A 71,624-nucleotide genomic window follows, 5' to 3' on the forward strand; every position below is an offset into this window, starting at 1 on the left:
AAGTAACTAAAAGCAAGTGAAGCAAGAGGGTTGATTTAGGTTTTCCTTGGTTTCAGAACCCAACAAAAATCTTCCTTCCAGGGGTCAGAAGGGAAAAGTAAATATTATAGTGCAAGTAGGCCCAGTGAATGGCACATAGTTTCAGCGGATAAACTGTAACTTCAAAGGCAGAGACTTTATCAAGGCAGTTCCAATGAAATGTTAGGTAGTAGTTAGTGATGAGCAGAGAAATGCATGGAAAAGACACAGGTTTACTTTAAGTTATTCTTAAAGTTTTCTTTAAGTTTCTACCAAGGCAGATGAATAAATAACTTGTATCGAATAACCTGTAGAAAAACATTGATAGCCAAACATTGATAGCCAAACCTTGAGAATAAACAAACAAAAGTAAAAGGAGCTAATGGGGGGGATATATCAAGAAAGAAGGATTTATGGGACTAACTCTTGACAGGATCCATAAAGGTCAAGATAAAGTCAGAAGTTATGGCCATAGGTGCCTCCATATACCTTGGAAGGGAGGGCTCTTTATATTTCAGGCACACTAACGTAGCTTCTAACAAATCACTGTCCATAGTACCCACATTAACATAGGATTGACTTGTAGATGAAGTCCCCCATATAGGATGGCCACCGCGACAATTCCAGAAAGAACCAACTAAAGTCAAAAACTCTACTGCTGGATGTGAAGGAGGAGTTGAACTTCTGATCAGTGAAGGTTGCTGAAGAAGGACCCCAATTCCCAAGACAACCACAGAACAGTAATAAATTTGAAGAGGGCATTGTCCCCTTTGAGACACTCCCTTGAGAGTGCTCTCTGCTTGAGGCCATCTCTACTTTTGCCCGACTCCCCCTTCCATTCTACTTTACCTTCACTTATAATAAAGTTCTCTTGCATGGCTTTTGGTAACTTTAAATTTTTTTTCATTGGAGCACAAGAACTGAAGTTCAGAACCTTGACTCCTCACTCTCCTGTGACAAAAAAAAATGGAATGGAAAAGTGCAAATTGAATTCTGAATAGTCCAATTAGATGTTCACAGTCTACAAAGTTAATGGAATAACATGAACTGTATTTTTTTTTCAGTACTGGTGACTGAACCCAGGGCCTCATGCATGCTAATAAATGTATTCATAATACACTGAACCCATATATAATCTGTCTCCTAAAATAATCTTGCCCTCTAAGCATTTGCATGTATTGGACTAGTTCACAAGTTGGGAAGAGAAAGCGCCAAGGAAGATGCCAGAGAAAATAGGACCCAAAATAGGACCTGATTGGAGAGATTGCTGTTTTTTTATCCTTGTTTTACAGCAGTGAGAATGAGTCCAGTATTTGCCAGGAACAAGACTTTGTGTGTCATATGTCCCACTTAGTCACTCCATACAAAATGCACATGCAGGATAAATGCACATGGAAGCGTTTCTCATACACACCGAAAGCCTGATGAAAAATCCTGACCAACACATTCCATCACAAAGCTCCTTATCAAATTGCCTTCTCAACTGATACATGAAACACAAGATTTACCTCTATCATGTAAAGGCATGCTCCTGTGAGTAGAAAAATTAATGGTATAACAAAGAGGCAACAAGTCCTTAAAGGCCTATTGTTTAGTAGCAATTTTTTTTAATTTAAAAAAATGCTTTTTTGCTGACTATCTATAATCCTATTAAAATGTATGCTTGATTAAAAAGAGATGTCTTAAGCTGCTAAAGAAATCACACTTCATAAATGAAATAATACCCAAGCTCTATTAAAAGATCAGTTGGACAGGAAGAAAAGAGATTCATAATCACAACTGCCTAGAGGGAAATGCCACTTAGCAGAAAGCTGGGTTGCCATCCATTCTATCCATTATGCTTTTCAGAAAAAAAACAAAACACAATATTTATGTGGCAGACAGGCAAAACATTAATCAAATTATGATTTGTCATCCATAGATACAAGATTAGATACTCCGAAGGGTGAAATACATGTGCCCAAATGCGTAAGAACAAATTAACAAGCACAAGAATAAATTAATAAGAATTAATTTATTAATTATAATTTATTGATTATAGTTTATTAATTATTAATAAATCAATAAGAATAAATTAATCTATTACTTTCCTTTTGGTATTTTCTCTTTATAACAAAAATCCCATTCTTGTGGGTGACATTCTTAAATGATCTAGAAGAAGAAATGTTATTTCCCCTCAAAATTTAATACCAAACTCCTATTGTGTCACCCAGTTAAAAAGTCAATAAGATGGAGGCAGGTACATGTCTGATTTGCTGGGATTTATGAACACTGAAAACTTGAGGAATATAGTATTTTTGAGCTACTTATAAATCGCTTGATAATTTGCTTCCTTCACCTACTTCAAGTAAATAGGAGCTAGAGAAGATACAACCCAGTTGCATCTACAAAGTTTGTCTCCTCTAGGTTGAGAGAGGAGGAGGGATGAGGGGAAAAATCAAAATAATTACTTAAAAGTGAAAAAAGTTGATCAATCATTTGGTATGAACTAAACGATGAAACTAACTATAGCTGTTTGACTCAATTAAAATAATGCAACTATAGATGAAATACTCAAAACTTCATATCATTCATTTGCAAGCTTAATGTTGCAGATTTTTTTTAAAAATGTTTTTTTCACACGAATCGGGACAGATTTAAGTGATGACCAGATCAGTTATCATTTTCTGGGTGATTTTTTTACTCTGTGCTCATTGTCTCTGGGGAAGGTGAAACAAGTCAAATTGCTTCACAGACCCTGGTCTTAGAGTGAAGGGGACTCAGAAGCCAGCTCAGAGTTCAGAAGAAATGTTTGTCTCATGTATCTGTCATCTGCCTTTTCTATGCCACACACAGAGCCAGACAGTAGTGATACATCAGTGAACTAGACAGACAGATTGCGTGGCTTAGGTGCTAGTGCTAAGAGCCAGATTCTCCATCCCACCCAAAAGAAAAGAAATTCTTCCTGTAGCCTGAAAAGAAAGGCAAGTTTGGAAGATTGCCAAACCCACGCAGAGGTGGGACCCAAGAGACAAGAACCCAGGGCCTGCTTCCAAATCAGAGTCCCCAGAAAGCAGCAAAACTGGAGCAAGTTAAGGAAAGTGACCATTTAGGAGAACTGCACTCTGCTTCCTGGATTGTAACCCCAGGAAAGGGACAAGAGCCAAATAGGTTATGACTGCACAGTGTGTCGGGCAGATGGAGCCAAAAATGATCTACCTGCTATTTCCATGCCACCAGCGTACAGAAGCATCAGAATGATTTTCATGCCCTCAAGCATGGGAAAGATGTACAGAGAGGACAGGTGGACATTGTAGGAACAAATACAAAGTAAAAATAAGAGGCTTAATTTCCCCTGTTGAAAATAAGACACTTCTTTCCTTTTTCTTTAAGCATGTATTTTATTTAAAATATATATATAAATTTTGCATATTTGAGAGGTTTTGTTTTGTTTTGCTTTTTTATTTTTTGGTACTACAGATGGAAACCAGGCGAGCTTAACCACTGAGCCACATCCCCAGTCCACTTTTTTATATTTTATTTTGAGATGGGGTCTTGCTAATTTGCTGAGGCTGGCTTTAAACTTTTGATCCTCCTGCCTCAGACTGCTGAGCCATTAGGATTATAGACCTGCACCAACCCCACCTGGCTACTTGAGGTTTAAAACATGATGTTGTGGGACACATACAGATAATAAAATGTCACTATAGTGAAGCAAATTAGTTTGTCTGTCATCTCACATAGTTACTTCCTTTGGTGACAAGAACGGAGAAAATCAATTTACTTAACAAAAATCCCAACTATCAACCGAAGTCCTCATGTTGTACATTAGAGCTCTAGACTTTTTCATCCTGCATATCTGCTACTTTGAATCTTTTGACCTTTGGCTCTCTAATTCTTTCCCCCTGCCCCCAACCCACCCTCACAGAGGTAACCATTATCTTATTCTCTAACTCTGTATATTTAACATTTTGGGCTCCACATATAAGTAAAATCATGCAATATTTTTTCTTTGTGTTTGGCTTATTTCACTTAGCATAATGTCCTCCAGGTCCATCCATGTTGCAGCAAATGGCAGGGTCTGCTTTTTAAGGCTAAGTAATATTCCATTGCATATACATACCACATTTTCTTTAGCCATTCATCTATCGATGGACATGTAGGTTGTTTTCATATTTTTGGCTATTTTCATAACAATGCTGCAATGAACATGGGAGTGCAGATATCTTTAAGTGGTGGTGATTCCATCCCTTTTGGGTATATGCACAGAAGAGGGATTGCTGGGTCATATGGCAGTTCTATTTTTAATTTTTATAGGAATTTCTACATTGTATGTGCCAGGCTAAGCTCCCACCAACAGTGTTCCTGGGTTCCCTTTCCTTCAAACCTTGTCGATATTTGTTATTTCTTGTCTTTGTAATTATCATCATCCTAAGAGTGCAAAGTGGTATCTCCTGGTAGTTTTAATTTGCATTTCCCTGATGATTAATAATGTTCAGCACCTTCTTATATATCTGTTGGCCATTTTTATCTCTTCTTTGCAGAAATGTTCCAGTCCTTTTCCCATATCTTAAACAGATTATTTGTCTTTCTGCTACTGAGTTTTAAGAGTTCTTTACAGCCAGGCATGGCAGTGCATGCCTGTAATCCCAGCAGCTCAGGAGGCTGAGGCAGAAGATCACAAGTTCAAGGTCAGCCTCAGTAACTTAGTGAGGCCCTAAGCAACTTAGTGAGATTCAGTCTCAAAATAAAAAATTAAAAAAGACTGGGGAAGTGGCTCAGTGGTTAAGCACCCCTGGATTCATCCCTAATACCTCACCCCCCACCCCAAAAAAAAAGAGTTCTTTTATACATTTTGGATCCTTACTCCCATCAGATTTGTGGTTTACCACTATTTTTTCCCAGTCTTCAGGTTGCCTTTTCATTTTTGTTGACTGTTTCTTCTGCAGAATCTTTTTAGTTTAACGTAGTAGTTCCACTTATTTATTTTTGCTTGTGTAAACTAGACTCCTAACCCATTTCCTCTGGAGAAAGAATGAGAGAGAAATAAAAGGAAGGAAACTACCTTCCTTGTGTGTAACAGTGGTTCCCAAATTTGCTGCATTTTAGACTGACTGGGGATATGTTTTTTTGTTTTGGTTTGGTTTTGGGTTTTTGGTTTTTGTTATTTGTCTGTCTTGCTGTTTACAATTCTGGTGTCCAGGCCACATTCTGAGATCATTAAGTCAGAATATCTGAAAAGGAGATGCACTCATCACTTTTTTTTTTTAAATTATGTTTATTTAGCGTATGTACACATAAAAGAGAAATCACCCTCTGACCCCACCCAGCAGAAAACATGCACAAACCCAAGGTATATGTGGAAAGGAGGGACCCCGACCCCAAGTTAGCGGTTGGGATGGTGCAATCCTGTGAGTCAAGGGCCGCAGGAGAGGGCTGGACTCATGTGTCGGGCAGGCTGGAGCCCCCTGCTGCTGGCCCTAAAACAAGCATGCGCCATAGCCAAAGGTCTGTTTGATGCCTTCAAAGTAGTACTGCTGCCAGCCCTGCCGTGTCCTCTCTTCCTCAGGGGCAGGGATGCCGCGGCCTTCCATGCACAGCTCAGTCTCTCCACTCTTGTCAATGAAGGTCAACGTGATGGTGGCAAAGTGCCCCTCTGGCCAAGATTTAAACCTCCACTTCATTGCAATATGTTTCTCAGGAACCTCTTGGGTGGTAAACACTCTATAGAGTTCCTCTGGTGATGTCAAAAAGGTTTCTCTAAGGGTGATCTTACAAGTAGGGATTTTGACACCAACAGGTTTAGCCTGGGTTTTTTGAGGAGCAGATTTAGTCTTGCGCTCCTCAGTTTTCAGTGCTGGCTGCCCTGCTGGGTCTACTGACTCTCCATTCACTGTAGGCAAGATCATGCCCTGCGTGAACTCTGTTTTGAGGGTGCTGATGTAAATTCCCATTGCTTCTCTTAGAAGTTTCACCCCTTCTTCCTTCATTAAGGCCACGAGATTTGTGTCAGGCTCATCTTTGGCAAGGCTCACACTAATCTCCACTTCATCCACGCTGTTTTCATCAGACAAATTGGGGATCTCCACATGTCCCTTGTACTGAACTCCTGACTAGGAGGTACCTGTCCAGTTTAGTTTGATGCTCCATTCATAAAAGAAGAAAAGTTTGCCTTTTCGATTGTTAATGGATGCCTCTCCATCAAGCTTACTCACTTCTGTCACCTCACACTTCCCTTCCTCATTTTGCACCTTTATTGCCAGGAACAGTGTTTTCAGCTTTTCTGTGGACCAATTCGAAGCATCCCTCTCTGTCCAGTGCCAGTTGTTGACGTTGGTGGCGTCCGCCCGCTCCTCCACGATCCAGCGTGGGTCACCCTCACCCCACTTGGCCATCGGCTTTCCTATCGCACCTCCACCAGCTCCCAAGCAGCCGCAGCCACAGCCTTAGGACCGTTTGGTCCCAGCCGCCCGGCAGCGCCTGGAAACTACTAGAAGCGGTCGCAGCACCTCCTGGCTTGCTTTTCCCTCCACCCCACCCCCTCCCCGCCTTAACTTCCTCATCACTATTTTTGAAAGTAATTTTTCTTCAAGGGATTTCAATGTGCAGACACACAGACATCCTGTGGATGTCCCTAGAACAGAGGTCCTCAACCACAGCATGTTAGCAGTTGTGAGGTATGTTATAACTAACTTGTTCCTATCAATAAGGTATATTTCTAACAACTAGGAATAACTTGTTCCTGTTAAGAGAGTACATTTTTAAAACTAGAGTGAAGTTACGATCATCCCTATAAGAATGACACCCTTGCCCATTTGCATTCTGATGTGATATCTGAGCACAAGAGAATAAAATGCAACCACGGCTTATGCACCAAGAATGCCCATGAACCCCACAATTTAGCACGCACCCTAGTCTTTGATGAGCTATTGTTAGTATTGTTTTAATAAAAAGTAGGATTTTTTTGTTTTGTTGGCAGTACTAGGGATTGGACCCACGACCTTGAACATGCTAGGCAAACACTGTACCACTGAGCTGTATCCCCAGCCCTTCTTTTATTTTTTCATTTTATACATAAATATATATTTAGTTGTTGATGGACCTTTATTTTATTCATGTATTTCTATGCGGTGCTGAGAATCAAACCCAGTGCCTCACACGTGCTAGGCAAGTGCTCTACCACTGAGTCACAACCCCAACCCTTATTTTTTTTTTAATTTTTTATCTCATTAAGTTCCTTATTTTTTATTTTTGATCTCACCAAGTCACCCAGGCTGGCCTCAAATTTGCCATCCTCCTGCCTTAGCCTCCTATGTAGCTGGGATTGTAGGTATGTGCCACCACGCTTGGCTAAGGGCAGTATTTTTGAAAAGCCAGAGTAGCAATATTTTTCCTTGAAAAAGGTAATTCAAGATCTTGAAATGGTTATTTTCATTATTCACATGCTTGTAAAATAGACTTCTAAATACTAGACCCACCCCCCCAAAATTTGACACTATTTCCTTTGTGCATGCATCACTATGTGAACACTGCTTTCTAGTATGTGTGGAGTGTCTCAATCCTGGAACTTTCATCTGAGTGAGCCAGTAGGGCCCAAATTTTAATGCTGCATTTTCCAATACCGTAGCCTCCAGCCACATGGTCATTTTAACGTGGCACTTTAACTGTGTTTTGTCCAAACTGAGATGGGAAATATAAAAAAAAAAAAAAAAAAATTTTGAATTTCAAAGACAGTATCAAAAATAAAAAATGTAAAAATCTCATTAATGTTTTATTTTGGTTACTATATTTGGGACATCTGATGTTAAATTAAAATACAATATTAAATTAACTTCACTGGTCCTTTTTATATCTTTTAATATGCCTAGTAAAACTTAGAAAGTTTTTAATTCCTTATGTGGTTGGCATTTGTGGTCCATATTGTATTTGCAATAGCAATGTTTTGGGATTCATAGAAAATACCTAGGAAACTTGTTCGAAAGGAAGATTGCCAGGGCAATCTTCATGGAATCTAGTTTAGTTCTCTGTTTTAGGAAAAGACAAACAGATGCTTATATAAAGTAACAGGAAGTACTTAATTTATTGTTTCTGAGTTTAAAAGTTTAATTCATCACTTTCTTCTTTCTCCTCGCACTCCCAATGCCTAATTCTCTTCATATGTCTTAGTCTTGATTACCAAGAAAGGGAATCAGTTTGGCCTGGATGCTCATTTGTGGCCCCTCTTTAGTCTGAGCTTCTTGTATGAGGCCACGTTATAAGTCTCTGAACAAGCGACGGAGTTATGACTGGCAGGAGGGTGGAGGAGATGGATCCAGAAATGACCTGGAACCTCTCCCCTCCACGGGGGTTGGGGGTGAGCCAGCTTGGCTTAGAGAGGATTGTGGGAATGCCTTGTACAGATCGACCTGGCCAGAAATAAACTAATTCAGAAATTGTAAAAGCTAGATGCATATGCAAAGGCTCTGGGAGCACTAGAGCCAAGATCTGTGCTCTATATACAATTCAGCCAAGTCACTCTATGAGTGTCAGCAACAGATCCATCCACAAAAAATATGTCAGCCTCATCTAACAAGCAGCTGGCCAGATGGAACAAAGAATGTAAGTGGGAAGAGAGAGAATGCGGAGGCAGATGAAGCAATGGAGCACAGCCAAGCAAGCCAAGTTCCAGCCCCAGTGATGCTACTGCATCACTGAACCACCTTGGGCAAGATGCTTAAACCACCCACCCCCAGCCTTGTCTTCTCATCTTTACAGGCCAAAAATGTCAGGAATTGGGAAGATTGAATGGAATCACAGACGTGGAGTGTTCCCTAAATTGGAAGATCACCAGCGGGGCATTCCAAGTATGAGCTGTCATTAACTGCACATTTACTAATGAAGGAATGATCTCCCAATAAATCTGACCTCAGTGAACACAGCCCCTCCCAGGACCAAATGGCTCCATCGCTTCCACCTTGTTCAAACACTGTAAATGTTAACCCGTGCCTCCCATGCTCCATAAGCAGTTGCTGCTAGTCTTGGCTTCGCCTGAAACATGCCTTCTGGGGTTTACCTCAATACATCAAATTCTGCTCTCAGGTCTGCAGACCACTTTGAGAGTTGCACAGTTGAGAGAAATAGTCAATTGGTCCTGTAGCTAATGACAATTGTCAACTTAATCCGATGGTAACTTTTTCCAACAACTGTTAGAATATTTAAGATTTACAACATACCCCAATGACCCAACCACAGCCTTCCTGTTTAAAGACTCTAAATGGGGAGTGAAACTATAAATGAAAATTTTAGCTATCCTGTTTGGGGTCCAGATTTATTTCCATTTTGGGAAAGCAAAACATAATTTTCTGAATGTTATGTCCCATTTCCTTTCCACCAAATGAATGAATGGCCCCCCACCCCCACCCGGCACCCCAACACACACACACCCTATAAAGTGCTCAGGAATGCGAAGGGCATTTTTTATTCCCTGGCCTTCGTGGAGATTCTGACATTTTTACGATACCCATGACAATCAGAACGAATGGTTGGCCCTTTATTTGCATCATGGATTAAAATCCACAGGGATTTCCGAGGCTTCTGAAAAAGGAGCTCTGCATCTTTAAGGCTCCGCGCGGGGCCGGCTGCTCTCAGCGACGCAGACAGGGCAGGCTCTGCCGCAGCAGCGACTCATCCTATCGATAAGGTTCAGTTAGCCAAGGTGGAGGATGGGAAAAGAATGGAACTGTCCCAGCTCCTCAATGAGATCAGGGCAAACTATGAAAAGATCCTCACCAGCAATCAGATAGAGACGGTGCTCTCAACAAGGATCCAGGTAATGATTTCATACAGACAGGCACCTCCCAGGATAAGGAGACAGTCCATGTCTACCCAATTCCTGTCCCGGCCTCTCTGAGGTACAGTATTTCCTTTTCAATGCAGCATATACTGGGGAAGGAACCGTAGGTTTTACTGCAATGTGACTGGAACTATAGGGGGAAATACTGCGGTTATATTATTAAATTACCATTCAATAAATATTGATTGGTGCATTTGATTTTTATATAAATTATGAGGTTACTTTCATTAATAAAACATGGGGGTCAACAAGCAATAAAATGGTGCACTCTGACCTCTTTTGGATGTTCCTCAGGAAGGAAGCATTTCAAATACCCTTCAAAGAGCGTATGGAGTTATTTATAGAAATTATTTCAATAATATCTTTAAAAGGAGAGTAAGATTCGTTGGCATGAGCACTTTCTGGAGATCAAAATGTTCCTAAAAGGTTTCTATGATCTGCTTAATGAGTTTGGTTTTATACTAGATTGTTATAAAGAGAAATCATCTGAGTAGGGAACAGGGCATTCGGAACCACTGATATAAATTATGACAATCAAATTTCCCAAATTGCTAAGGGACTCTTAGAGTATAGATTTTTTTGTTTTGCACTATCAAATATGTTTATTTCCAATATGCAATATGCAAGCAATATGTATTTTTGAAAAGATAGAATCAACTTAAAGGCTAAACCCAATTTCACATAGTTTTCAAATAACGATCACTTTAGCAATGAATTAAGGTATAAGTCTTTAAACAAATTTAGGAACAAATATTCAAAAATTTAGGGATTTTATTTTGGGTTTTGTTTTGTTTTGTTTTGTTTGATCATATCTGAATTCAGGTTCTATTTCAAATATCCAAATACATCAGAAAGTTTACTTAAGATCACCAAAAGAGAGAAATATTGTTATGAAATCTCAGGTCTTTATTCCATTAGCAACTTATTTTAGTAATATAAATTTTACCTCTGAGTAACATTTTCAATCCTCAAAAAGAATGATCATTTACCTGAGGCTAAGCAAAGACACCAAGAAATTTGATTTAAGGGTTGGAATAGGACACTCACCTTTTTTTACAATGAGAAGGCAAAAAAATTATTAGATGACAACTTCTGAAAATTATAAACCAAATAAGTACTTTGTTTTGCAATAGTAGAAATGTAAGCTTGGTTTACAAGACTCAATGTTGAAATGAATAAATTTGAATTAAAAAGTAAGATTACAGTATATTTAATTCAGTGTTTTAATACAAAAGTTTAGAGAATTTTTTCCCAAATTGCTCAGAAAAGTCAAATGGAATAAGTTCAAAAAAAAGCCTGATTATTTAATTATCACTAAAATAGCACAAGGTCCTAGGTTCCATTCCAAGCACCAAAAAAAATAAAAGAAAGAAAAGAAAAAGAAAGAAGAAAATCACAAAATAGAGCAATATAAGCAATTTAGTTACCAATCACTGTATAATAAGCCAACCCAAAACTCAGTGGACTTAAATAACCATGATATTCTGTGTCACGATCCTGCGGGGTGACGAGTCTCAATAGGGAGATTCTTCTGCCACACATGGTGTTGACTGGGATGCAGTGATTGGGGCATACCTGGCCTGGAACCACCAAGGTGGCTCATTCATGTGTTTGTCACTTTGACTGGCATTGCTAGGAGACTGGCTCAAGCTGGGACCACTGAGCCTGTTTCTCACTTCACATCACTTCAGGGACTCTCCTCTCCATCTGGCCTATCTACCTGATCTCTCCAACAGGGTATCCAAACTTGTAACATGATGGCCCAGGGCTCCCCAAAGCATAGAAGTGGAAGCTGTCAGGGCTTCTTACCCCTTAGCCCCAGAACTGGCCCAGTATCAATTCTGCCACTTTCTACCAGTTGAAGTGGGAATCTCATGACCACCCAACCTTAGCGGCCAGTTCCACATTCAGAATCCAAAAGACCAGTGGACACCAGCATTTTTAACACTTTTTACATTTCCAAGTTTCTTTACGTTCTCTTGGTGGTTGCTGTGGTATGTGTTCCTTGCTGTATGACTTTGCCAAGTTGACATCAAGAACAAGTAATCAGCAAACCAAAAGAAACATAAGGAATTTTGTCCTCTAATGTCTTGCCCTGAACTTTACTTGCAGCCTTTTATTTACTCCAATTTCCTTTAAACAAAATCTATTGTACAAATTAATTTTTTTAATTTTAAAATGTATTTTATAAAGACATAAAAGTTGTCATTTTGACTTCAAACTATTACAATCAATTCAATATATTGCTTTTGCTGTTCTTGGGGCCAAATGTTGAGAATTCTGTTAACAGACACTTTCTTTTAATTCCAACATCAGCAGGAGAACATTTGAAACAAACTTTACTACCCCAGATTCCCCAAATTAAGATGCCTTCTAATCAGATCATTTTGTAAAAAGGTAAATAAACAGTGGGTTTTCTTAATACAGAAATCTATTTAAGAACCTTAATGCCTATGATAACATAATTCTCTAATTACTAGTAATATACCTTCCAGTAGTATTTACTCCCAGTTTGTCCTCCTCATCCCAGAATTGATCCCATTTGGAAATATAGAGCTGTGTATCTACTTCTAAGAAACAGTCTACAAGAAAATATATGGGAAAATAATCGTTAGTTTTCAATAGTTCTTCCTTAATGATCCATAAATAATGGAAAGTTAAGAATCAGAGGTCAAAAATTGAACTCCTGAAAAGAGGGGATGTTTTCACATGAAATTAGATGTATTTTTTTCATACCTCAGAGATTGTTATATTCAGAAGGGACTTTTGAAATCTCTTTACCTGAGACAAAGCTGGGCTCAGCACACACATATTTAATTAATTTGTAACTAAGCACAAGGGCACACAAGGGTAATATAATCATTATAAGAAAAAAAGGATTTGATTTCTGTACAATTTTTTTTTTTTTATAATTGTTTTTACCCATCCCATTTTCAAGAGCGGCTCTCCGTTTTTGTTTGTCCTTGGATGTTGTGGGCTTTCTTCCAGCTAGAAGAAGATATAAGCAAAAAAATGGACAAAGATGAAGAGGCTTTGAAGGCAGCTCAGGCAGAACTCAAGGAGGCTCGTCGCCAGTGGCACCACCTGCAAGTGGAAATCGAGTCTCTCCACGCTGTGGTGAGAAGGGGTCTGGAAGCAGCTGGCCTCGTGCATCTGCGGTGGTGTTTGATTGAGACGGGGGAGGGGGCTGGAGCCCAGCACAGTGAGGGCGCTAGCCCAGCATGCATGGAGAAGACAGGAAAGGAGGAATGCCCCTTACTTCACAGTGACAAACGGGAAATCGAGGCCATTCAATTCTATCCCTGACCCTCTTTCAACTACCAAATACCAAGTGCTATCACCATGGCACTAGCTGCTATCAGCTCACTCAAGGTTTAGTTCACCTGTATAAAAATGAAGTCATACTTGCATATCATCCTGGGGTTCTCTAGTTGTTGAAATAGGGGAGTCCTGGGCGTTTATTATCATTCCAAGTCTTACCAGCGAACTTCTTTTATTCATGCCATTGACATTTCTAATAGAAGTATTGAAGCCTTTTCCTAAAAAGCCTTTGATAAGTGGATCTTCTCTGACTTTGAGATTGAATATATTTTCAGTACTTAAAAAAAAATCAATACCCAGAGTGACAATAAGTTAATCACAATATAGAGGATTTCTTTTTGCCACAGGATTCCTTCGAAATCTAATAGCTCTCTAGTTATATGTATAAAATACAAATATGTTTTAGAAATTTGGAGCATACACAAAGCTGTAGGATAACATCTCTTACACAAATGAGACAATTCAATGCAACTGCAAGTGGAAATTGAGTCTCTCGATTGGGCTTGCTGGTAGGAATTTCCTAGCATGCACTAAGGTTCTGGGTTTGGTTCCCCAGCACCAAAAAAGAAGAAAAGGCGGGGGAGGGGGGGATCACACACACACACACACACACACACACACACACACACGTGGATGCACAGACACACACACACACACACACACACACACAGTAGAATGAAGTAGAATGAAGACATTGCAAATCAGATTTCAGAAACACATTTTGTGTCACTGATTCACTGATGAACATCTCTATAAACAGGAAAGGGGTCTTGAAAACTCCCTGCACGCCAGTGAGCAGCATTACCAGATGCAGCTGCAAGACCTAGAGGCTGTGATTGAAGGACTAGAGAGAGAGCTGCAGGAAGTCAGGCAGGGCATCGAAAGGCAGCTGCAAGAGCATGAGATGCTTCTCAACACGAAGATGAGACTGGAACAAGAAATAGCAACTTATCGCCGGCTCCTCGAAAAAGAAGAAATCAGGTACCTAATCAGCTTAGCTAGTGACAAGGCGTCAGACCCACAGAGCCACTTATGTCATTGTTGATGTAGTCATAGATACCAAATCTAAAATAAAAACCCATCGTCACCATGACGTATTCACTGAGTTCCTGCCATAAAATAGGATTAATACATACTGCACAGAATACGTGGAAGAACTGTTTACAGCTAGCTAAAACTAGGAACCACATAGACAAAATTGACTGTTAAAAGGTCAGAACAAAGTGCAAATGATTCTTGATCAGTACTGAAATAATCTTTCTTATTTCTCTCTTGAATTGCTGTTCATCTCTTTTAAGATTAATTCTATAAACCATCTACAAAGAAATTTTGGAAGAGTCACATATTAACACCACGACTCCACCCAAAGGGCTCACCCCCACAACACATTAAACATCAAAATGACAATAACAATGTAATTATATTACAACCAAGGAAAGCAAAACAGTTTGGAGCCATGATTTAGAAGACTTCCAGATGTGCTGATAGGAAAAGGTACCAAAATAGGAATTCTTATTTATTCATATAGTTTCATAATTTGCCATCTCTTATAAGGTCAAATATCTTTGAACATGGTACAACCTCCAATTCTCCATGTTCCCATAAAAAGAAACCTTTATTCTTGCTTGTTTCATAATTTCGAGTCCTTTACTAAACTAGATGAAACAACTTTTGCCCATAAGTTTTGGCATTTATTTAATCCTTTGAAAAGCATTAACTGAACTCAGAAATAAAACTGCTTACTAGTTGTGTGACTTTAAGTTACTTAGTCTTTCTGTGCTTTAGTTTTCCCATATAAAATGAGAATAATAACGATCTCATAGGATTTCTGTGAGGATTAAATGCGTTCATGTGTGTTGAGTGCTTAACTGGCACATTTTAAGTGCTAATGTAGATATAGTTTTATATAAAGATTAATATATATTAATAATACATATATTGTTAGATAAAATGAACAGTTGGGAATCTAAGTCCTAATCATTCAAGATGTTGACAAATTGGTCTTTAGTATTTCTGTAAGGCAACTTTCTAAACTGTAATCATTCTAGCCAGGCACAGTGGCACATACCTGTAATCCTAGCTACTCAGAAGGTCACAGCAGGAAGATGGCAAGTTTGAGGCCAGACTCCTCAATTCTGAGACCCTGTCTCAGAAATTTTTTTAAAATAATAATTATTTTTAAAAATAGCTGAGGATGTAGCTCAGTGGTAGAGCACTTGCCTAGCATGTCTGAGCCCTTGGGTTGGATCCCCAGAATCAAAATTTATAATGCTATACTTAAGAAGTACAAAAAAATCAAGAAAAGTTTAATGAACACCCATGTACCACTTCCTCTAGTTCAAGAAGCAAAACACCTCCAATGTTGTAGCTGTTTCCTGGACACCTACACCACATCTCCCAGTCCGCTTAGCCTGACTCCTGAATTTGATGCTGATTAGTCTCATGTATTCCTTTTTGGTAATTTGTATCTATCCCTAAACAAAGTCTGAAGTTGTTCTACATATTACGTCAACCTTTATAAAGTTAGTTGCATTTTTCTTCTTTCATGCAACATTATGCTTGGGAGATTCATCCACCAAGATACAGTATAGCCTTCATTCACTTATTTTCTTGACCAGATATTGCATTCATTGTATGAATATACAATTTATCCATTTTCCTATTTGTTTCAATTACTCGCTAATACAGTGTTGCTCCTTATAATATAGTTCTTTCCAATTTCAGATATTATGGTTGTATCCAAGGTGGGAAAAAAGATCACAAACCTACCACAAGTAGAGTTGGTTTTGTTTTACCTTCAGGTGAGTTTCTTATATAAATAAACTAAGTTGAAAGGTAAGGCGCCATATGTAGGGATTATAAGGAAATTAAATCCTCCAAGGTAGCAAAAGCAAGTAAGAGTGGAATAAAAGTTTAACATGTAATTTTAACTGTGATAGTACTTTAACATTGTAATTTAATGTCATAAATAACATTTTTACAGCCATTATAAATGAAATATCTTTTTCAACAAAACTCCCACCAAAGTATGAGAATGAAAAAGTGGAAACAGTGACCAGACAGGCAATATTAAATGGGAATATTGTGAAGGAAAGCACGGAAGCTCATGGCACTATTCAGTAAGTAAAATAACTTCATGAAGAAATAAGAATAAACATATGTAAAGAAATTAACTTCCATCAAAAAATCCCAGTAATTAATTTTATTTTAATGTTTCTAAACATACTTTTAATATCCAGTGATTTTTAAACTGTACATAAATATGGTACATAAAAACTTTTATGTACATAATATGTACATAAAAACTTTTATGTACATAATATGTACATAAAAACTCAGATGAGTTGGGTGTGGGGGTGCATGCCTGTAATCCCAGCAACTCTGGAGGCTGAGGCAGGAGGATCCCAACTTTGAGGCCAGCCTCAGCAATTTAGCAAGGCCTAAGCAACTTAGTGAGACCCTGTCTCAAAATTAAAAATAAAAAGGACTGGGAATGCAGCTCAGTGGTAAAACACCTCTGGGTTCAGTCCCCAGCACCAAAAAAAAAAAAAACAAAAACAAAAACAAAAACTGAGATGAAAGAGTACACAATCAATGCACCATTTTTTTTTTCCAAAAAATAAAACCAAAACAAGAGAATTCTGTAGAAATTCCACAGGATTCCTTAGAAATTAAATTCCTGTGATTTTTAAAGTCCTGGGTGTTAATTCTAAAATCCACAAATTATTGACTTATACAAATTACTTGATATCTTTTTCATAGGTTTGGAATACTTGTTATATATGTTTATATAGCCACACTTCTTCCTATAGAAAGGTTCACTTTATCATTTCAGGACAGAGAAAGTGGATGAAGTTATTAAAGAATGGGAAGGTTCCTTCTTTAAAGATAACCCTCGATTAAGGAAAAAATCTGTTTCTCTTCGGTTTGATCTTCATTTAGCAGCCACTGATGAAGGGTGTTTACAGACTAAACAGGATAATCTGCCAGACATAGAAGTCAGGCTTATCATGAGAAGATCATGCAGCATCCCCTCTATCAAACCTCCATCAGCAACTAGTTAATCCAAGGATTTGAATTAACATTTGATTTACAAATGACATTAGGATGGATCAGAGTGGGCCATGCTGACCCCTTCTGTCCCAAAATGTAAGTTATTAAGTATGTATGGAATATGTTACCAGTAGTGTGTGATTGTGATTCTCTTCGGAAGAGCACACACACATTAAGGGATAAAATTTCTCTGAATCCAATTATGGGTATGCTTTTAAGAGAGGGGGAGCTTAAAAATAAAATCAGAAATTCAGTTTGGTTTCTATTTTATTTATTCTCCAAAGTCTTCTCTTTCCCTGGAAATTTTATTAGAGATTGTTAGAGTATTTAGTTGGCTTAATTAAGTCTGTAATGTCATTCAATGACCAAACACTGTAAAGAAAAAAGAATAGTTTGTTTGAAGAAGACTGTGTTATGTGAAGAATCACACTGAGTTATTCATCATTATTCTATAACTGGCTAAAACAGAAAAGGGTTGTTCTAATTTTTAAAACGGCAATTATAAGCAAACTTCTAAGGGGAGGCTCACTAGTCACTTCAGATTTTTCCTTTTGAGACAATCATTTGGACACTGAGAAAAATAAAAGAAGTTCTTTTCCATGAGCAATTCTGAGCAAACTATAGAACATAACCCAATGCTATTTTGATGATTGAATAAAATTAATGTACATCTGAAATTTTTTTGTAATCAGGATCTGACTTTGTGTCCTTCTACCACAAAAAAAAAAAAAAAAAAGAAAGAAAGAAAGAAATCAGAAGGCTTATGGTACAAAACTTGAAAAGCAAATTGAAAGGTGATTCTTAAAGTTACTAGAACGGTCACCCAACCTCTCATCTCACATTATATATCCATAAAGTTGAATGTGATTCAAGAGTTTACTCCGAGCCTTAGAGATGATACTATATGACGTTATATAAATTTCTTGCAGTAATTTATGTGAACGAAGATAACAGCATTGTTATCTAAGCTAAAAGTGTTTATGGGATTTGTTTTTAAATTGTTCAAATGGTAATAAATATGGATAGAAAATATATTTGTGAAAGTGAAGTATTGTTGCAAAGTTTTTAAAACAACCTAAATTGTTTAATACAGGTATATGTATTAAGCCCTTTACTAATAAATACCTGTTTTAAAACATTAGAAATTTATAGGCTATTAATTTTTCTCTAAGCAGAAAAAAATGGTTGAATACAACTCACCGACTTTTTTCCAGCTCAAGTATCATATAAGGGCTACAGCTATGTTCGCATTTTAGTACAGTCTTTAAAATCTCTCTCTCTCTCTCCATCTCTCTCTCTCTCCACTAATATGTGTGTGTGTGTGTGTGTGTATGTGTATACATGTATATATTTATATATATCAGTAAAATGTATGTTTTAAACAGAAGAAAATTATGTTAAATAATCTTTTAATCTTTAACATAATATAGAGACATTTTAAATTTTCTTTCAATGAATTCAGATTCCTTTAGCCTGGCTATTTTATTTAGTGAGAAGAGATAATTCTTTTGTTTTGTTTTGTTTTGTTTTCTTTTGTCAAGAATACAACAGCATGTGAAGTGCTCATTCTTGCATAAGCATCTGACCTAAATGCACCCTATACATAAAAATGTTTCATTTGGGCTGGAGTGTAGCTCAGTGGTAGAGAGCTTACCTAGCAGGGGGAGGCCCTGAGTTTGATCCCCAGCACAAAAAAAAAAAAAAAAAAAAAAAAAAACCAGAAAAAGAAAAAAGAAAAGAAAGTTTCATTCAATATTAAATGTTACAAACATTACTAAAGCTTTAAAAATGCAATCATATAAGGTATTGTACTGAAGTTACTATACTAAGCAACAGTGATCATAACAAGCAATATACCTAGTGTAATCTATTGCAGTGTTAAATCCTTAGTGCTGGGCATTATGAATGTAACTGTAATTGCTTGCTATAGTAATTCTCCTATGCAGCTACTGTGTGTATAACATATACATTTTAAAAATACAGCATTCGTATTTATAATAAAGTTTTATGTGCTTTGAGGCCTTTTAAAATTGGGATATGAATTTACTGAAGTAAATGACACCACTAACAATAAAAAATATTGAAACATGAACTCCAAAGCTGCCTTGTATTTGAGTTTGATGCATAGTTCTTTTAGTTCAAAGATATTTCTGCATGGTTAAGCAAAATAAAGAGAATTCACTCACTTGGGGAATCAAGAAAACTGCAATTACAGAAGATAGATAATGGTTTTCAACTTGTTTTACAAAATATAAATTAAGAATAGTATGCTGATATTTTATTCTAATAAAAAAATCAAAATAGTCATATGATTCTGGGGAAAATGTGATAACAGTAGCCACCATTTGCAAAGTGTTTACTCAAATCCAGACACTATGCTCAGCAGACACATTCACAGTCCCTTAATCCTTACAACACTCCTACAGAATACTACTACCCTTGTTTTATAGATGAATAGAAATCAATATTACCCCATGGCTCAGAAATCTTTCAAATGCATGTTTCCATAACAAAATACAAAAATAAAGAGTAATTCCAACTATTTACAATAGTAGGATCCCAACCCTGGCTCTGATAGTAACTACACAAGAGGAGTATTCATGCTAAATTCTCTGGGCCTCAGTTTTCATGCTTGAAAACAAGGGAAAGGTGATGCTTGGTAGTAATTCCCTACCCTATCGGCCTCACAATTATTTGAAATAATATCCATGTGAAAATATTTGGTAAAGCACTGCTCAGATGTCAAGTACTATTTGGACAAAAGTTGGTTCTGGGAGTAAAAAATTTGTGAGGAAAAGTGTAGCTGACAATGATTAAGTAATAGTTCAAAACACAATAGATAAAGATAATATTTCTGAATCTTTGCTTCCAGAAGAATTGTTCTTCCCAAGTAAGTCACCCAATTTGAACTGTTTTGACCATGAGAGTTTTTAAAATACAAAAGTGTACTGTAAAGACCAAGAACGGTTATTATACTATTTTAAGCCATTAAGTTTTTAGATAATTTATGTGATAATATACAACTAATACTGCGTATAAGCATTTTGCTTATTGATTTGTTAGAAATTTGTATATCGTCAAAGTTCAACGCTTGTCCTTCAATTTGTTTTAACATAGGTTTTTTAATTTAAGAAAAAAAACCTCAAGTAAAAAATGATTAGATTAGTTTTGAAAGTTTCAAATGGAAACTTATTATGGCACAGGGGCCAAAATTAAACTTCCAGTTATATGTGTATACATTACAAATGTTATCAACACATGAAGTCAAAGGAAAGTTTGTCCAAAGAGCAGATTTGCTTCTCTGTTTACAAAGATATAGCCGGCATATACACAGATTGCCAGTCAATATTCATGGACACACTGCAAATAAAGTTTCTGAAATGAGATATATATGAAAATCAATACAGGCCTTTCCCAATGGCCCTCACACACTGAGACTCTAGACCAGGATTGCTGAATGTTTTCTGTAGAATACCGGATCACGGAGCTTTCAGGCTTCTCTGGTCACAAGATACCCGAAGCAACTATGCAACTCTGCCCAGGTCACTATGATCATCCATAGACAATTATGCAAATGATGGGTGTGGCTGTATCCAAATAAAGTTTTATTTACAACCTAGATTCGACCTAGAGTGATAGTTTGACAACACTGGCTAGGCGTGAGTGGTAGAGTGCTTGCCTAGCATGTAGAAGACCCTGGTTTGATCCCAGAACTGAAAGAAAAAAGAAAAAAAAAAAAAAAACACCATTTTGCCAACCCCAGCCTAGACCCTCAAAACTATCCAATAGATAATGGCCCCATAGCCCAGGTTCTCCAGTACCATCCAGTTTCCAAATATTTTCATCCTTTTACATAACATGAGCCAAAACTCATATCCAAATCATCAAGGTTATTTTGAGGGTAACACAGAGGTTGTAAAAGCAAACCATACTTTGTCAAAATCTATAAAAGAGTGTGAATCACTCTGTCTTGGAAATTTGCTGGGTTTCTGTATTTCATAACTATTTATAGCAATAGAAATTGAATGCCCATGGTAGCTCTGACTGCGTTCACAGAAACAGCTGAGAAAAACTGCCTGTTTCACCATTTTGCCCCTATCTAGACTTTTATAGACTATCCCAGGTAGAGCTCTGTTCTCCCTTTCCCTATTTTTAGGTGAAAGAATCCACTTTAAAAGCTGCATCAGAGTTGGGCACAGTGGTACATGCTGGTAATCCCAGCTACTTGGTAAGGCTAAGACAGGAAAATCACAAGTTTGAAGCCAGACTCAGCAACTTAGTAAGATCTTGTCTTAAAATAAAAAAATAAAAAAAGGGCCAGAGATGTAGTTCAGTGATAGAGAGCCCCTGGGTTCATTCCCCATTACTAAAAAAAAATTTTAAAACCTGCATCAGGCCAGGTGCAGTGGTGCACGCCTATAATCCCAGTGGGCTCAGGAGACTAGGACAGGAGGATAGTGAGTTCAAAGCCAGCCTCAGCAAAAGCAAGGTGCTAAGCAACTCAGGGAAACCCTGTCTCTAAATAACAGGGCTGGGGATGTGGCTCAGTCATACAGTCTCCTGAGTTCAATCGCCAGTATATACCCCCCCCCCAAAATAAAACTCTCCATCAGAACATATTACATACAAATTCCATGGCATAGTGGTTGATTCAACATCCTTCTCAAGTCACAGTCCTCTTTAAAAATCTGATGAAGTTATTAATCCTCTATCTGGAAAAAGCGCATTAAAAGTATATACAATTTTAATGGCTTCATCGAACTCCTAGAGCCTACTCATGGACTACGAGGTGTCCAAGGACCTCGGTTTTTCCTTGTTTTCTTCTTTTTCCTTCTTCCTTCCTAGCCACAATCCTTTCTTCTGCTAATATGGTCTCCTCACCAGCTTCTTACCACAGTACTATAGAAAGAACTCAAAGACCTGGGCTGGAATCCCAGTTTAATTACTTACTAGTTTTGGCTTCCCTGTCTTGGGGGAAATAAAGTGTGAAGGTGTCAGAGAGGAAAGCAGGCCAAGCGCCTGGATCTTGTTGCCAGAATGGAAACTAAAGTATTCTGGCCTATGGCTGTATTTGGAGTTTACTACTTGACCCATATGACGGCTCCCAACCTTTGTCATTACATGTGGTAACAGTCATATTAATGCTGCACCCCATATTTTCCAGGAATGATCACATTTCTAAATATGTATCCCATAGTTCGCAGAAACATCCCTGAGCATGTAAGATCACATGTTCTGTTCTTTGCTTTGGGGAAAATAAACTCTATAAGTGGAGTATATATTTCCATGTTGGATATTTCACCCATCAGTTTTATTATCTTGAACCCTAGGGAGGATTTTTTTTTCCTATTATCTTTTTATATATATTCTTTTTAAATTTTTCAAATCTTAAGGAGTAGAAAGAACCAAAGAAGGAAAATTAGATAGTCATTCATTTATTTATTCCACAAATACCAAGCATCTACACATAGTATGCACTGTTCAAGATTTCAAAAGTTCTCATCCTCAGTCAGCTCTCATTCTGATAGGAAGCAAAAGACAATAGACCAAATAAATGTATAAATATGATAGTATGTTTTGTGATAAGTGCTATAGAAAAAAATAAAAATAGCCCATGAATGGAGAGGGGGCTTTGGGGAGTGAACTGTGATTTTTAAGTAGGTCAAAAAGACTTACTATAAAGGTAACCTTTGAGTAAAACCCACATGAGAGGAACTAGGGGTGTTGCTGACTGGGAGGCATGTGCTTAGCACATTGGAGGCTCTGGGTTCACTCCACCCCTTAACCCCAAAACCCAAAGAAGAAACCATGCTGGAGTTGCTGTGCAAGGTCAGAGTAAAAAGATACTGGATCCCTGCTGAGGTTTCCTCTACATTCACCCTTTACCTGTTTTTTTACATTTAAAAAGCAATTTCATGTTCATTATCTCTAGCACCACTCAAGCTGCCTGATATCATTTGACGACCTCTCATTTGGTCAATATACCCTTCAATTTTATTAATTTTTATTCAGAAGTATAAAAAAAAATACTGGAGGAGGAAGAACTGGGTGGAGTATCACTTGTGGCTGTTTTTTCAGATTGCTGGAGATGCCCCAGTTCTGCTGGCACAACCAGGATGGGACTAAGTGCAGCCCAAGAATTCCACCAGTCTCTAAATGTCAACACTGTTCTCAGGTAACTACAGGTCAAAGACCCCATCTGTTCATTCTCCCTCCAGTGGCCCACATCAGCCAGGTGTTTACATACTCCATATGGTAAAGTACAACACACCAAAGCATAAAAGTACATATACCAAAGTGCTAGCGATTTGATGGAAAGAGCCTGGAATGGGCCCAAAGGCTGCTTCAAAACATATTTAGTGAACATCTAGGAGTTGAATCATTAGTAAGCACAGGCCATAAGATGACCCGTGCAGATGCCTGAACCTTGGCTTTCAAACCTTCGCGATATATTTGCGATGGCAAACACAATCCGATACAAAAGGTATCAGGCGCAGGACTACAATAATAGTTATTACTCAAGAGCCACGGGGAGTCCAAAAGAAGGATTATTGGAGGAAAGTTCCAGAGGACAGCATAAGAAGTATTTGGGCTAAACAGAGTGGGGACGGTAGCTCCTGGGAGGGAGCTGAATGCATCAAGGGCACTCCACCTGGTGCGAGGGGACTGACGTCTCTGGGCCTTGGCTCGGAAACCTGTAGCAATCACATTCTAAAAGCGCTTTGAAAACTGCAAAACTCCGTGTTGCTTTTCGCCAAGGCCGTTAAGGCAGAACGCCCGAGAGGCGCCAGTGAGGACCCAAAAGCGCGACCCGAATCCTCTGCGGCTCCCCGCTCCGCTACTAAAGTGCAGTGTAGACCGGTGCTCAGAGACGAGAGGAGGGAAGGCGCCGCGGCGGGGAAGCCGCGCCCCCAGGCCCAGCCCGACGCAGAAGCCCGGCCTCGGAGCCCACCGCCCGGGCCCTACTGGCCCCTCGGCCGCCACCCCCGCGCCGCGGCCGCTCCCGCCGCCCAGGGCCGCGAACCCGCGCCCATCCCGCGGTCGGGGCACCCCGCCCTCTTCGCCGTGACGAATCGGCTCCCGGCTGGGACACTATCCAAACTCGAGGAGTTCTGAGGAAACTGTACGGCCTGAAAAAAAATCCTTGACTCTACTAAGCATCGCCGCATCTTCGCCAGAAGGGTTATTTTTCGAAAGCGAGCCGGGCGCGGCCCGGAGAGAAATCGAGCCGAGTGTGGAAAGTGCGAGCGCGGAAGCTCCGGCGCGAGGGGCGGGGCGAGTGCGGGACAAAGGGAAGCGAAGCCGGAGCTGCGGGCGCTTTTTCGGCCCGCGGGTGAGTGTTTCCAAGTGGGCCCGACCCTGTCGGGAGGGTAGCAAGCCGCGGTGTCCCCGCTTGGCTGGACCCCGAGTTCCCGCGGGTTGCTGGGGTGCAGGTCTGGCCGCGGGGCCGGAGCTGGGGGCCGTGCGGCCTCCTTGCGGCCTAGCGGCGCGAGGGTCGGGAGGAAGTCCCATCGGGGGCCCCTCCTCCCAAGCAAGATTTGTCCCCTCCGCTAGTCCCCCGAAACGGGTCTAGGCGCCTGTGCACACCCCCTTTACGGGAGTTGCCAGTGCAGTGGATCCTCCATGACATAGTTAGGAAACGACCTCAGAGGAAGTCTCTGGAACGAGGCAAGCCGGTGGTCCGCACCCCCCGAGAAGGTGGTGCCCCTTTTTGTTCGGGCAGCGACCTGAGGACTCAAATGTGTGGCTTGGAGTGAGGAGCGAAGGCTCTGAAACCATGTGGCCTGGGTTTGAAGTCCAGCTCTGGCACTTCCGGGCCATATGGCTCTGGACAAGTTACTTAAACTCTGAGACTCCCTTTTTCATCTGTAAAATGGGGATAGCAGTATACCTTGTTGTGACTGGTGAGCAAGATCATGTAATAAGCTGTTCTGTATAATTATTCAACAAAGACAAGAGTATCTGTTTTATGCCAGGTGCCAGGTTATATCCAATGTAGACAAATGTACAGGCCCACTCTTAGAACTTACATCCTAAAAAAGGAAAGCAATCATTTGAAGGTATGAGCAAGGAAGTGTAATGTACAGGGAGCTTGTGGCAGTTTTTGACAGGGCTCCCCACAGCAAGGTCTACAGCATGTTGACAGCTCCTCTAGTGTGAGCAAGAAGGAGAATCGCACCAGAGTGGAAGGCTTCTGCCTGTTCTTTTAGGAAAGAGGGAGAGATCTAGATTGGACCATTGAGAAAATAAACTATTTCCACACCAGGACTCTTATTCCTGATAATCAAGGCGTTTCCTTAAAATGCGAAATGGAAACAGAAAATTATGTTTGTTTTACATAATGTGGAATGAAAGTACTCCAGTAGTCAAAAATTCACTTGCTTGCCTTTCTAAAAATGAATTTGTCTCTTTACACCTTACCATTTGTGATGTATATTGATTTAAGGAACAAGCTCACATGTGTCTGTTCGTGTGATGAGCTAGTAACACTTGGACAAATTTTATTAAGCACAGAGCAAGGTATTGGGAATACAGTAATAAATACAGTAATGTTCCCTGTTCCCTAGCAATACACAATCTAGACAGATTGACAGATTTTTTTTAAAAGGTTATAAAAAACAGAATCTTAGCTCTTTGTGCTACGAAGGAATAGATAGGGAGCAATTAATTCTGCCCAGGTAATTTGTCAAGAAAGTGCCATTGAAGAGAGAAATTTTGAAATGGGCTGTGAAGGAAGAGTAAGAGTTCTCAGGTAGACTCTCAAAATTTATTCCTAGCACTTTTGAAGCTGTTTACCAATATAAGGAAACGAGAAGTTCATCATCCTACCCAGTTTCCTTTTACACTGCCTCCAGGAATAAAAGACTGCTCTATTTAAACAGAAGTTCTCATCCCAAAAGCAAGGTAACCGGCCAGGGAGCTGTCATTATCTGGTAGGCCTTGTTGGGGTCACCCTGATAATACATCACATTCTATTGTCATTATTTTTTTTATCGGTCTGAGTAAACGTTTACATGGCATCAGCAAAATGTTTTCCATACAAGACGTGGCTTGGTATCATAAGCAAAACCCTAAAAATACATTTCTAATATTATTCTAAATATCCCGGTAACTTAGTCATTAAATTCTGATCAACCAGATGACCTATAAGAACTAGTTAAAATATGCAAAAGACTTGATAATAGTGAAGTGATTTTATTCAGAAATACCAATTAAACTACCCTATTCTTTAGGAAAACATTTCTTATGCTTGCTGAGTTTTGATTCTCTTTTTTTTTCCTTTTTTTTCTTTTTTTTTATTTTAGTGTCTCAGATTCATTCTTAAGGAACTGAGAACTTAATCTTCCAAAATGTCAAGTAAGTTTCAATTTTTATATTTATCAATCTATGTTAATAAGAGACTAATGCCCTAGCAAATGGGAATTCCAAAATACTCTCATTTTTTTTTTCTTCAAAACAGGACCATTGGTAGTTTTGTTGCATAGTATTATATCTCAGTTGTTTACAAGAAGTTATTTATTTTCTTTCAAACAGAAAGACCATCTTATGCCCCACCTCCCACCCCAGCTCCTGCAACAGTAAGTTTTAATTTTCTTGTTAATGTAATAGCCAAGTCTGGCCTTGATACAAAAACCCAGATGTCTTCCAGTGACAGTCACTCAATCATCACAGCCACAGGATGAAAAATTCAGCTAAAAAACAGCACTTCCTACTAAATAAAATAACTTTGCATCTTAACTTGAACCAACCCCAACATTTAAAAAAAAAAAAAAAAATACTTTGAAATTCCAACCAAACTCCTATGCTCTTGTTTTTGTTTTTTAAAATTGGAACTAAATGACAAGTTTAACACTTCTTTCTCATTAATCTTCACTAGTAAGAGTCTTTTAAGTTGATATTTAGTGAATACTCATTCTGGCATTATTTATTCTTTTTTAAACCTAACCTTCAACTGGTTACATTTTTATCTCTTGTCTATATATAAAATTTTCATATTAAATCAAACAGTAAAACTTCTAGATCTATAACTACACTAATTGTAATTCTTTATTTTCAAGCTGTTCAAGTAAGGATTTCATTATCTGTGGGTCAGATCTTGCTGCTGAATTCTCAATAAATTATGTTTGATTGGTTTCTGAATTGATATATTTCAGAGTGGCTAAATAATAGTTGTGAACTGCTTTTTTCGCCCTGCAAACTCTGGCCCAGCTTGATCAGCATGTAAAATAATTGTCCGACCCACAAAACAGATTTAACAGTAACTGTTCAGGCCTTGATGAAATGGCTTCCTTGTTGGTTTTTTTTTTTGGGGGGGGGGAGGGGTTTGTTGTTGTTTTGATTTTTAAAAAACACTGTTAATATGACCATATCCTACAAAATCGGTTGTTTAATAGCCACTAGATTTTCCTTCCATACCCCCTACTACCTAAATTGCAGGCTAGTGTACGTTTTACTACTAATTAGGTCCTTGTATAATTTTGTTTCTCCACTAGATAACTAGTCATATTTACTAATCCTCAGACATGTTTTAGTTTATCAACAATTTGTTTTTCTTTAGTAAGATGCTTTTAAAAAGAGATACTGTGTCATATTTTCTCAGTTTGATTCATATAATATGCAGTCTCTAAAATTAGTTCCAATAAATCTTAAAGTCCTCTTTGGTTCATTTTCTTTCTTAAATCAAAGAACATTTCTTACCACTGTCTCCATGACACTCTCCTAGTGGCTATACAGGTGGAGTTGAACAATGGAGATTCTGACCTCAAAGAGCTAACCATGTACTTCAGCTTTGGAAATGGTATAATTATGTTTTAGTTTCAATTTTTTTAGTTCCCTTATTTTTCTTGCATTATTGCCTCATAATGTTAAACAGTGATTCTCATTGTATATGCAACCTCTGAAGGTGTCATTTTGATGTAAATACTGCCTCCAACAATGTATAATTATCTTGAGAACAAACTTGATATTTTTGAGATTAAAATGTTTCAAAAACCAAGTATCCCCTTCTGACTTCTCATGTAGAAAGGGATTTTTTTTTGCCTTTCTTTAGTCATATTTCTGTATCATAACTTCACGCTAACACATAAAATATAGAAGACTAGGGATTAGAACATCCAACAGAATGGATACTAAATGAATTATTTTCCTTCCTTTTTTTTTTTTTTTTTGGTTCCATTACTTCTACCACCACCATCACCACCACCACCACCACCACCTCCACCACCACTACCACCACCACCTCCACCACCTTCACCACCGCTACCACCACTCAGATATACCACTCCAAGTAATATACACTTCTTTTGTGCGTTTGATACTTCATCTGTGTTTTGCCTACTTAAGTATGTCTAAGTTGCGTCTTTAACTATGTAGGCTAGAAATTGATCAGTTCTCTTTTCTCCTAAAAAGTATCAAATGTACTATCTGCTTGAATGTTTTTTGGACACTAAGGATGTGTATAGTGGCATGTTTTAGAAAATTGTGTTTGTTTTGTAACAACTAAAGCTTAGTTGGGATGTAAATGTATTTTACATTGTACAATTCAGGAGTAATATGTTAATTGCATGTAAAAATGAAATTACCGTCACTTGTTTTGATTGAGTTTCATTAGAAAAAATACCCTACCTTTAGTCCTCTCCTTGCTATATTCTTTTTATGCATTATGCCTTAATTTTCATGAACATTGGATGTCATGGTATTAATTTGTGATTATATCAATACATAAGTCACAAAACCCAAGAATCCTGTTGCAGCAAGCGGTTGTGTTTTGAAAGGGTGAGAGCTTTCAGAAAAATAGATGAAAAAAGAAAGTTCACGTCTGTCAACTAGAAAAGTAGTTCTCTTTAAGACTAAATGCAGAAATCGTTCATAATTGATCTATGGAAGATGGATCAAAGAAGAGATGGAAGAGAAAGCCTAAAAAGAATCATTGGGTTTTTAAAAGATAAGCTAGTACCCTAGAATGAAATCCATGCATTTCTTACAAGTCTTTGTTTTGAAGTCATGTATGTGACATCCATTGAATCCAACATATGTTCTTTTCTATTGACAACTCCTGGCTTCCTGGTTTGAGTCTCTCCTCATTTCTCACATTATATAAAAGAATTTAGAATTGTCTTGAAAAGCAGACCCATTTCTTGTTTTTATTTGTTTTAATAGATGAATACATTGGTTGGCATCCACATAACTGTCAAATAAATTGTGTTCTGTTTTGCATGTAGTGTTTTCAGATTTCTAGGTTATCACACTTCAAGCCTTCCTATCTGAGACATCATATATTGCTAAATTGTTTTATGGTACTATTGACTATAAAGTAATCCTGAATGTTTGAAACACATCAGTGTATTGCTTACCTCAGAAAACAAGCCACACACATTCACATTCTCACAAACACCCCCCAACCCCTGCCAAAAGAAAGAAAAAGGCAACAGCGTCACTTGCAACTGGTTTCTCAATGAAAGAAAATTTTAATTTCCTCAATAAAAGAAAAGGAACAATTACAACACATCATTGCTTGTTTAAATTCAGGTTGCTTTTGCATGCCATATGCAGATCATTTTTCATTTCTGTGTTTTCCTCGTTTGAGCTCATTTCTCATTCGTGTTTTTGTCTCATTTGTTTCCATCAGCAAATGCCCAGCACACCAGGGTTTGTGGGATACAATCCATACAGTCATCTCGCCTACAACAACTACAGGCTGGGAGGGAACCCGGGCACCAACAGCCGGGTCACGGTAGGAGAATCAACTATTACAGCCTCCAGCAAACCCCTGGAATTGACCAGAAATGCCTCCAGAATTAGGTCCTTTTAGTCATAAGCACAGCCACTTAAAAAAATTATTAATTTGGCTTTTCAACTATTTTAAACATTATTTAAACAATTTTACACTGGGGGAATAAAAAGCAGTGAGATCTGGATGGATATGTATATGGAAGAAAAGAAAAATCCATTCTGTTTGGTGGTCAATAAGGATACAGCCTTGGGCACTTAATGCTTATACTGTTGTAGACAAACTGAGAATTTCTTATGGTTAAAAATACCCTTTTTGAGATGAAGTTCTTTTATTTTTCTAAGGTAATTGGCATTAGTCTCAAGAACTTTGTTTCTTAGTAGCTGCTGGGTTTTCAGACCTGACTTTTTCAGGGCTGAAAAGCTTTTGGCTGGCCTTGCCAATGTGAACCGCTACACATAATAATTTGTCTTTTGGATTTAATTGCCAACCTTCTAATTGAGACTCATTTCTCTCCAGTTGAAAAGAAAAAAGACTTTTTTTAGCATCACCCAAAAAAATTGCAAAATAAAAGTTGAGTGAAATTGAAGTATCAGATTAGATATGTACAGCTAGAAGTACATTTCTAATCAGCAATACAGGAATGTGATTTCCAAAACTTAGGATGTTTCATTTAAGTGATCAACCTGAGATAATCAAAATTGGATGATATACTTCAAAGTCTGAAGTTTAGGTCGTAAATCTTAGTAAATCCAAAAGTCAAATACATACACTGGAATATGGTATTGATGAGAATATATACAATACAGAATGGCTGTAAATTTTTAATACTTGGTTTTTATTTGCTGTATTTATAAGTAATAAATAAATGCCTTCAATTAATGTAACTACCCTCTCACCCTGTAGTCAAACTACAGCTGAAAGCTCGTAACTATCAACTATATGTCTATCTTGGTAAGCACGTTGCTTATCTTGATAGGTTTTGTTTGTCTAATTTTTTCATTGTTTCTGCATAATTTGTACTTCATAAGCATATCAAGTTTTATGTGCCATGCGTATTTCATGGTATCTTAGAAGAATTCTGACAAAGTGTGTTTATGTATGCATTTCACAATGCATACAATTTTTATGTGCATCAGTACATGTTTTCCCCTGGCCTAAATGTATGGTTTCACAAGTGTAATGGATGACTGGGAACATTTTAATTTAAACACTGAATAGAGTCAATTTTGGATTATTCATGTTAATGCAGAAATTTATTCATGGGCAATAAATAATAGAATGATTATGTTTAATAGCTCTATACAGTCAGCTCTTGATTATCTATGTTAATGGAATAGGCATAGAAACTTAGATACTAGAATGATTTTTTCAGTTTGTGTATGTAAACATTTTATTCTTAACTTGGATGTAGTTGTTGGGATTCTCTGTTGATAAAGTGAGGTCATTTAGTGGAGACTTAGGAAGAGAGAAGTGTAGTCCCTCTGTCTGAGCATTCATTCATTTCTCCCCTTTACATCCTGGCAAACACAGAATCCAGCATTCCAAATGAGCACTAGCTTCAGAGTAGGTTAATATAAGAGAGTTGTTGAGCATTGAAGTTTGGTGTTTGGCTCTGTTCTTTGTGTTATTGTCTTTTTAATAGCAAATTAAAGGGTAATCAAATCAAACTGTTGTGTGAAGGACATAAAACTAGAGGTTTAACACTACCTTTTTTGTATCTCTAAAGTGTGTTAGGACTTGATAGCTCTAATTTTGGTCATTATAAAAGTATTTTAATTTTAAGATGACCCCAGTTATCACATTTAGGGAGCGGGGAGGTTCTCCTGTTTAGTAATTTGTTTGGAAATTACCTTAGTCAGTGATTTGATGGATGATGGTGTGAAGCTCTAAGAAGGAGCTTCCTGTAGGCCACACAGAAATTTGTATTTCCCTCAAGACTCCAGAACACTTCATTAGTTTCCAGTGAACACCTTATGTGGCAAGTTGACATCTTTTGGAGTGCTTAGAATAGCTTTGAGTTACAGTTCACTTCTAGATATTTCTTCTTTCAGATGATGATTTGCATCTCTTAAATACAGATGTGTGTACAGATTGAGACGGAATATTTGAGACATCCTGTTTTCTCTACTTTAATGGGAAATCTATACCCTTAAATAAATCTTACCAGAGAAACAGCTAAGAATTGGGAAAGAAACAATAACAAAAAGGTCTAGGTAACCAAGATAAATTTCACAAAAGTTTGGACCATGTTCCTTACATTTCCTAGGGCCTTATCATGTAAGCACAACTTTCAACAATCATAATCACTTGTCAGTGCCCCTGCCTCCCCAACCCATTGCAAATTGGAAAGAGAGGGTTGCTGCTATAGATTGGTTTCCTGGTAGCAACAGAGGATCAAAAAAGAAAGCTCAAACACTCCAAAAGCTACCGACTGGGCCATTTAGTGAGAGGGCCAACTATAGTTTTTCACACCTCAGAAGGTGACAGCAAAGCAGTGACTCTTTTTAATTGACTATTATCTAGAAAAGGTTGGAAATATTCAGTGCAAGCTGGATTTTTTTTTTTTTTTTTTTTTTTTTTTTTAGAGTAAAATGTTTAAGACATTGAATAGATGTCTGTCTGGGGTGTTAAATAAATTGAGGGTGGGTAATGATATGATTCTTTAAGATGCCAAAACCAACTGAAATTTAACTTTATTAATTTTGGATTATTTTTTATTATTGTTATATTTGTTATTGGTTTTTTCATTTTGCATTTGTAAATTGGTCAATGTAATGAAAATATGACCTCAATATGTGGATGATTTGTGGACCTTTCTTTGGAAGAAAGAGACAAATAAACACAAATCCATTAATGTTATAAAATGTGATTCTTAGAAAAATTCCAAAGAGCAAATATTATTATACTTTGTTTTTTAAATGTTTTGATTCATACTTAAAGTTTAAAAATATAAATATCTTTAGAATTCTTTACCTCTTTAATTTTTAAAAAATTAGGGGCACAGTTTTGAATTGGGGTTGTAGCTCAGTGGCAGAGCGCTTGCCTAGCATGTGTGAGGCACTAGGTTCTGCTCTCAGCACCACATATAAATAAATAAAGTAAAGGTCCATCAACAACTAAAAAAAATTTTTTTTTAATTAGGGGCACAATTTCAACTTTATTTGTCCACTTTGTGAACTTCTGAAGGTTTGTATCGGATGAGTTTAAATGTTTTTTTATCAACTTAATGTATAAAGAAGCAAATTTGGTGGGTCTCTTCCTCTGAGTCCATGACCTAAGGTTAGCCTCCAAGGATTTTTCCTCCTTTAAAAGAACTCCGTAAACCTTGATTGAGAATGTCCCCTTGTTTACTGCTCATATCCCACTGTTCACTGCTCCCCTGGCTCATCTCCATTGCCCACTGCTGGCTGAAAACAGGATCTGTTTTCATGGGCACCAGCATGGGCATGCCAGTAAGAACACTTAGAAAGAAGACTAGAAAGAAAGGAGATACTGCTTCAGGGATGAAATGTTTTCTTACAACTTCATAGGCAAAGACATAGAATTACTCTAAAGTATATAAGGACAAAAGGGAGACCCTAGTGTAGGAAGAGGAAGTATTTCTTGCTGACATTGGAAAAGGGCACAAGCATGCCCAGTCCCTAAGCTCTTGAACAAAATAAGGTTATGATTTATCACAGCAGCAACAGAAGGGTAAGAGAACAAATTATCACTTTAGTTTTTTAATAAAAATTTGCCGATAAAGTTGGGACTTCTTCCCCCAAGCCTGGCAGAGAAAATTGGTATCATTTGGCCATGATTTTTATTTTTTATTGTTGGGGGTTCTTAATTAAATGCAGTTATATATGCAAAGAGAAGACTTAGAAGTTCAGAAACAGGTGTCCTTTTAGTGACTAGCTTTACCTGGGACATCTACCAGAAGCCCTGATGGTGTCTCCTGCCTAGATCTCAGCCCACGGAACCAATCACTTACCTGTCTCATTCCTTTATTTCTTCTCATCCACTATTTTCTTTCCTTTTGAAAACTGTTTTCCAGTGTCTCCTCGCCTTTCTTTCCTCTGTTCCCTTTTTCTGCCATCTTACCTTTTCCTCTTATGTCTTTTACACAACACCAAAAATTCTTAATAGAATGGAACTTCTTCATGTAAGACCTCAAAAATGACAATCAGGCCCAGCGTCTGCTGTGGCTCTGTTCCTGGAAACTTACTTGCTCCTCACTGTGATTAGGTTGGAGGACAGAGAAAGATGGGACTTTAGTTCATCCTTCTTGAAAACCACTGGATAATAGGACATAGCCTTTGAGAGAAATGAAATCTTTAATGCTAAAGAAGATAAGAACGTTTGTGGAGTTTTCATTGTTTTGAACCTGGGAAGCAGTTTTTGTGTTGTGTTTTGTATGAAGGTGTTTTCCTGATGTACCAGCAGATACAAGGTCTCCTGTAGGTAGTGTGAGTGTGGTAAGTGCTGAGGGTTCAGATTCTGCTGCAGATAATCAAGTGTTGACTGTATGCATAATGATAATTGCGCAAAATAAACGGGTGCCAGGTAATGTTCTAAATGTAAGACGTTTGCTATATAACCATATATTTTCAATGTATGGATTATTATGTAATATTTTGTTCTTACAGCCAGGTTGTCAAAGCAATGACAATAAACTGCCAAGTAAAACATTACAATTGCATGCTTAAAGTCATTTTCTTTTGATGTGAACATTTCTGAATTTGCAGTGATAGCTATTTTCCGTGGAGAAAATATAAGAATCTTGTATCCATGGACGAGTAGAAGAAAGGCGCATTAGAATTTTTTAAGAGACTCTCTTTTCAGGTTGCTGGTGAACTTCTTGCAATTGAATAATGAATATATTTAACTCTTTTGTAGGCGTCCTCTGGTATTACGATTCCAAAACCCCCAAAGCCACCAGATAAGCCGCTGATGCCCTACATGAGGTACAGCAGAAAGGTAGGCACCCAGGACTGGGAGGGAACATAGACCTCAACCTCTGCTTCTCAGCCTCCCATGCAGCTTCAGCCTCGCCTAGCCTGTTTTTCCTCTGCGTATTCAGGGGAAGCATAAAAAATTGTCATTTTTAAAGAGCTTTTGTTCCAATTTCAAATTTTCAGAACTAAAATCCAACAAGAGGAGAATAACTAAATAAGACAATGTTCCATAGCCATGAAAGTAATGTGTTTTGGAGAATATTAAATGAAATGAGAAAAATGTTAAGTGGAAAAAGTAATACAAGATTATTTGTATCACCGTTTTTATAGAAATCATAAAAACTACACGTTAGTTTGGGGGGGAACCTAGAAAACAATGGTTACTATGAACAGTAAGCTAATGGTAATTTTTATCTTTATTTTCTATATATTTCCTTGAATTTTCCAAATTTTTTGTGATGAGGTTTATTACATTTGAAAATGTGGCCAATGTCTTTTTTAAAGGCATGGCATTTTAACCAGACCTTTAGAAATTTTTTATTTTTTGATCATAATCCTCGTATATGTATTTGATAATATAATCATGTATTGTAATTTAAATTGTATTTTGCAGATTGACGAGTTTTTTGCTAAATTCATGTGAATTTTTAGAGACCTCAGTTAGCTTATTAAGTTAACTCATCTTAAGTGTTTGTGGTGATTGGAGATGTTCTTGGTATATCAAATTAAAGTATTTATGAGTGAAATGACATGATGTCTAAAATCTGCCTTAAAATAATCTAGCAGAATCAGGCAGTATGGCATGTGCCTTCAGTCCCAGCTACTCCCGAGGCTGAGGCAGGAGTTCAAGGCTGGCCTTGGCAGTGTAGCAGTCTCAAAAAATAAATAATAATCCATTGGGGTAAAGATGAATGAGATTAGCCAGCTATTAGTAAAGGTCAAAGCAGGCCAACGAGGATATAGAAATACAATTATCATCTCTGATTTTTTTTAATGTTTAAAAGTTTCTGTATTAGAAAGTATTTTGAAATGTTCAAATGTCTATATATTTAGGCATCTGAATTGAAATCCCAAATGTTTCCTTTTTAAGGTCTGGGACCAAGTAAAGGCTTCCAACCCTGACCTAAAGTTGTGGGAGATTGGCAAGATTATTGGTGGCATGTGGCGAGATCTCACTGATGAAGAAAAACAAGAATATTTAAACGAATACGAAGCAGAAAAGGTAGGGGGTCACGGGTGGGACGGATACAATATAAAGTGGGTCATCCTTGGCTTGTTATTTATAAACGAAACACAAGATTGGATCAGAAAACTAAGGCAGCAGTGAGGCTATCTGCCTGGGCCCAGGCACATTTCTCCAGACCTCAGAATTTTTATCTGTAAAACCTTAACACCTTACCTACGTGCTGTCTTAAGATATTCAAATGAGATAATATAGGTATACACTATAACCTGCAAATATTTATTATAAACTGAAAAACCTTTAAATTTCAGATAGAGTACAATGAATCTATGAAGGCCTATCATAATTCCCCCGCATACCTTGCTTACATCAATGCAAAAAGTCGTGCAGAAGCTGCGTTAGAGGAAGAAAGTCGACAGAGACAGTCTCGCATGGAGAAAGGAGAACCTTACATGAGCATTCAGCCTGCTGAAGATCCTGATGGTAAGGGAAGAAAAGTGGAATTTTGTTTATGCTTTCTCTGAATTAAAGTATTAAACATCTCTTAAGCATAAGTTTTAATTTTTATCTTAAATGGAAAAGTATTACTTAAGTGCCATTTCAATATCTTGATTATTTTGAGTAAGATTTTTATGTGAATTTCCCATGAGAAAAAGAAGTAACCTTTTCAGAACAAAAAATAGTAAAACCTATATTTACTGTCTATCAAAATCTTTGTATCTGGAATACGTGGAAGACATTTGAGTCACAGCTAGGATTTCACCTCCACTACTTTTAAAAAGTTAAATGCCTCCTAGCTATACCCAGCTTTCTTACTGATTCCCTGAATTTGGTGAATCAAAGGCTCCTAAGCGAGAAAGTTAATGAGTGTGTAGAAACATTATGAAATCTCCTTTCTAGTTAATTCTATAGTCCAGTAAGAATTTATTAATACAAGTCATAAGACTACTCATGAGGACATAGCCACACAGATTATGTTCACACAAATGGCAGAGCTTTCTAATTGGGGTTCCATGAATAGTGTGCAGGTATGCAGATTGCTCTCCTGGTCCTCCATAGTCAAGCAGGGTCTGAAGTTGCAAGGACCCCCAGAGAGAGCCCCCGCTGGTTAGGAGCACACCTGTCCACATACCTAGCATGCTGTACTGAACACTGATGTTTTCTCTGTGTGCTGCTATGATGTGGAAAAGGTTGGAAACACCCAACTATAAGCCACAAAAACATCAAGAAAATAAAATAAAATCCCATTTCAAAGTAGCGATAAGAGCAGAAGTTTGTAAGAACTTTAAAGAATATATCAACAAGGGAAGAAGCAGTAATATCAACTTAAAGACATGAATAATATACTTAGAAAAACAAAAAGGAAATTTTTAAAAGAATGAACTGGGATATTGACTAAATGTTATAAATACAAACAGTAAAATATAGAGAATAGACTGGAATAGAAATAATACTGATGTTAAACAGAATCAGCAGTGCTAAAGGCACTAACATGCAGGTTTTAATTGAAGTGGGATGGTTCATGTAAGAAAAACAACTGAAAAATAAAAGATCATGTCTGGAATTGATAGGAAGAGGATCTGTACAACATAGAAGCTATAAGCAAAAAATTAAGTTTTCCTTAAGTCTCAAGTTCTGCCTGTTGTGTTTTTAAGAGAGGTTCTTAAATGAACTAGTAAGATAGAGTGTAATAAATAAGGTGCCAATGTAAAAATGACTGTAGACCTTGAACCTCATCCCTCAGGACTTGGGAGGTAGAAACAGACCTAAAACCAAGAGATAGGTGGCACTTACACGAGGACAGCAGCTGCTGACATCAGTAGCGGAGGACTCTCAAGTCCACAGGACACATGCTATGCACCGCACGAGACACTGAGGGCTTTTTTAAATGACACTTGAGAGACCATCATGTAGCACACTGCAGGCCTCTGCAGCAGGGTTTCCTAAAACATGGTCCCACCCACCACCTCTGGTAGGACACCAGGAAGCTGGGTGCTTCCAAATTTGTTGTCATGTTTTTGCTTAAGGGAAAGTGTGGTATTTTTCAGATGAGTTAATTTAAAGGAAAATATTAAGTAGATAATAGTACACGTTGTTACCAACAATGTGAAAAACTTATGGTGATAGAACAAAAGCCAAGATTAAAAAACATTGTGTAGTTATTAAAAGTAAGCATGTGAGCCAGACCTGTACAGTGCACTAGTGCATATTGACAGCAGCTCTGTGCTTTGTAAATTGACAAAAATTAGAAGTAAATCTGGAATTGAATAATTTTTCCTATAAAATTACCTTATGCCTTCATGGTGTTTTTTTTGTTGTGGTGGTGGTGGTGGGGACTGAACCCAGGGTTGCTCTACCACTGAGCCGCATCCCCACCCATTTTTATTATTATTTTGAGGCAGGGTCTTCCTAAGTTGCAGAGGCTGGCCTTGTACTCGTGATCTTCCCGCCGCAGGCTCCTGAGTGCTGGAATGATAGGTGTGCACCAGCACCCCAGCCTCCATGATTTTTTGATCTAACAAAATGAAAATGCTGTCTAGAAGAATGCTAGAGAGCATTTTTCTCTGTGGTGATAAGCTGATTTTACAAATGATCATTTTCATCAATTTTAAAGAGCTACAGCAACAAAGACTACACAGTTCTTAATGCTGTTCAACAATATAAATGTCTTCAGTTACTACTGAGAGAGATTAACATTCAGCAGAATTTCAGTTACTGCCATGGAGTGCAGCCTTCTTGTTGATACCAACGCTTAAAGAAATATGATTATATCTCATTTGTGTTTTATCCAAACCCTTCTTAGACTTCATCACTTAACAACTTTATGAGGAAAAACCCTGGCCACGGAACATGTTCTGTCTTCTGTGTGTTTTTTACCAAGTGTCTGCACAGTGCTCCTGTCACGCTGGTCAGGCCCATTCGTCAGGCCAATGAGAGCCACAGTTCCTTGCTATTAAATGTTAACATTACTACACTCTCCTGATTATGGTTACTGGCGAACTCGTTTCCAGAACATCTTGTTCATTCCAGATTATGATGATGGCTTTTCAATGAAGCATACAGCCACTGCCCGTTTCCAGAGAAACCACCGCCTCATCAGTGAAATCCTTAGTGAGAGTGTGGTGCCAGACGTCCGGTCAGTTGTCACAACAGCTAGAATGCAGGTCCTCAAGCGACAGGTCCAGTCCTTAATGGTTCATCAGGTAAGGTCACAAACATTTGTTATAATAAATTGGGCCTCTGCTATAAATCCCAGGTGACATGATTCTTATGCCATGCATAAAGACACCTGTTTCATTCTAACCTGTTATGATTTGGGAAAGATGGTTAAGGGAAGTGACCATTTCCAGAGGTTTATTAAGTTTGTCATTAAAAACTGTAGTAAAGGTGGCACCTCATCTCAGCTACTTGGGAGGCAAGTTTGAGGCCAGCTTCAACAGCTTGGTGAGACTCTGTCTCAAAATTTAAAAATAAAAGATAAAATTAAAAAGACTGAGGATTTAGCTCAGGGGTAGACTGCCCCTGGGTTCAATCCCCAGGACTGATAGAAGGGAAAAAGCAAAGTAAGTTCCTGAGCCCTGAAATAGTATTCTTTAATGTTTACTTTATTAATCACATTCCTCTCTCTATACTTAATTTTATATTTTTAAAATTATAGCAAGATTCATGTCATAGATGATTAAAATTAAAAATGTAAAATGTTATTTGTCTACTACTTGAAAACATGACCATTAAAAAAATGAAGTATGTTTTCTATGTTTGATATTTGATTCAGAGAAAATAAGTAAGTAATCATAAAATTCTGTGAGTAATCATAAAATTCTGGTTCTATGTCTTACAGCGAAAACTAGAAGCTGAACTTCTTCAAATAGAGGAACGGCACCAGGAAAAGAAGAGGAAATTCCTGGAAAGCACAGATTCATTTAACAATGAACTTAAAAGGGTATCCATTTGATTGATGTGTTAACTATTTTCATCATTGTTCTTATATCTTTCTTTTTCCTTGTTCTTTTTTTCCAAAACTGTTCTTATTGAATCTTGTTCACTTTGAAACAGGATTAACTTCACTATACATATAAACCTGAAATATCTTTATAAAGTTATTCCTATTTTCCAGAAAAAAATGCAATAAATTTGAGATATCATATAGTATACATGTATGTGTTAGGTCCATAGGTGTTAGAGTTCTCTAATATTTCAAACTCCTGTGCAGTCATGAATTATTTTCACTTTTAATGGAATTTATTCATTAGACTTTTAATATAGTTTGCAGTTTGTATTAGAACAAGTAAATCTTGCATTTGGTAATCTGAAAAATAAGTTAGAAATTTTATGGATAATTCTGTATCTCAGCATTGCCTCTCCACTCTGTAGTACTTAATGTTACATGACTACTAAACATAAGCAGCTTTCTTATGTTTAGACAAAAGAGTTTCAGGGAAGAGTGGGAGCCATGTTTTTTTTTTTTCTTTTTTTTCCCACGTGCATATATTTGTTTCATAGGCAAGAAAACCCACTTTGAAGCAATTTATCTAGTTCAAAGGTTATAAGAAGAGAACATTACTAAAAGTGAGTTTTTTTCTGACTACTAGTTGTGCGGTCTGAAGGTAGAAGTGGATATGGAAAAGATTGCAGCTGAAATCGCACAGGCTGAGGAGCAGGCCCGCAAAAGGCAGGAGGAAAGGGAGAAGGAGGCAGCAGAGCAAGCTGAGCGCAGTCAGAGCGGCATCCCTCCTGAGGAAGAACAAGTGGCAAACAAAACTGAGGAGAAGAAAGATGACGAGAGCATTCCAATGGAGACAGGTAAGCCCTGAGACACGAGGGGAAACGCCAGGTCCTCTTACAGCTGTCTGTAATTTTGATTTGCTTTGTAAATGCTTTTCAGAGATCACTCTCTGGTCTCCTGAGTAATTCTTTACGTGACCTACCCAGTTCTTTCCAACTCCTAATCTCTATGGTAGGCTCACTGAAAACATTGATATCACCGTGGAACACCAGTGACACATTGTCATCAGTCCTGCTCTCTGAGGGCTTGTCAGTTGTACCCAGATGTGCTGTTTTCTAACTTGAAATTATGAAGTAGACCCTTAAGACAGTTAAGGACCCTGGCCCTGGGGCCACACAGTTTGGGGACTAGAACTAGCACCTCAGCTGTGAATCAGTTTTTTAGTTTGTTTCCTCATTTGAAGCATTCCAGTACTACCTCTGTGAATGCATTCTGGTTCTAGATTTAACATGGTGTTAACACTCAGTATTTTAACTTTTAAGGCTCATATTAATTATGCAAGATGTGATCGATGTTCTTCAGATTGACTGTCTTTGGTCTCAATGATAGTGTCAGGCAAAGTAAAGCCTACAGGCCAAATCCTGCCACCACCTTTTTTTTTTTTTTTTTTTTTTGCCACCACCTTTTTTATAAAAAGTTTTACTGGAACACAGCCACACTGGTTTGTTTCTATATTGCATATGACTGCTTTGAGGCTACAGCAGTATAGTTGAATAGTTGGAAGACTGCCTGACCCACGAAACCTAAAACATTTACTATCTAGCTCTTTACAGAAATAAAGATTGATGATCCCAACCTAGAAAAACCTACTTCCAGGTAAACTGATTTTCCCAAATAACAGCATCCTGCAAGGTAGAAAATGACATGTGGGACTTGTATAAAGAACTGATTAAATTGATTATTGCTTGAAATTTCAAGATCACCTTACCTTCTGGTACTATTTTGAACCTACCTAGTGCACCATGTAAATAGGATTAAGCAGAGAATAGTGAAGGGAATACAGCCAGAGGCTCCTTGGACCATCATTGCCAGTAGTCATGCTTGTACTCAAATGACAACCATTTGGAAATCATTTAATAGAATATAAATATCTTCACCAGATAGTTCTACAAAATATGATTCAGTAGATTAACATTTCACAGTCAGATTTTAAGTTTTCATCTTTTGAGCCTCATTTCTGTTTTTATAAACTTTTTTTATCTTAAATTTGAAGCATGAGCACATTTTTGTGGTTAAAGTAAAAGCTTGAGAATCAGGGTATGGATCTTTTCTCATTTTGCAACTAGACATTACTCAGTCCTTCTCTGTTTTGTCATCTGTGAATGTGGCCTATGAGTCTTTACTCAGATTCTGTCCTTATAGCTTAAGAAAAAGAAATGAAGAAAATTGAGACTGTAGGTAAAAACGTCATGCTTTTAATTTCTTATAGGAAACCGCCCAGTGTGACTTTTAACAAAGTATCTAAAGTATCAGCATGATGTTATTTCCACATCTGCCCTCTCATTTAATCCAAAAGCTGCAGAACAGCACTGTTCAGTAGTGATATAAGTCACATGACATTTTTGATTTCCTACTAGTGACTTTTTTTTTAAGTTAGGTAAAATAAGTGACATTAATTTGATGACATTGTATCTGACCCAATATATCTTAAATAGTATTTCAACATGTAATCAGCATTTTTTAAATTATCAACTTTTTGACATTCTTTTTTTCTCAGAAAGTCTTTGAAATCCAACGTGTATTTTATTCTTATAATACATCTCAATTCAAAAGCTAAATTTTCATCAAAAGTATCTGATCTGTACTTAGATTTTTATAAACTTACTACTCAAAAGTAGATTTTCACACCCCAGATTGTTCCCACATACTTAAAAGCTCCTTGCTTACACTGGCCCCTTGACCTGTGGCTAGTGGCTATCATATTGGACAGCACAGCTCTGTGCTGTCCGTGTAGAGCAGATGTTTGTCTCAGGACTGATAGTGACACGTGTGATTACAGAGGAGGCACACCTTGAAGAAACAACGGAGAGCCAACAAAATGGTGAAGAAGGGACGTCCACTCCAGAGGACAAGGAGAGTGGGCAGGAGGGGGTGGACAGCATGGCGGAGGAGGGGACCAGTGATAGTAACACTGGCTCAGAGAGCAACAGTGCAACAGTGGAAGAGCCACCAACAGATCCCATGCCAGAAGATGAGAAGAAAGAATAATTGTTGCCTTGTTTTATGTGTCCTAAATACTTTTTTAAATGAAAAAAAAAAATGTTTTTTGGTTTTAATGGTGTTATGTGGTCTGTGTATTAATTTTTTCTTATCTGTCTCACACCACCAAAGGCTTTTGGACCATGAGTGTCATGAGCCCAGAGGCACAGTCAGTCACCTTTCTTAGCATTGTACAGATGGCTCCTTTCTTTGGATCTTGTTGCTAGCCCTCAACTGCTGAAAGCCTCAGAATTTAAATTAATTGGGAAAACACCCACCTCTTTAGAGAGTTATCCTTTGATGCTGCAGAATCTCCTCTTAAAATGCCTTCCTCCAGCTCACTTGGGTGCTTACCAAAGCCATAGCTTTAAACCTTCCCAGTCCCTATCAACAGCTTCCTGAGAGTCCCTCCATTGTGTACTTGTGCACAGAGTACATTCTTGAGAACACAATCATGTGTGGGTGTGTATTTTTTCACTTGCCCTTTTTATTTTAAATCAATGTCAGATATCAAGAGTTGTGTTAAGGGGTACAGTGTAGCCTACAACTGCCTACCCTTGGATTGCACTGATCCAGAGTAGCTCCATGGTTAGAGTAGTTACTAGCTTATGAAGTAGTCATTAAAGCAAACATAGCATATGTATGTTATCTATACTGCTTTTTGTTCTGGTAAATACTGGGTGCATTCTGGTAAATTCATCCTTTGTACTGGGGGAAATAAAACACTTTTTTTACCAAGTTTTCCAAAGAATAGATCACAAAGTTAAGGAATGGAATGTTCTTGTAATAGACTAGATAACTTCAAAATGATTAGCCCATTCCAGAAGAAAAACAACTGGGAATTAAGTTCATCCACATGAAATTGTTTTACAATATACAAAACATTCAAAACCTCAAGGCTCCGGATCCCGTAGATCAGAGCCTACCTACCTTTTTGATAAACTTAATAAAGTCTTGGAGACTAGAAGAAAGATAGTTTGTGACACGTATGCTTCCTAAAAACTAGAATAGATTTTTACTGAATAGTGGTATATCTGATGGTATATGTTTCTTAAAGGTTCCAAATGTAATAAAAAAATGAAAAAAATGGTCTCAGTGTTTTTAATGCCCTAAATATTTGTATACAAGACAAACATACAGTTTTGTCTCTGTAGTGCATTGACAGTATGGAGTGGCCACTCATAGCCATTTGAGTTTACATACTTGCGGCCCTTGTCTGTAAATGCTGCAGTTAAGTTAATTTGCACAAGACACTTGTGAAAATCAGTTTCCTTCTGTGATGGTCATGTCACATAAGGAGGTCTGCCTCAAAAAGGGAATAGATTTCCACAGTAATGTAAGAAATCTATGACTTTTAAATTATCTTTGAAAAAACATGGCTGTGCTTATGGGGAGAGACCTCTATACTGGCATGCCCTCATTTATGATGAATTCACTTGCTGTGGAGCTCACAACACTATTAGTGACTGTGACCCCTCTGCTGTAGTCTCTTGAGAGGGGAGGGAACCTGATGTTGGGTGCAAACATCCTTTGACATCTGTTTTTCTAAATAATGTATGGAACTTCCTGGTTCCTTGTGGGTGAGAGAATCTATTAAATGAGTCCATTTCTAGGTGTTGGGCATTGCAGGAACACTTATCTGATCCCAGACAAATCTCCTCTGATACAGTGCAGAGAAGTTAAATAATAGAGGTGGAAAAACTGTGCCAGAGCAAGATGTCAGATTGTTTATCAAAGTCTCTTTAAGAGGACAGAAGTGCTTCCTCTGCTGAGCTGGAGACAGATGGCTTTGGGAAGACCAAGTCTACCTAAACCAGGTCTGTCCGTGCAATGCAGTACTGGCAACTGGCTGAAAAGTGAATTAGTCAGGTGGAATTTGACAGGTTTTAACCTCAGGGGGACAGAGCAACTTAAAATTCTTTGTTAAGGCGATACGTGCAGAGGTGGATGTTTCTTAGTTTTGAGAATGTGGGATATAACACCCTCCATTTTTTTTATACCCATAGACTTTGGACAAGTAGTTTAAACTCTGAGCCTGTTTCAACTATAACATAGATTGAACTACTTTCTATCTCATTGTTTCTTCAAATAGCCGTGATTTTTAATGCATTTATCTTGAGTAAGAATGCATAAAAAATGAGGGCTTAAGTTTTACTATTGTTTAACAACAAATAGAGTTCCAAGTCTCCCCAGGTTTCTCACTGGAATGCCAAATTCTCTTAGCTCCCCTCCTGCCAATAACCGTATCTTCTTTAAATGACCCTCCTACAGTACATGGTAATTACAGTCATGCACTGCATAAGGGTATTTCCATCAACAAATGACCACATAGGATGGTGATGGCCCCATATGATGGCAATGGAGCTGAAAAATGCCTCTTACTAAGAATTTTTACTATGCCTTTCCTATGTTTAGATACACAAATGCTTGCTATGTGTTACAAGTGTTAAAATTACCTACAGTATTTATTTAATGCAGTAACATGCTGTACATGACTGTCACTAGGAGCAGTAGACTACCATCTAATGTGTATAAGTACACTTACCATTTGCCCAACAAAATCACCTAACAATGAATTCTTCAGAACATCCCCATTGTTAGTGACATATGAATATATAGGTGCTAACATTTTAACATGATAATGTGAATATCGATGGAAAAGATACAATAGATTGACTTTTAAAAAGACATCTCAGACCATGTATTAAAGTTTAACTAGACGTGTCCAAATTTTTAGTTCTGATCCTCTCCATTTAGATTCTAGTTTGGGATGTTAGATGGTGCCGACAGTACAAAACTCCTACTGCCTGCAGTTAAACTGAAGCTTTAGTTTTGCATGTGAACAAGCAGAAAGCTGAGATTACTTTGTTAAATCATTTCAGAAATAGTTCCCCTGCCCCCAAGCACTACTATACATGGTCTCCCCACCTGGTTTCAGCCAGTGTGTATTTTCTCTTGTATTTCACCGCTGGGCAAAGCTTACTGGAAGAACTACAGTTGACTTCTTAATGATTTGCACATTAGAGGGTTTAACGTCTTTACAAATGAAAAATACACTGTGCAGTAACATGCTAAAAAGGAACTCGGAGCCTTTTTAAAAGAAATCATGCTGAATTATAATGTGACTTACTGTGATAATGTCTCTTTGATCATTATGGTAGGGAAAACACTTGAGTAGAAAGCAATGCCTTAAATTTTTTAGTAATCAAAAAACTGCTTATAAATGTCTATTAGCTTGAACCACAGGAGATGGTCAATTTAGGTTTTTAATCTAAAAAAATGACAATTTGACCAGTTTCAGCCTAATAATGATACTGCATTTTCTACTCCAAATATAAGCTCTTCCTGGTAGCTTTCTGAGTGTGAAAAGATGGTGATTTACCAAACTGGCCTATACTTCTCTAATAACCTTACTACATGTTATTAAACAAAACCCTGATTACAATGCAATCTCTATCCAGCATTTAATAACCTGGTTTTTAAAATATGCTGTGGTAAACATAGAGTTAAACTTAACTGACTTACATTCTTACTGTTTTAACACCAAAAAGGGTTTTTTGCACAGATTCAGGAATAAAAATTGTTATGTGGTGAAGGGAAATTCCCAAATGAACTTTTTTGTTTCATAAAACAGTAACTGCAGGTAGCAGCTCGCTTTGCTGAGACACTTGAAAGTAGGAAAGGCTGCCTCAAATTCCTTGGCATAAATGAGAGGCTGTTAAGGCAGAGACCTCCAGCACCCACCAACACTTGGTCCCCAGGTCCCCAAGGGCATCACGTTCTGCCTAAATAACTTTCTAGTCTCAGAAAGCCCTTCATCTCTTAAGACAGTTCAGTCCTTCCTTAGTTATCTAAAAGTATTTCCTTTCACTGAGCTAAAATCTGTCTTCCTATAATTTCAGCCCCTGACTGATATACCTTGGAGTCAAAATGAAATAAATGCAATTCTCTTTCAAGTAAAAGATCTTCAACAATTTCAAGACAAGTGCCGCTTGAGATCCTCTCAGGAGGCAGTTTCCATTCTCGTGGCCCTGTTGTCTCTCCTCCAGCGTCTCTTCTTGGTGAGCTGAGGCTAGAGGAGAACTATGCCTTTGTGCCACTTCTGAGGTCTGGACCACTAAAGAGCACTGTTTTCTCTAACATGGTGAAACTTGTTCCTCCACAGTGTAGTGCGCTTAAGGAACCACTTCTCTAGACCTCAGAAACCATCTGTCTCGAATAGAGGGCTCTATGATGATCTCAAGGTTCCCTACGATACAAAAATTTTGTAATCATATTATAGATTCAAACTCTAGGAAACAAGTGTGGATGAATATTTTCATCTTTAGCAAAATGGGGAGCAAGCAGGTTCAATTTAACAACTCAGTACTTCTCAAAATTTAGTCATTTGCATACCACCATCACAATTTTTACCATTTCTAGGTATCACCTGTACTACTGTTACTGAACGGTTTCCTTTGAAATACCTTCTTCCACTTCATTTATCTTAAAAGGAAACTTTTATATCAGAAGAAATATAAAACCATTGTCTTATGTCATAAAAAGTTTATAATTATGAACACAAATATTTTAGTAGGAGTTATGTTTATACATAAATGCAAACTATTTCAAAGAACTCATTTAAAAGACCTACCTACCATCCAAAAATCACCTCAAGGATCCCACATAGTAGTCTGAAGAATGCTTACTAAAGAAGGCTGCACTAATGTGAAGGTATATTTCCTGCCACCTGGAGGGGCAGGAATGTTATTTTCTAAGAAACTGTCCCTGGATCATCAGCAGCTTATAACCCAAAGGCAAACTAGTAGAAGTTATTTCCATGATCACCTAATAATTAAAGTCAACATTCATTAAGCATTTACTATACACTCATGTGCTTTTTATGTATTTCCTGTCTCCTGAAGTTAACATTAGAATGGATTGCTTTACCAAAGAAATCTATGATTATGATCTTGGACCTGAGCTGATCCATTCCTACAAACCATTATTCCTGGAGAAGGAAAACCAATAGCCAGGTGCTGTGTCACATGCTTGTAATCCCAGTGACTCCAGAGGCTGTCTCAGGAGGACTGCAAGTTTGACGTCAGCCTCAACAACTTACTGAGATCCTGCCTCAAAATTTAAAAAATAAAAAGGACTAGGGATGTGGCTCAGTGGTAAAGTGCCCCCAAGTTCAATCCCCAGTATGGAAGGAAGGAAGGAATAAGCTCAGACTGTAGCACAGGGTGCTAACTGACATGAGACTGGAAAGACTCAAGACAAAAGAATCCACTTGGAGATCAGTGTTCTTATAATGGGAAATGCATGTGTAAAATCCACTTCCTTTCAAATCATCTCTTTCCCTCCCTCCAGAGCCAAAATGGAAAACTACAGAGTCTGAAAACAGATGACTTACAAAGCTTGCAATGGTGCAAAATACTGTGCCACACAGAGAACCACCTTCATGTCTGATATATGGTGTGTTCCTGTTTGTGTTTTATCCCTGTTGTGGTTTCCTGTCAATATGTGAGCAGTGGGTAACCTTTTAAAAGACATCTTCACTTGAGTCTCAGAAATTTCAGGAAATACCGATATCAGATGGACGTTATCTAGAGTTACCCTGTGAACTTTACCCCTTCTTCCCATGCTGTGCTCTGGACAGGCCTTCCTCTTCCTCAGAAAACATACCTACCTACACATCCTAGGATTCCAGATTCAAAGCACCTCCCTGAAGCTTTCAAATGCTGGGCACAGTTTAGCTGGGTGGTTCTCACACTGGGCTTCAGCATGTCTCCAGGAAAGCTTCCTGGAGCCCCACCTGTGCCTACTGGATTGAAGACTATCAAGGTGGAGCCCAAGAATCCAGTGTACCAGAGTTTGGCTTAACCTCCTTCTTTTAGAAAAGGGGACACTGAGACCTAAAGGAGAGAAGCAAATGGCTCAGCTAAGATCTAACTATTTCAGAGCCAGGGCCACAACTGTTCTTTTCAGCTTCTTCTGGAGAGAGCAGATCCTCAGGATACTGAAAAAACATGCTCCAGCCTGATTGGACCCGTCTTTGCCCAGGGTCTGACATCCTTCAACATGTGGTACTTTTTACTATTTCCCACTGTGCGATTTATTAGAGCAGAATCGCTTTCCCTGCAATTAAGTCCTACTTCTCTTCCTAAATAGCAGGTGATCACACTATTGGGTATCTTATCTTTGTCAGTGTCTCTAGACCTCCCAAACTAGTGGGACTGGTACCCAGGACCTGGGGTCTGTGGACTCTCCAAAAGCAAAACTCATCTAATCCAACCTAGAAAGGATGAAATCAGCCACATGCAGAGAGGCTGTGAAGAACTGAGACCAATGGTACAGGCTTTATTATGGGGCCTGATTCAAGTTCAGTTTTTAGTTTTCTCATCTGCACGAGAGGGAAAAAATGACTGCAACATCAATTTCCCAGGGTGGTTTCAAGAAGAAAACGAGATTGTGTGAAAAATACTTTGTCCATTGCCTGGTACACAGTAAACATCCAATGAAACTTTGTTGGTGTTGCTATAGTTACAGTTATTGATGATGATGATGATGATCATGATCATGCAAAACAGAGGACCTGAGAAGACTTGGGAACTATCTAAACTCATTCTCTGAGTGTATCTAAATACCACCAATGAAAGCCACAACTTCAACTACTGTAGTGTAATTCCAGCTGAAGCAATACTGGGTTAACAGAATAGGCAGTCAGTTTGGAGTTAAAAAAAAAAAAGAAGTGACTCTATTCTTCCACAAATTATTGTTGAATCCCTACAGGTGCCAGGCTCTGGCCTAAATGCTTTGCACACACTATCTCATTTAACCCCACCCACAACCTTAGTAGGGGATGTACTATTGACATCAAGCCCATTTTGCAGACCAAGAAACTGAGGTTCAGAGAGGTTAATCACTGGTCCAAGATCACACAATTTATGGTGGAGACAGAACTCCCACTCAGGTCTTCTGACTCCAGTTCTGTGGATGATAGAAATCCTAAAGCAAACTCTCTCTCCTCTGCAGCTCTTTAAAAGCACCAACCCTTCCCCATACCCTCTTCAATTCTCAAAACGATTTTTTAAGAGTATGAAGGGCTTTAAATGATTTCTCTTGATGGAACAATAGGAAGGACTGTTATCCTGAGAGTCACTTAGCAAATATTGGTGCAGATGGAAACATTCATGTGGACAGCATTGCAAGAAATAAGTTGCAGCTCTGTCTTCAAATCACTTTGTGGGTGTTTTCAACCGGGCTCTCCTGATGCGGTTCTCACAGCATACCTAATGAACCGTACATATTGCCTGAAGTCTGTGGTTAAACAATAAAGAGTGAGCAAGTGGAAGAGTTGGTGAAAGGTCCAACCGTGAGAGTCTCTGCTCTGAACACCCTGCAGCCCAGTGGAACATCAGCAGCCAGACACGAGAGCAGTGCAGATGTGAGCGAGCTCCCAGGAAGCCTGCACCCACCATGAGCTCGTGCTGGCGTGAGACTGGCTTCAGCCAGGCCAACACCCAAAGTGGGATCTGTGAGGGTCTCCTTTCCCACTAGAATTGTAGCAAGCTTCGTTTTTCATTGGAACCCTTTGAAGATACATTGTATGTTTTCTCACTCTGTTTCCCAAGTGAGGAAGGCGGGGTGGGGTCTGTAAATCTGGGGGAAAGAGATGGTTGATAAAAGCTTCAGAACACATTGACGGAGTTCAGGATACTAGCCCAGACCACGGTGTCCTGGGATATTGGATATTTTAAGCAGAAGGTGTTTGAGAAATGGCAGGTACAGGAAGGACTTTCTGAACTTCTCCTAAAGCAGGTCGTAAGACCCTCAACTTAGAGGTGGCCTCCCGGTACCCAAAGGGAAGGGCCTCCTTATCCCTGAAAAAGAGGGACACCAGAGGAACTAAACAAGCCTTGTCAGTGCCCCCCCCCCCATTTAACCACACTTAACTCACACCCCTTTTGTTCTGTCATATATTCCCGTAGTTTCTCACCCTTTAAACCTACCAGAGACAAACTCAGGTTTAACCATTTCTTGGGGATTTCATTTCCTTTGTTGGGTAAAATTTGTAGTAAATAAATGTGAATGCTTTGTTCTGATGAATTTGCCTTTCATTACAGAAATCCAGTCAAGAACCATCCTGGAAGGGTGCAAGGAAAGGACAGATACCCGCCCTCCCACTTTGAAAGCAAACCAATGTTCTTGGCTCTGGCCTAAGTTATTGGAGGTCAATGCAAACTGGAGCATCCTACCCTTGGGATGAAGCCAGGACACATTCCGACGCTTGGTGGCCTGAAACTAACTACGGTTTATTTAGTCTGCTTTCTCAGGATCAAGAAATGAGGGCTGTGAGCACGGGCTTCCCCTGCATGATCATCAGTACGTGACAGTTGTTCCTTGTGACCAGAAATAGTTTCCCAAATCCGATGGCATTTGTGTGACGCAATACCATCTCCCACCCGGGAGTGCGCAATCCACGGGCACTGCCTCCTGTTTGCCTCCAGCGCCCTCTACAGGACCTTGATAGAAACTGGATTCAGGGAATAGGCCAAAGCCCCTGTTCCCATTTGCCTGGGACTGAGGCGCACATTCACTGCTAAAACTGGGCAAGTCTGGGACAAGTAGGTCACCTTACTAGAACGGGGGTGGGAGGGATACCCTGAGCCCTTCAACCTCCATCAATTTATGGTTGCATGGGGGTAAGGTAATAGAACCAAGTCAAAGCCCCAAAGCCCCAGAAACAGAACGATGTGTCAGAATCTGCAGCCCAAGCTGGGAAAAGAGCCTAGTGACCAACCAGTTTCCTGTGAGCTATGAATCATTCTTCTGACTTTCATTCACTGAATAAACAACTTCTGACACCTTTTATATGTCAAGGACCCTCCTTGGCACCAATAATACCAGATCCAGTATGATGTGGCCCCTGCCTTTCATCTGGTGGAAGAGACATCTGTACAAATGACTACATACAGTACAGTGGGCAAATGACCCCAAGAAGGAAAATATTTGCATAAATGTGCCCCCGAAATGCCTTACCCTTGTGAAAGGTGGGGAGCTCATTTCCTTAAGCACCTGGGCACAGCAGGAACCATTTAACAGGGGGCAGGCCCAAAGCCAAGGAGAAAGCACTAGAACACCACAGCTCCATAGCTCTGTCTGGCCTCCTGGTCCTGACAGCCCAGAAAAGACAGGCAAAGACCTTGGTTTAAAGTGTGAACGAAGCAATCAAATTTCCAGCCACAGGATGTTAATTGAGTAAATGATCATACTAAAAATAATTCACACATTGATGATGGCAAGAAAGATCATGTAGCAACATGAGGCAACGCGCATCCTACCGGACTAAGTTTTCTCAAAAAGTAAATGTGTATTAGGCTTCTAGCCATGTCTGACTAACATGTATCCAGATGAAACCTGAAGAAGGAGCTGGAAACTGAATCCTGTGTGTACAGTGGTGAGATTAGAAGTGATCTTTCATAACCAGGTTTAATACAACTCGATCATTTTTATAATCAATAAGGATAAACATCTTTAACGCTATGAAGTTCACATGTACAAAATTCTAATAAAGATGCAGTTTTTAAAAACACAATTACATATGTACAATTATATGTCAATTAAAATTTTTAAATAGATTAAAAAAGAAAACCACTGCCATAAATCAGACCTGTTACAAAAGAAAAACACCAACAATCCTGGATTAACACATTTGAAGTTACCCAGGAAAGGAAGAGAATAAAACTTCGCACAGGGGAATTAATCATCCTCTCAACTCATGGGGCTTATTATGTCCTTCTCCCCGCCCTACTGACGCCAGAGGTAGTGTGAGAACACCCAGGCCAGGAGTGAATCCGCCACCCAAAGAATGCCAGGTTAGCTGAGCTACCTCCAGGAGGCTGGGAAATGTAGTAAGAGGCCAGTGTCCTTCCAAGAGGTGATCTTTGGCACAGCAAATCCAGGATGCTGTCAGAGAGTCGGAGACTGCTTCAGCTGGGCCGAGCAGCAGCTTCTCACAGAACTTGGGTTGTCCACGATGACCAAGGAGGGACAGAGGCCACCAGGACAGGTTCTCAGCTGCATAGAGTTTGGCTTTGTGGGCCCAGTGCCAACTAGAGGCGTCTACACCGGCGTGCTCCGGCCCTCGCACGGTGGCTCCACTGACCCTTTGGTGGCACTGCAGAGAAGGGTGGCGATTGTGTAAGTTTAAAAACAACAGAATGCTTCCTGCTCACCGAGTGTCAGAACTCCCGGGATGTCAATGAAATCACATCACGTTAAGTTCCCCACCCAGGGCCTCTCCTGGCACCCAAGGCCTCTCACCAAAGAAGGCAGGGCCTTGATTGAGAAGAAAGAAGTAGGTATTAATTAACTTGTAGGAAGTGTGAATCTAGTGGTTAAGTCCACTCTGTACCTGAGTGCTTCATCCGGAAACATGGCTCAGGGTCAGAGGTGGTGGTCCTTAAATTCTGTCCCATGTCTTCATTCCACGTCACTCCCCGCACTCAGTACCACAGAAAGACAGGAGGATCTGGCATATACCTGTGTAGATCATTTCCAGCCTCACACAACAAACTGAACCCTGTCCCAAACCTGAAGACTGGATAGGTTTCTATAATGCCAAGACTGTTTGCAAAGATTTCTGCACCCTTTCTCCTTCCAAAGTGTCTGTCATTCTCAGGTGCCCTGACTAGGTACCCCTGAGCCCACAGTCTGGACCCTGATAAAGTTTCCAGTCTTCCTAGTCCCTGGAGGGAATTTGCCGTAGCTGCTCCTTCCCAGCTCTCCTCCCAGGCTCTTCCTGCAAACAGACTCTTCTCCAACAAAGAAGAGTGGACAGCGCCCATCCTCTGTGATCTGGAGGTGGATCTTTGTTTCCCTTGTGTCCATTCAGAACTTTCTGGTGGCAACATAAAAAGCCAGGTGACAGGGGACAAAGTCAGAGATGAGGGAGACCTGGGTCCAGCCCCAAGGAACTAGAACCTCAGAGGCAGAAGAAACAGAAAATCTCCCGGCACCCGTCACGGACGTGAGCCAAGAGGATGAGAGGGAAGACACTCCTGGGAGGTCAAGGAGGGGTTCCTGGCAGTGAGGCATCTAACTAGCCCCCGAGGGCAGTGGAAGTGAAGAGTCGGACACTGCGTGGGGAGGGAGTTCTGGGCAGAAAGTGCAGAGCAGAGATGGGAAGGAGCCCAGATCATCTCAAAAGGTGCAAGGGCCAGCGTAGATGGCCTCACTCATCCTGATTCCCAGCCCAGATGAAATCTCAGCCTCCACCCAGTTGCCTGTGTCTGGGAGGCCCAGGGGCAGGTCTTGGAGTGTGTGTGGGAAAGGGGTCCTGTGGCCCATGAGCCTATGGTGCTCATTTTCAGCCCTGATAGAATGCCAACTGACCCTTCCCTTCTAGCAACCCTGATCCCAACTTCTCCAGCCCCACGTTCCAATCCCAACCAAGCCCAGACCTACAGGTGCAGGAGAGGATTACCATGATGTCCCCAATCACAGCAAATCTTGCCTGCTCTCCATGTGCCCCCTATTTTCAGTTCGTACCATAGCTTTTCCAAATAGTAACCTGAACTCCTGGGGCCACCCTAATTTCAAACACACTGGCCCCTTGGCCCTCTGGACCTTCGCATTTGCCCAAGCAAGAATTGCTCATTTTCAGTGCAGTGTGGGGTCACCAGAGCAGGGGGTAATGGGCTGGGAGACTCTGCCCTGGAACTTAGCCACAGGACTTCAGAGTGCAACTGTGAGGTCACCTTGGTCCTCCCCTGGCACCACCCCTCCATGCAGCCGTTGTGATGTATTGTACCATGTCCATGTGTGTCTGCAGGGGGAGGCTGAAGGCTCTGGGGGAATAAGAACTCTCTCCATCCTCCATCTTCTCCTCCTTCTGATAAGGTAACAAGGAAGGCTAGAGACACCCACTGACTGGGGAAGACACCCTGATCTTGACAGCAGATACTGCAACTGGGAGCTCTCAAAGGCCTTGGGCTTTGGGGTGAGGGTCCCCAGCAGCCAGCAGAGTCCTGTGGCTGAGAGAGATCAGCAGATGGTGACTCGGGGCTGGGAAGTCTAGCTCCTCTGCCTTCCTTGGCCAAAGGGCTCCATCCAGAGGATCGTCAGCTCAGATCCCAGTCTACCTTTCTGCTGCCTTTGCTCAACTTACCTGAAGAAACTCAGAAACTGCAGAGCCTCCTCAGAATGGCTCCACAGAATCCACTCCTCCCAGAGCAGCCAGTCCCCAGCCCCATCCTCCAGCCCAGGAATGCCCCCTGTCTGCAAATGAGAGTGACATTGGGGCAGCTTAGAATTCTCCTCCCACCTGGGGGAGCTCTGAGAATCAAATGAGGCAACTCACGGAGCTACAAAAAGTTTGCAGGGTTCTTCAAGCCCAAGGGGGTTTTTGGTTGTTGTCTGCAGGGTGAGAGGTGCTATAAGAAAATTCTCCCCTTCTCTTTTCACTTCCTCTTCTCTCTCTTAACCCTGGGAAGGGGAAAATCACACAAAGATTAGCAGCTGACTTGTAAAAGAACCAAAACAACATTCTTTTAGTTGCATTTTAACAGTATCTTCTGGCAGCTTCCACGCAACTGGGTTCTGGAGTTCTCGGCTCAAGGCCAGAAAAAAAAATCACTGCATCAAAACAAATTGTGGTGTTGGAAGAAACCCAAAGGTCCTCCAGTGCCACCATACAACCCTGCCCAAGGGCCTGCAGCCCGGGCATGGGGGTTCCCAATGAGAGTGAGTGTCGCCATATTCAGGCAGCCCTGTTGCAGATGATGTCTCTACGCTGCACTAAACCACAAGGGACTGTGGCAGCATTTTGAGGGTACAAAGAACTCAGGAATGCCCTAATCTTGTCCAGCCTGCTTCCCCTGCCATAAGGTCCCAGGAAATCTAGGCCAAGGATCTAACAGGAGCAAATGGGGGTCAAAATCCCACCATGGCCCCCGCTGTCAGCATCGATGATGTCGCCAAGCTCCGAGTCTTCCTAGGTTTTCTGAGAATGATGACAACAAATCTTTCTGTTGTATATGTACTGCCGTACCAGACCTGAGGGTGAGCGAAGCTGAGCGCGAACAACAAGGACAAAACCGAGGGAAGGACATGTTCAGAGGGTCTGGGAAGAAGGAAGGCGATCAGTGCCAAGGCATGGATGAAGGGTGGCCCCACCAGACCTTTGAGAGTCACCAGGCCTTGTCACCTGTCCATACTCTGCCTGGATGCTCCTCACTCCACCCCAGCCTGATGAACACCTTACCCCACTCTCAAGATGTAACCCAGAAGTGTCCCCCTCGGTGAAGCCTTTGCTAGACCTCTTCCAGCTAGAGAGAGATGCTCACCGTCTGTGTCTTCTGCTTAACCTGTGTCTTCTGTCTGTAGTCCCAACGTGAGTCAACATGGTATCCCCAGAGCCCAGTTCATAGTGGGGATGGAAGAATTATTTATTGGCTTTCCTCTTTGTGCCCACAATAACAAATATGCAGAGTGTCTCACAGAACAGAGATGAATAGATAAATATAGATGGACGTCAAGGGGTTATAGGGCTAGTCTCTGGCCAGACCTAAAGATAGGCACTTATCTCAGACTACAGGGCTTAATGGTAAAGCAACTATACCACTGGAGGCACCAGCTCAACTCAACATTTGAGAATCACTCATTCAACCAACATTGTCAGGACTTCTACAATGAGCCAGGCTCTGTTCTAGGTGCTAGGGGTGTATCAGTGAACACAACGCAAAGTCCCTGCTCTTGGGGTTCACATCTAGTGGAGAACAAGGCCCGCTGCAGCTCCTGTGTTTCATACACACTTACTTTTTCCCTTTACACCTTCACCTTGCTCACTCCAGCTTACCTGACTCCAGAATTCAGGGGTCTAGTGATCCCAGCTCCTTCCAAGAGAACCCATGTCCTTCAGCAAGAGCCAGAAGAGTGTACCGTGAAGGATAACTGACGAGAAGCGTGAGTAGGCACCATTTCAGCCATCAGGGACAGATGTCCAGGGGCAGAAGGGGAGCTTTTGCTTCCTTGTCCTCAAATCTCACCCTGCATCACCCGATAGCATCTTCTACCATTGAGTGGAAGTGGCCCTCCTATTTTAATTAAAGTGAATTAAATAGAATCAGCTCTCATAATCAGATGATGCAGGAATGTCCTGACAGCCACCCTGGCCCCGGGCACCTTGCCAATACTGAGCCTTTGGTGTGTCATTGTCCCTGATTTCCTCTTCAGGTGCGTCACTCGCTCTTCTGGCTACCTGGTTTCCGGCAAGGAGTCTGTTAGCCCTTACAACTGTGTTTTGAAAGCATTTGGAAAAGGCATTGCCAGCCTCCAGCATGACTGACTTCTGGAATGTGGGTGCTGTTCTTAGGGAGCATTTCCCACCTTCCTGGGTGGCGTGACTATCTTACGAGGGGCACGGGAGACAGTTGCTGGAAGAAGTCCTCCAAAAAAACACTTGCACAGAATGAGGGGGCGTGCATCAGCCTTAGAGACCTAGCCAGTGTGTTTCTCCTACAGACCTAGGCACACAGTACAGACTCAGTGAAGACTCATGAGAGGGGAGATAAAAGAAGGAAAGAAGGAGAGAGAGAGGGAGAGAGAGAGAGAGAGAGAGAAAGAGAGAGAGAGAGAGAATGCAGGAAGGGGACTATTTAAAGTCATCACATGGCAAATTGTTGCAAAGCAATAAATCCTTTTGTATAGCAAATGTTCTCAATTGGGTTTTCACGATGGATTGGTTAAAGGTTTGAAGCAAATCACATTCTTCCCAAATTAACTTTTCCTGTTTCCTTGCTAAAGTTGAGGGACTGATAGCTCCTGAAAGTAGCAATCATTTACATAACCCTTTTTATACCCACAGCACAAGGGAGGGCTGCCAGTACAATCCCTCGCCAGAAGAGAGCATTACAATTCTGCAATCACCCAGAATTCAAAGAATGGTGTTGCCAAACAAAAACAGTGTGTGCACTGCGTTTCACGGTTAATACGTAACATCCTCCTCATTCCGCTTCTGTTTCTGCCAGTAAATGGAGCTTGGCAGGCCTGTTATTTTCCTTATAATACCATATGATGAAATTGGCCTCCCAAACACAAGCCATCATCATTAACACAAGTGTCTCAGAAGGAGATAAGAAGGTGGCCTCTCTCCCCTGCAGCTGGGGAGGAAGAAGTGTCACTCGACATTTAAAAAAAAAAAAAAAAAAAAAATCAGTTCAGCCCTTCAAAGAATCAGATTTGATCAAACATTAGGTTGAAAATTTTCACGAGAATATACATTTTGCTCTTCTGGGTAAAGTACAGATTCCCATGAATATTCATCACTGCTCGCAGCTGGTCCTGGTGAGAATAAACTATCTCTGGGTACATTCATTCAACAAAAGGAGTCTGGTAAAACAACTGAGACTTTTGAAATGGTTGCTAGATCCAATGAAAAGAACCCCTTCGATACCTGTAATTCTGACTGGTGTCTCCCTCAAAGATGGAGATCATAGCATAACTGATACCTCTGGATCCCTAAGTTGTTCAGTGGGCTTTTTCTGTCGAATCACAAGAATCATTGGCCCTTTTTCTATTTCTACTTTGTAGAGTGGAGCAAATGAAACCTAAGACCTTCCTGGCTTTATGAACACAATTTGAAAAGCTCAGTTATTGCAATGAACAGGGTGATGCATGTTTTTTCCTGTGACATGACCTATCAAGATTGCTCTAGATCTGGGTGGCCAGGCCAGATCTGTACTCTCCTCACTCTCGGCTGCCTCCCTCCTCTAAAAGCCCTCCTGGGCCAACTTGAACTTCTTTGGATCCTTCCAAGTCTTCTCTGTGAAACAAGATGATCTTTATCACTCACAGAATCCCTCTCTCTTTGCTTTGGTTTGCAGAAGAGGTCTCCTAATGGAATGAGCAGTGGTGAAGAAAAGTGGGGCATGAAGGATAGGAAAAGCAGTGATCATGAGTTACTAAATTTCACTAATAGAAAGCAGCATGTCAATTAAATCTATGGTGGGTTGAAGCCAGGCATGGTGATGTACACCTGCAAACCCAGCAACTTGGAAGGCTGAGACAGGAGGATCACAAATTAGAGGCCAGTCTCAGTGACTTAGCAAGGCCCTAAGCAACTTAGTGAACCCCTGTCTCAAAATTTTAAAAGGGAGGGGGATGGGCTGTGGATGCTGTTCATTTTGAACCTCTGGGTTCAATCCCCAGTTTAAAAAAATAATATATATATGGCTCATCGGGTTCGGTCTCACCCTGTAGAGTCAATTTTGAATTTCAGTAGGCCTGTGGGATCTAATTAGTCAGATGTAAATTATGGAGCTGGCTCATTCTTGGGACCTTTTAGGACTTCTCAGAAGCAGCAGCATCCTCACATTCACAATCTATCTCCCTCCCACCACCACCCAGAAACACACATTCTCCTAAGTATAACCTGCCTGATTCTGAGAACTCTTGTTCTTGGTTCGCTTTTGGTGAAGTCTAAGCAATCTCCAAGCCCTGGGAGCTCATGTCCTTCCCTCCTATAAGGTCACTATTTCTGGGAAGAATCTCCCAGTCTCAGCTGATCGAAATCCCACCATCCATTGGTTAAATGTATTCCATAGGCCCTTCTGGTGGACCGCTGCGCAGCCTTATGATGTGGTACTGTGGGTAAATATTCAGTCACAAGGAGGATGGTGCATGATCCATTTGTTATTTGAAAATAGCAAGTTAGGGGACAACGGGATTACAAAGCATGAGTTTATTTTTACAGTATTTATTTTTTCTTTTCAAAAAAGAATTGGATGGATGGTCAACTCAAAGTAGTTTTTTATTTACTTTTTTGTGATTTTCAACATTTTACAGTAAGTAACTTCTGTCATTGAACTAATGTAAAAAGAAAACCTTCTACCTTTTATAAGCCGACTTTTGACCCTCTCCCCAAATTCACATGTTAAAGTCTTAACCCTTGTGAAGTGACCGTATTTGAGGATAGGACCTTTGAATACATAAGTAAAGCAAAATGAAGTCATATGGGTGCCCCAATGCAATGTGACTGGTGTCCTCATAAGAAGGCGAGATTGGGACCCAGATATCACGGTCCAGGTGGGGTGACATCCACAAGCTGCCAACTGCAAACCACAGAGGTGGTCCCCAAAGTAACTGACACTGCCCAACCTTGACCTTAAACTTCCAGCCTCCAAAACCATGAGAAAATTAACACCTGCTGTTTAAGTCACGCAGCCTGTGGTGCTTTGTTAGGGCTCCTGAGCAAACTGACACGCCTGCCCTTCGAAGGCCAGCTTAAACGCCAGCCTGTCATGAAAGCTCAACTTCCCCTCCTTCAGCCTCCTGTTTCTAGCACATTTGTGTGATTCTACCTCACTTAGGGTAACTTCTGCACACCCTTCTCCCTGCTGGGCTGCTTAAGGACAAGGTCCCTGTCCCATTTGACTCTGTCTACTCCACCACTGCTTGCCCAGATGGCCAGGGGGGCTCAATGGGAGACTATTGAAATAAGGACAGAGGACTTCCCGGGATGCCAGTAGGGGTCAGACCTCTTAGAACCGTGTATGAACACCTGTATGCGTGTATGAACACCTGTGTGCGTGCATGTGCATTGGGGGAGGGTGTGGTTGTTCCAGGAGGGTACCACCTTTTAGCAGCTGTGTGATCTTGGGGCAGTCGCACTTCACACCTAAACCTTAAGAGTTCACCAAGCATTTTCATAGGCAAGCTCTCATTTGGTTGTCATAACAATCCACTAGGGTTACATATTATTTCCTCCAGTTTCATAGGCGAGGTAACATCCTCAGAGAAGGTGGGGAGCAAAACATTCAGAACAATAATAGACTTGGATGTACTGAGTGCCCAGCATCGCCGTAAACACGTCACACGCATGCCTTGTCCCTATTAATCTTCGAGATGAACTTAGGAGGAAGCAATTATTACTAGACCCATTTTATAGATAAGAAAACTGAGGCCCAGAGGAGTTGCCTAAGATCACACAGCTACAAAAGGGTGGAGCTGAGACTCAAACCCAGGTTAATACTGTTCACAGCCATACTCAGACCAATATGCTCTGCTAACCTCTCCCCACACAAATAAGCAAATAATGGATGCTAAATGACCGGAACAGGCAGGTGTTGCTCCAGAGTTCTTTTAGCACTGTTTATGGTGAAGAGTTTCACAAGTTAGATTTAACCACCCAGTACAATCCTCTACACCCCTGTGAGCTCCAGGTATGTGCCAGCCCCTAGGCTGGAGGGCACTGGGATACAGAGAGAAGTAAGAAAAGGACTCTGTCCAGGAGTTGTCACCTAGGCAAGGCAGACTGGTATTTAATGACAGTGACCAAGAAAACATAAATCAATTTAAGGTTCTGTGTGGGACTTTGTGGAGAAAGCCCTGGTCCCAATCCTGCCACTAATTTTCTATGACCCTTTGAGCAAATCATAGCCTATCTCATGGCCTCAACTTTTATTACTAAAAACAGAGTTACGGAATATGTACTGCAGAATATCTTCCAGGGGCTACTATCTGTCATGTACACCTAATTTCTATTCTTTCAGGCCCAACCTTGTGTTTCCAGGCAACCAAAACCCTTAACCCTGACAATTAAAGAAAAGCAATCTGTTCATTGAAGGAGATGGAAATAACTTCAGTGGCCAATTCTACCCTGAGCCAACTCTGGCCCCGGGATGAAAGGCCCAGGTAAGTCTCAGCCCTCACCTCTGGGATGGGTGACATTTCAGAGGAGATGATCTATATGGAATAACAATGCAGGCCCCAGGGAGAGCCAGGGGAAGACGGTTGAGTCCTTAGCAACTCAGCGAGGCCAACAGCAGCCCTGCTGAACTCAGAGCTACACCTGGGCAGGCCTCTCCTAACTGCTGCCTCTCCTCCCAGACCCTCTCCCACAGGATCAGGTCCCTCAGAAGTAGGAAAAATCTCATCGGCTTAATTCTTGTTAAGACTCAAGAAGCAGTCTTAAGAAACTGACTCAACAACATTTTCTTATACAAGTGCACAGCTTGAACAAAAGGGACCCTTTCCGTGACTGTGTCCCGTTGACCAACAGAGTCACTTTAGATTCTGGAGCACCTTAGCACCTGTTGTGCATTGGGTTTCTTTTCTTGGTATGTTTTCCTTTTCTTTCTTAATGATGGAGGAAAATAAATCTGCCTACAATTTAGACTGAACCTTTCACCTTCCATCCCCAGCCTCCAAACGCGATGCTGGGAAATTTCTGCTCCAGTAAGATGATCCCTTCTCTGAAAGGGAAAGAGGAAAATGGGCTCCTCCTTCCATAGGCCCTGCATTCTATACTTCCTGGGCCGCCTGCAGCATTGTGGGTCCTCTCCTGCTGCTCTCTGAGCTGCTGGTTCTCTACAGCTCGCCCAGCATGGCAAGGGGCTGGGTCTCTGCAGGAAAACCTCACCTTCCTGAGCTGCTTCAGAACCCAAGGAGATGTGGTGAAAGAGAAAGATTTCTCCGTAACAGTGCCCACAGGGCTCTGGGGCCCTCACAAGCTAAAGTCTGTGCCTGGTGAATCTCTTACCTGATGACCCAACAGGACAAGTGACCTTCCTGCCACTCATGCAGGGCAATAAGAAAGCTATTCAAGTCAGTTTTGACTCATCTGACAAATGTCACGATCTCTTTCCACCTAGCACTGTATTCTGTGCTACGGATACAAAATAGAAAGATGTCTCCAGAAACCCAAGGTCTAGTGGGGGAACAGGGGGGTCTTTATCCCTTCTTTCCCACTCTGGCTCCTCCCACAATCCCATAATCCTGAGAGCAGATGGTGAGACCAGCTGGATTGAGTCAACCTGGACAAACCACTGCATTGGCTGTTGCCTGCCACTTTTAGCTAAAGACCCAGTGGAATCTGAGAGGTTTCAAATTCGTCACAATCTTGGTCACCTTAGGCACCTTCCACGTAGCACAATTTAGAATTATGCTCCTAGTAAGGGTTGGGTTTACAGACAGCTGGGCACACCACTTGCACCCTGGAGAACAGAAAATGATACAAGTGGGGGAAGGTGCAGGAGCAGACACTTAGGCCGGGACAGGCAGCCAAGTCTGGGGAAGTGTGACCCCAGGCTCCATTCTCTGTGCAAGGGTCCGGAGGCCTGGGCCAGGGGACTGGAAAGTAGCAACTGCTGCTGCCTGTCCTTTCTTGGTTGGGAGGAATGGAAAGTGAGTGGAAGGATTGCTGAAGTGATTCAGGCAAAGTCCATCCCACCCCAATAGCAACTTGGTGCCAAAAAGTCAGGTCCAAATGGAGTCTAGTCAGGCACATGACTCAAAAACTGCTTGTGCCCTGTGTGGACTAGAAGCCAACACTGAGACCTAATTTCAAAACCCAGCACTGCCCCTCACTTGCTCTGCCCCCTTGGAAAGTTCTCTGAGTTTTTCAAGCTTTAGCTTCCTTATGTATACACGGGGGGACATCACAAGCCCTTGCCCAGGGACTGTTATAATGATAGAATGAGAAACGGGTACCAACCACTTTATTTTCAGTCACGTGGATCCTTCCAATCCTCCCACTTAAAGATGGCCTCTGACCCACCGGGAACTTACAGCACAGCCTGGCTTTATCCTTCATTTTTCTGCCCTTAAAGGGAAAATCCCCATTTTTGATCCACACCCACTGCAACCAGGCAGAATCCAAACGATGAGTGAGAATTTAAATGGTTCTTGTAAGAAAGCGGGGAGAAAGAAAGGACTTAGAAACAACACTGTTGGCAGAAATATACAACTCCTGCCAGCTACCCAAACAAGGACAAAACCAGACTGAGCTGATGGAGCTTGGAATCCAGTTTGCCAGTTCGAGTGCAGGGGACATAAAAGATAGACTTGCTGTGACTCAAGGTGTGGTCCAAGGATGTCACCTGTGAGCTTCTTAGAAATACAGAATCTCAGACCCTGTGCCAGACCTGCTGAACTAGAATCTGAATTTTAACAAGACCCTCACATGATTCCTATGCACACCACACTTTGAGGCAGGCTGGGCTGTGGTCCTCCACGTTAGCTGCACCCTGGAATCATCTGAAGCGCTTTTAAAAATCCTGGTGCCCAGAATACCTCGAATCGCATTGATTTTTGTGGCTCATCAGGTGATTCCAGCAGGCAGTCGGAGTTGCACGACAATTTGCAGGTCAAGAATCTGAGGTCTCAAGGGGTAAATGGACCTGCCCAGGAGCATACAGCAAGTGAGTGACAGTGATTAGGACTTGTCCGAGTCCTCCACCTCCACCACTCTCTTCACTCCTCCTTGTTGCCCTACAGAGGAGTTTGGGAGGTGAGGTGAAGTGAGGGGGAGCATCAGGCTTCCCTTTCTGGCTTGGCTTTTTCATGATTGGATCCTTGATGTCGGGTCCCAAAGGAGGAGCTCTGTAGATATGGGTGATCTTTTGCCTTTGGATTCCCTGATAGACTATGGCAGTCTCACCTTCCCAAACAGGAGGTAGCAGGAGCCTGGAACCAGGTGGGAATCTGGTTCCTAGCCCGTAGCCAGCCTCTGGACTGGCGCAGCCCATACCCTCACCCAGCAGCCTGGCCCTGCCCTTCCCACAGCCCCCCATCTTCCCAGAGACACGGAGCACCCAGGGGCTGTCCCCCCACCAAGCCCCACAATTCTGAGAACTCAGGTGAGGTTTCTGAGCCCCACAACCTCAGCTCCTGGCTCCTCTCAGAACTGCCGGGACAGGCCCGTTCTCAAGTCAGCAACCGCGGCCCTCTCGAAACCAGCAGGGCTAGAGGCGCCTTGTGACTTGTTTTGCTATCTTGTCAGGGTTTGGGGTGTGTGTGTGTGTGTTTCAAACCTCTGATTGTCTCCGCTTTGTGTCTTTCTCTGGCGTGTTTTTGAAGTGGCTTTTTGTTATTCTGCCTCCGCTCACTCATCTTTCTCGGTCGCCGTGGAAAACACTTGGCCTGTTCTGCTCTCCACTCAACCCTTGGATTCCATGTAAACAGCTCACCTGGCGGCCTGACCAGGCTGCACAGGCAGGGAGGGCCTGGGCCTGTCGAGCCTTTGAAAGTAAACATGCGACACAAACATCATCCCCATGCTCAAGGAGGATGGTGTAGGCACAAGAAAGCAGAAGGGACTTTCTAGGCACACAATTTTGCTATTTCTAGACACGCTTTTATTCAATTATTCTATTGATGGCCCATGGAGGTCTGTTCTGCCAGCCATGGGATAGACAGGAATAGGGGCTTCCTCCTTCCATGAGCCTTAGGCCTGTTAGAAGAACACTCACATGCCAGAAGCCTTTCTGGTCTCTTTCCTCTCCTGAAAATTGCAGGGGAGACCTCCATCTGCTCTGTCCAACATGGTAGCCACTAACCATATGCAACTATTGAGGGCTTAAAAAGTAGTTCATGCAACCAAGAACCTGAATTTTTTAGGTAACTTCACTTAATTTAAATGAAATTTGAGTAGGTAATAGGTTGTCATAGAAAATTGGGACAATCCAGAAAAACAAAAGAAGAAAGTTAAAAATACCTAAAACCCACTACCCAGAAATAAAGGGTTAAAACATTTAGGAATATATTCTCCCAGATATTTTCCCATGAGTATAACTTCATTTTTTGGGGTTTTTTTGTTTTTTTTTTTTTTTTTTTAAATTGAGATCGTACTATGCTACCTCTTTTGTAATAGGTTTTTGTCACTTTTCTTATGTGATTAACAAATATTCTTATACCATAAATTTAATGGCTACATGGCACTCAATATTATGTTTAGAAAATACAACTTATTTATCCAAGTCCATATTAATATTTCCCCATTTTTGCTACCATTTTACAAACATTGCTATGAACATAATAATGGCAATACCTCTATTAAAAGTCACACTAATTCCTTATGAAAATAGAAGATTAAAAAATGGTCTCCGGAAGCAGTGGTACAAGCCTGTTATCCCAGGGAGGCTGAGGCAGGAGGATCACAAGTTCCAGGCCAAGCTAGGAAACTTAACAAGACCCTATCTCAAAATAAAAAATAAAATCAGGCATGGTGGCGCAGGCCTGTAATCCCAGCACCTCAGGAGGCTGAGGCAGGAAGATCACAAGTTCAAAAGCAAACCTCAGCAAAAGCGAGGCACTAAGCATCTCAGTGATACCTTGTCTCTAAATGAAATACAAAATAGCAATGGGGATGTAGCTCAGTGGTCAAGTGCCCCTGAGTTCAAACCCTGGTACCCAAAAAATAAATAAATAAATAAATAAATAAATAAATAAATATTAAAAATACACAAATAAATAAAAAGGACTAGGGATGCAGCTCAGTGGTTGCATCTCCCAGGTTCAATTCCCACTGCTGGGTGGGCATGGCGGGGGCGGGGAGCCAAAGGCATACAAAATTTTAAGACTGCACCTGAATGTTGACCAAATTACTCTCTAGAAAAGTTGAGCCAGTTCACATACCTATCAGCAGAGCCTGGTAGTGCCTGTGTTTATAAACACGAGTACTAGAGATTGAACTTTTAAAATTTAACAAGGTTTGGAAAAACTGTTTTCAAGAAACCATCAGTGGGCAACTCATTATTTTGAAGTTCAACACGCCCTTAGTGAGCACTGACTATATGCCAGGTGGTACCTTAAATACTGGTGATTCAGCTGAATGGAACACATCCCTGCCCTCCAAGGACTCAGGGCAGGGGAGAATTAAGGGCTTGGCTTTAACAACATGGATGCTAATTAGAGGCAGCAGAAGCACACAGGGAAGAAAAGCTCATGATTCTCCCTGGCAACGCTGGGAAGTCTGATGGAGCAACATCAGATGAGTATAGGCTCTGACTTGAGGTAGGAGGTGGCGGTAGGTGGTGGCAAACATCAAAAGGATCAGAGGCACAGGGAAGGGTATCATTTCCATCCTCCAGGGCCTCCTACCTTTATCAGCACCCTGTATTTGGGCAGTTTTCCTGGGGTCTATCCAACAGCTTTGACTGCAGCTCTCAATCTCCTCTGGTTATTTGAAATGAGGTTGGCAGATGGCTGGGTTGCACTCTCCACAAAGTCACCTTCAGAGACTACTTGACCAAGGCCAACATCGAGCATGGTATGGTACGCTTTTAATGAGCTGAGTATCTTTTGGAGTATTCACACCTTTTTAAGAAAAACCATTGACTTGCAACATCATTATGCCACTTTTTTTAAAGTTGATGAAGTCAAAGTCACAGGGCAAAGGTCAGGGTGACCTAGATTACCCAGGCCTCCAGACCTCAGCCCACCTCGTCCACCATCACTAGGAGGATGGAAAGTGCCAGCCCTGGATAGAGATGGAAGCAGTCGGCTGAAGTTCTAGTTCTGCGACTTAGGACCTTGAAGGAATGTGCTTCATCTTGCCGAGCCTACGAAATATAGTTTGTAAGAAGAGGGGAAAATTAGGGGTAGCGGGGAAGCACTGTGTTTTTAAAATAATAATAGTAACAACCACCTTTGAATCCCATCAGTGCGGGCCCATGGCCAAGCTGGCCAGTCCCCTTGGTTCTCTTTTCGTCAATCTCTGTGACCCACAAACACATACACCCTTTGAACCAGGTTTCTTTAGTTCTAGCATTTCAGGAATAACGCAAGTCCCCGAACATGACCTTTCTTAAGAAATTCATTGAAGAATGAATTAAGGAACTTGCCCAGTCGTGTCTCGGAGCAGGAGGTAGGGAGGGCATGACAACCACTGGACCCTTTCCACCCGCTGACCTCCACTTTTCCCTAATTCTGCCTTATGACGTCAGAGACAGGATGAAATTTCCCTACCTACCCTAACTTCACCACCTGCTTCTCCCCTGCTCTGTGACGCATGATGTCCCTGGAGAGTCCCCCACATCATCAGAACAAAAACAAAAACAATAGAGAAAAAATACCAAACCTTCCCCCTTCCCATCCCCCACCCCCTCAGTCATGGGTCGCCCACATCGTGGGGGCTCTTTGTTGCAAATACTAGAAATGAGATGGGCTTTTTATGTTTTTTTTTTTCTTTCTTTCTTTCTTTTCTTTTCACTTCTGCTATTTAAACAGAAGTGCCTGCCAGGGACGGAGGCTCTAAACCCATGATAGTTCAAGTTTATTTTTGGATTTCTCAACTGAAGAAATCTACAAAGTACCAAAATGGGATTGGGTGATTCAGTCACGGAGAAGGAGGAGGAAGGGAGTGACTGTCCCCGAGAGGCGGCTTGGGGCCAGGTGCCTCACTAACATGATTTCAATTCGCCCTCACTGTGTCTCTTAGATGAAAACCTAGTTTGGATTGCATTTTCATAGATAGCGAAACTGGGGTCCTGTGTAGTCAAGTGACTTGGTCAAAGTCAAGCCGTAAGTATCAGGACCTGATTCACAGCCAGCACCACTGAGCCCGAGGTCTTTGTGCTGAGCTCCAGTCCCCACCCTCTCCCAGCCCTGCCCCCATGGCTGTTTCACCCAGATTCATCCAGACCCTCTCTCCCTGTGTGTTTGTACTCTCTCTGTCCCAGCCTCTTCCTATACTTTGCCTTTTTCTGCTTTGGAACAAAAATAGGGCCAATCAGAGAAGGTTCTAGAAATTTAAATTAACCCCCACCACACACAAAGCAATGGCACATGCCTCATTCTAACCCATTTATCTGACGGACTCCTGGCTCCTGAGAATCCTATTGGGGAAGATGAAGGTGAGGCAGAATTCTCTAACGGTGACAAAGAAGACCCCCAGACTCCGAGCTACACAGATCAGGGTTGGAATCCCAGCAGCGGCTCTTAAGGGACTTAATGTCACTAAGCCTCTGCTTCCTCATCTGTATGACCACCTGGAAGGTTCGTTGAGAGATCCAGCTGAGATCACGTGAGGGAAAGGACCCAAGTCAGACTCAAGCATCCTAAAAATATCTCCTCCTTCCCTCCCCCCCCTCCCCCCCGTCTCAGGATTGGGGTACAGTGCTGACACCAGGGAGGCTGGCAGGCAGAGAGCTGTGCTAATTCTCCCTGAGAGGCCCAGTGAGGTTCATTCAAGCCTGCCTCAAACATTTGTAGGGCCCAGGCACCACCTGCCCCAATAGATACCTTATATATCAAGTCAGTGGACTGTTACATAAAAGAGGCTCTATTTCATTTTGAAACTATCTTACAAATGGCAACAACAACAAAATTCATACTGATCTGAAAGACCACATTCAAATTTAGAATTTTGAGATTCCTTGGAGAGCTCAACCCCGGCCCCTGGCTCTCTCGCAGTCTGCACCCCCAGGCTTTGTGCCTGGCCCCCACAACCAGCAGCCCTGGGTCACTGCTTGAGTCCGGGGGCACACACATGGACTGTGCTGTCTGGCTTGGAAGAGGCCAGTGAAGACCCGAAAGTGGCTTGGAGCTCTCGGGGTAGAGAATTCCAGGAGGAACACAGCAGGGTGGACACAGACCCACCAAGACCCGCCCTCCACCTGACGGAAAGGAGAGAAGCCTAAGGAAGACCAGAGAGGGTCTCTGAGGAGTGGGTCCCTCCACCCACCTGAGGGCAGCACTGGGTTTGTTCCACAGGTCCTTTACCTGCAGTTCTAAACGGGAATTCACATCGAGAGCCAGAGCCACCACAGGGACCTCGTCCTTCTTCCTGAGTTAAGCCACAAACATGACATTTGAAAGGAAGCTATACTTTTGATCACCTCAATCTACCTGCAATATCTTTGTCTTTCTCCACAGCCAGGACAGGGGCCAAGGAGGGGGAGAGTCCAACATGTAACCACTCATATTTACACACAGAACCTCTTCTGCTCTGTTTTTGTTCTTTGTTTAAAAAGTCTTTACTCCAAAAACTATTGACAGAAACCAGATCAGTGGTTGCCAGGGGCTGAGGGTGAAGGAAGGGGCTGACTACAAAGGGACACGAAGAAATTTGAGGAGGGAGGGGTGACGAAACTGTTATCTACTTTATCTTGCTTGTGGTAGTGGTTACACAACTATATGCATTTATTTAAAAAAAAAAAAACTAGAACTGTACACGAGAGCAGGTAAATTTTACTATACATAAATTGCAACTCAAAAAATTATGTAATGAAAATTTTTGCTCCAAACCATGTTTTAAGAACAGAGTAGGATTGTAAAGGGGGAATTATTCAGGCATATAAATTAACTTCCTGCAATGTGGCATTTAGGATGAGTCATTATAGTGGACATCTGTCATCTGTCATATCATGGTTGCCCATTCTTTTATAAATAGCCTTCCTTTCTGGAGGAAATTCCCTCATTATTGTCCTACCTCCCCAGGAAAAGTCAAGAACTCAAACTCCCAGCATCCATTGCAGCTAAGACTAGGCATGTGACCAATTCTCCACCAATCAGAAGCACTCATACAAATTTTAATTCAGGAGTGAGCACTGTTTGGCCGCCAGGGAGCTTCCATTTTTGCTGATGTGGAGGGAGCAGAAGCATTTGATTTGGGGGTTTTCAGAGGTTGTGAAGTTGAGTTCCTTGTTCAATTAGTATAGTCTAGGGGGAAAAGAATGGAAGGGGAGTTCCATTCCGGGCCTGCTGCTTTGGGAAAGTCCAGGACTTCTCTGAGTCTATATTTCCTCATCTCTAGAATGGGTTTCATGATGCCTACACCACAGGCTTATTGTGAGATTACATGAGATGATTCAGGATCTAGCATATAACAGGTACTGAGTAAGTACTAGCTCCCATCCTTCCTCATACAATTAGTAAGATCCTTGAAATTCACAACCTGCCTATCAGTCTGGGGGCTCCCTAAAGGCCAGCCTATGTCCTCTCATCCAGTCTGGACCTTCCCCAGAGGAGGGACCCCAGGAGCTTTACTCAGAGGCCAAAGATAACGCTGATCTTTGAGAAGGAGGGGCAGGTTGCCACACAGGTAGGTAGAGTTAGGCCCCGATGAGCTTCCACCTTCTGCCCAATTGCTCCTTAGCAGTACCAAGGAATGGCCACTATTTTAGGAGCCCTATATAGAGCCTGTTTGGGGTCAAATTCATAGAATTATGCTTTGGTTTAATTTAACACCTTCTGGTTGAGCACAAAGAATACACTGTATTAAGTATGTAAGAAATAAATATGGTGCCACTTGATTGACACCTGATAAAAGGAGAAAGATGCACGCATGTCTGTGATACAAATTTGCCTGAGAGATAACATAACAGTAGTGTGAAGAGCATTCTGTGGGCTCCAGGCCTCAGGAATTCTTCAGGAGTTGAGGGCTATTAGGGCTGGGTCTTGAATGACAAGTGAAAATCAGACTGAGGGAAAGGGAACCAGAGGTAACTTTCTTTGCCTAAAAGAAGAGGTTGTGCTTTCATCCCTCTGGGGTCGTTGGTCCAGAGCAAAGTTGGCCCAGAATGGTTGCAGCACAAAGTGGGTACAGGTAGGAATACAGGACATCAATTCCAGAGGTGTGGAATGGGCCAGGTTAAGAAGGGCTTCGAATGCTGTGAAGGGGGCACAGGAAGAGGAGGAAGAAGACACTATCTCCTTAAAGGATTGTGTGGGAAGGAACAGGATGGTGTCAGGACTCCCTCCATCTTTTCTTTCTAAACAAAACTCTGCTAGGATTCCTTAAATGTGCATAACCTGAGTCCACAGCCCCTCCAGGAGATAATCAATGGATCCCCAAAGATGAGACCAGAGAGGACTGC

The 71,624-nt window shown here is 40.8% G+C and overlaps 3 protein-coding genes across 7 annotated transcripts; 2 read left to right on the forward strand and 1 right to left on the reverse strand.

The window, feature by feature from the left end:
- Nucleotides 1-5,255: 5,255 nt before the first annotated feature.
- On the reverse strand, nt 5,256-6,539 carry LOC306657145 (activator of 90 kDa heat shock protein ATPase homolog 1-like). Its single transcript, XM_079132892.1, has one exon. The coding sequence runs from the start codon at nt 5,985-5,987 to the stop codon at nt 5,478-5,480; it is 510 nt and encodes a 169-aa protein (XP_078989018.1). The 5' UTR covers nt 5,988-6,539; the 3' UTR covers nt 5,256-5,477.
- A 3,083-nt stretch (nt 6,540-9,622) lies between these two features.
- On the forward strand, nt 9,623-17,900 carry KRT222 (keratin 222). 4 transcript variants are annotated; one of them, XM_079132862.1, is made up of 6 exons: nt 9,623-9,805; nt 12,818-12,946; nt 13,911-14,131; nt 15,875-15,951; nt 16,134-16,269; nt 16,986-17,900. In XM_079132862.1, the coding sequence occupies exons 1-6, from the start codon at nt 9,710-9,712 to the stop codon at nt 17,212-17,214; spliced, it is 888 nt and encodes a 295-aa protein (XP_078988988.1). In that variant the 5' UTR covers nt 9,623-9,709; the 3' UTR covers nt 17,215-17,900. The 4 variants fall into 4 exon arrangements, with proteins under 4 accessions (XP_078988988.1, XP_078988989.1, XP_078988991.1 ...); XM_079132863.1 differs by having other exon boundaries at nt 9,667-9,805; nt 12,768-12,946; XM_079132865.1 differs by having other exon boundaries at nt 9,748-9,887.
- Nucleotides 17,901-24,117: 6,217 nt separating this feature from the next.
- SMARCE1 (SWI/SNF related BAF chromatin remodeling complex subunit E1) lies at nt 24,118-43,123 on the forward strand. 2 transcript variants are annotated; one of them, XM_079132848.1, is made up of 12 exons: nt 24,118-24,536; nt 25,981-26,107; nt 26,509-26,560; nt 26,738-26,781; nt 29,832-29,936; nt 34,815-34,895; nt 35,964-36,095; nt 36,368-36,539; nt 39,087-39,259; nt 39,898-39,999; nt 40,649-40,859; nt 42,842-43,123. In XM_079132848.1, exons 3-12 carry the CDS (start codon nt 26,554-26,556, stop codon nt 43,048-43,050), a joined length of 1,236 nt encoding a protein of 411 aa, XP_078988974.1. In that variant the 5' UTR covers nt 24,118-24,536; nt 25,981-26,107; nt 26,509-26,553; the 3' UTR covers nt 43,051-43,123. The 2 variants fall into 2 exon arrangements, with proteins under 2 accessions (XP_078988974.1, XP_078988973.1); XM_079132847.1 differs by lacking the exon at nt 25,981-26,107 and having other exon boundaries at nt 24,121-24,536.
- The last annotated feature ends 28,501 nt before the right edge of the window (nt 43,124-71,624 follow it).

The sequence above is a fragment of the Sciurus vulgaris genome (assembly GCF_902686455.1).
Source record: "Sciurus vulgaris genome assembly, chromosome: 3".
Classification (NCBI taxonomy): domain Eukaryota; kingdom Metazoa; phylum Chordata; class Mammalia; order Rodentia; family Sciuridae; genus Sciurus; species Sciurus vulgaris.

Bases quoted from the DNA above. Each gene is read 5' to 3' on its own strand.
- SMARCE1 (XM_079132848.1), top strand. The intron at 36,540-39,086 runs GTAAGGGAAGAA...TGTTCATTCCAG, and splicing joins GCCTGCTGAAGATCCTGATG to ATTATGATGATGGCTTTTCA. The intron at 39,260-39,897 runs GTAAGGTCACAA...TATGTCTTACAG, and splicing joins AGTCCTTAATGGTTCATCAG to CGAAAACTAGAAGCTGAACT.
- KRT222 (XM_079132862.1), top strand. From the start codon at position 9,710: ATGGAACTGTCCCAGCTCCTCAATGAGATCAGGGCAAACTATGAAAAG. The intron at 9,806-12,817 runs GTAATGATTTCA...GCTTTCTTCCAG, and splicing joins TGCTCTCAACAAGGATCCAG to CTAGAAGAAGATATAAGCAA. The intron at 12,947-13,910 runs GTGAGAAGGGGT...CTCTATAAACAG, and splicing joins TCGAGTCTCTCCACGCTGTG to GAAAGGGGTCTTGAAAACTC.
- LOC306657145 (XM_079132892.1), bottom strand. From the start codon at position 5,987: ATGAAGGAAGAAGGGGTGAAACTTCTAAGAGAAGCAATGGGAATTTAC.